Here is a 72,089-nt window from a genome sequence, read left to right as displayed (position 1 = left end):
TGTTCGTTGCCCAGTAGACTCAAATGCCTGAAATTATTTGTAAATTAAGTTTGTAAAGTAGTACCTAGTTATGTGAGTGTGACTAGTTTTTTCTGTAGTTTCAGGTGTCTGAATGGCCTTTTTAATTGAAGTTCAAATAATTAATAGTCGAGTGTGAGGTCCTCTTCATTATCTTGGTTCGTGATTCTTGAACTAGAATTCGAGTTTTGGTAAAATCAATATTAATCAATCAATTATACACGTATTTTTTTAGTTACCTAGGGCATGGAATTGATTTCTCGAGGCGAGAATTTTCAAACAGAAAACCTAAGCGATAACAATTGCTATTTGATAGGAAGCTTTAGTTGGGTTTAGAAACGCCATAAAATACAATTTCAATTTAATTAATAGGAAGAGAAAACTCTTTAAAGTCTGAGCCCTTTCACTACTTTTGTAATGTAAAAAAAGAGCTTTTAGTGGATTCCAGAAACGAAAAGCTGTTCTAAAACTGATTACCTTGATTTCCTGCACGCTATTTGTAATGGCTTAATTAATTAAATTAGAAAGAAAGAAATATCAAAGACACAAAAAAGAATAAGATTAAATTACAAAAGAGCTCATATATTCAATAGTAACTGTACAACGAACGCATTGCCCTTTTCGTAATATTTTTGTTTAAATTATAAATAACATAATTACAAAGTTAAATTGCAAAGATAATATCAACAATCCCATGGTTATTCTTAAAAGTGCGATATATAAAGGAAAGTTGTTTAGGTAGGACTTTCTATGTAGTTCTGTTCACTGAAATTTTTTAGTATTCTATTACTTAGTAAGGTTTCTTTTTCTATGCAAATTGATTGCTTATTTAATGTTCCAGTAAGCGAGATATCAAGCATTGCAGAGAATGTTTCATTCTCTCAAATTTCATGTTATACAGCCGAAAAATTCTATAAATTTGACTTGTGGAATTATTTTCAATCATTCACCAACCGGTTGAACAATGTTTAAAGCTCCACCCTTTTTTTTCTTAGGGTGTGAAATTTTGAAGAAATAAAAAATACGCCTTTCATCTTTATTCTATAAAATCTTTGCTATAATATATATACCAGCATATATTTTTTGTAAATTTAAAAATGAAAAGACACTTAAATGTGGAAATAAATATTCAAACTTACTCAGTTTAATGTCAAACTTTAACAGATTTGTTCAAAATTATTTTTTTTAAAGAACCTGATAAATGAGCGAGCTCCACCCACGCTTAAGCAAGCCTTAGGTTAGGATACTACGCTCGATTTGTAGCAGCACCTATGGCGGCATTATCAAGATATGGATAAGCTTGAGTTACTCTTAGTTCTAGATCTTCTTTTGACGCCACATTTTTTAGACATATCCACAAAAAATAATGTATTGTAACCAAGCCAAAAACAGAGATTGTTAACTATTTTTCTTAGAAATTTCCTTGATTCCTAGACCTAAGGCTTGCCTGAGCGTGGGCAGATCTCTGTTTGAAGAGATTCTTTAAAAAAATAAGTTTGAATTTTTATTTTCCTATTTTAATGTATAAAATAGAATATACCATAACTTTCGAAAAACATAAATGATTTTGATTAATTTCTTGTTAATTACGTAAGTTTAAATACCTACTTAAAAAAAGACAAAAGTTACAAAAAAGATGATGGACCAACGAAAATTTTTCTCCATTTCAAATAAAATACATTGAAAATGATTAAATTAGTACATTTTATTTTTTTTTTTAATTTCGCCCTATTAGGAAAAAAGGGAGTGGAGCGTTAAAAGCTGGTCATGCGATGTTGCGTCAATTTTCAACGACCAGGTTGGTAGCTAGAAAGGTTCAACCTTGATTAAATTATATTTGATTAATTTTTGTTTTCAAATTATACATTTTTGCAAACAAATCCTATATCCGGATCTTCATAACAGTGTTGAATTTCCCAAATTAGTTTATAAAAAGACAGTTGTGGATTAAAGACAACTTGACAACCTTCCCACATACGTTAATATATATGTTGCTTTTTGGTTGTTATTTTTTTGTAGGTTTCTACAATATGGTTTCAAATAACATTTGGAATTATTATTATTTAATTCCTTCCGTAGGTACCTGTAGGTAGGAATATTCAAAGGTAGCTTCTATATGATGATGTTAATAATACTTTGCGAATAATGTGGAAAAAGGCTAAAGTTAAATAATAATAATGCGAATAAGGTAGAAAACAGAGATAGTTGTTAATTATGAGACCATAATATATCTACGAAATATGAGTGTGTTTGTATATTAAACTAAAAATACATTCATGAAAATTAATTTTACTTTCTTCATATAAATTTAATTATACATGCAATCATTAATTATTTAAAAACAAATTAAAAATGGTGTTAGATTTAAAAATATCTTTCATATACATATAATTCTTGTTTTGAGCTAACTATAGGTTGAACTTGGAATTCAAAATATTTAACTAGAAGGTGAGAAATTCAATTACTTGTATCTGTAAAACAACTAAAGCCTTTAACATTTACTGAGTATCGTTGACTCTTATTCAAGCAAAATCTCAGTATTCGGATGTTTCGCACAGGATATCCGTTGACTGACTCTTTTCTGTAATAATTTTCCCTTAAATTTTTGAGTGTCGATTAACGGACACCTCCGAGAATTGAATGTTGAATGAATTGATATGCTTTCTTTTGATATCAATTAATTCTGAAAAGAAACAACCAAGCCCGGTAGTTATCCCCGAAAATACAACCACCAGAAAGAACAAGAATGGGTATATTGATAAGAATTGCATCATTAGTATTAATCAGTGAACTTGAATGCAACCTGATACTGTGTCCCATGGCTCGTTGTACACAATGGGAGTTGTCGCCGTTTTTCCCGTCAATTTCTATAAGGCCACTCGGGAATATTCTGCAACCTCACCCTGTTTTTGTAATATGTGTGCATAACAAGTATTTATTAGATTGGCATACGCGATAGGTACTTTGTGAGGTTATTATGGGAAACAGAAGGGATAGAACGTTTAGAAACATCAAACAACCAATAATGAAAGATACCAGCTAACTACTTCAGTTGTTTGCGTTCGTTTATGATAACATGGTGTTTGTTTGTGCACATAAAACCAGGTCAATTATTTTAATAGCATTTTGTAATAAAAATGATATTAAAAAATTGTTTTGTTTAGTTTTTCTTTCTACTCATTATTAAAATTTACCCTTTTGATTATTATCATCGTATTTTTTTTTTTAAATAATTATTTTCTTTAAATGCTTTTCAAAGAACTAGTATTCTTTATGTACTCGATTCTTATCTTTACATAAATTAAAAATTTATAAAAACCCCCGACATAATATCAGGTATAAATTGTTTGCAGCATCGATATATACATGTCATAACTATTTGGGACAAACCTTAGCAATTTTAAACCTTGGAAACCATAGAATTTTTACTGAATTAATAAAAATGAATAATCAACTAGTGCAGATTTTGTGAGTATACTTCTAACTGGTAAAATTAATCAAAAATACTTTTGGACTGACCCGTGGATCAGGGGATAAACGTAATCACAGGGCTAACCAAAAAGCCAAAAAAATTCGCATATCCATGCTTACTCGACTCCATTTAAGGTTTGGCCAGACCGTGGAACAGTGAGTGAACGCAATCACAGGATTACCGAAAGGGCCAAAAACCCGCAGACTCGAGCTAGGGCCAACCCGTGGCTCAGTGAGTGAACAGAGTCCCAGGGTTAACGCCAGTGGTTTTTGTGTCGAGTTGTTTTTAACAAAGTTGTTATGACTTGTTTTGAAAAGAGTAATTAAATACCGAATTAATTATTCATAACGGTTCCCCTATAACTATTAAAACCAGTTTTGGGCAGAAGCGTCAGTCAAAACCACTTTTGACCGCAAATTTACAGTTAAAATCACTATTAACCAATGATTTTCAGGCAAAACTGTTATTGACCAACCTCAGCAGTTTTAAGTACTTTTGCCTTTTTTGTCAATTAAAAGTAGATTTGACTTTCTAAAACTTTTGTGTGTGACATACACCTACATATTATATAATAGATATATTTTTGATATATAACATTTTATTATACAGTAGAATATAATATATAAATGCTATTATAGTCATTTCTATTGCTGAATTATTTTATTAATAATATATATCCCAACTATATCTACCTAAAACATATGTCAATATAATAATACATCTATCACATTTAATAAATTTTTTCAACCAAATGTAATCAGAAAATTTAATACATTTTATTGTTAAAGCCTTTAATATTAATATATAGATACTAGACGTCGCAGAATTTATTCTAGTGTACAACAATACACGCACAAAATTTTGTAATTTTTTTGAAATCAATGGATCAAAATAAATTTAATCAAATAGAAAATGATTTTAACTTCGAAAACTTTTAAAGATTGTAAACTACTCAGATTCCAGTCGATTAAAATTATCAAAAGTTTTGATGGTCAACAAAACATCTAAACATCAACAAAAAATGTTCCCATCTTCGATTTTTGACAAATGTCTCACGCATTCTATTATAACCATTCCATCCCCATTCATTCATTTCAAATGAATTCAGATATAAATTTTATGTTTATTGCACTAATGTATCCGGAAACAATTAATGATTAAATGATTAATTTTATCTCTAGGTCAACCCCTGAAGAGTAGCAACCCATATTCATTCAACCCATTTATATACATGACCCATATTCATTTAAAATTATATAATATAGTTATGAAAACTTTCTGATAGAAAGACAATGTTTTTATTCAGCATATTCCATTTCTTTGGCCGAATTGGCTTTAATTTGTATTTTTGAAGCAAATGAGCTTCAGTATAAAGCTCTATATAATCGTCTTATGTTTAAAAAACCAATTATTTTAAAGATACTTTCTTTCAGTTTACATAACGCTTTCATCGAAAAGTTATACATCATTATCCTCTTCGCTGACGCTACTTTTTGTCGAAAAAGTGCGGTGTTCACCAAATATGGCGTGTGTGCCAATTAGGAAAAGAAAATGTACATTTTTGCCCAATCTGTGTAAAATCCTTTCAAGAATAACATAGCTATCGCAGGTTTTTTAGGGCACGAATTCAAAAATTAGATGCAACACAAATAAGCTTCCTGTATGACGTCTGAAGATCTTAGCTGTTGAAGATGACGCCACTTGATAGCTTCGTTTATAGTTTCGATTTGAATATAAAGTCTTATTGATTTGATGCCAAAAGGCCATATTCATAGTTTGTTTTGAAATATAAATTAATTAAATTTTCAAATATCTATTTTATTATATGTCTATCAACAATAATATTAATATAATATCACGATTATTATTATTATAATAATTAATTTATTATATTTGTTCATTTACTGTGTACTGAATAGTCAACACTGTCTACATAGGTACCCAAGAATTGTTTAACTATTGTTTATGTGCACTCTACAATAGACGTAATATTTTATGCTCATTGATTGAGTAACAGCAGATCAAAGTACCGTTTGTTCTTTTGCTTATTACTTCTGTTCACTGTTCTTTATCTTCTACGTGTATTTATTTATGAAAATTTTTTTAAAACTTCAATTCTGTCTTCAAGATTTATAAAAGATGATTTGTTATCTTGATAACAAATTCAAACAGGTTAGATATAGAACACTCACAAATATCAAGGATGGTGTAGTTGGGTAGATCAGGTGTTCGGACCATCTAATACCTGTGTGCGGGTCACCGAGGCTGGTCATTTTGCTTTCTCTGTTGGATTAGATGCTCTATTTAAATGTTAAGTTACCAGCAGATCGTTTCGCCATCAACTTAGCCATTGCTAGGTCAGGTTAGAGTGGCTGTCCTGGAGATTTACCTAGAGACTTCGCAGAGCTATACTTTTGAGCAAAGACATAGAAAATGAACTGGGCAATACTCGCACAAAATTGACCGCTCTGTAGAACGAGACAAAACAGCTGTGTCAATACCTGTCTTCTTTCTATAGGTCTGTAGAAATTCAAGAAAAAGACAACTATGGCCATACATTCACTTAATCTCTCTCATAGTTTCTTGCCCGTATTTACTATACAATTGAATAGGAAACGGTCAGTCAATCCTCTAAGTCTTTGATTCTAAGGTAGCCAGAACTCGAGTGAATCAAGGGCAAAAGCATCAAATGAGACCGTATAGCCTTTCGAAGATAACTCAGCAGCAACTTGACTATATATGTCAAGCTTTTGTTGCAGAGCTACATCTAGGGTATACGAAGCATCCTTAAATGGAATGCAAATACCTAAGATTTGGACTTCCATACTAAACTAATCCAAAACCAAAAGTTCTGAACCACGAATACGCCGGGTTCTTTTCTGTTGACAAAAAGAAAGCCATCGGACATAGTATTTTACGTCATACACCAAGTTTGCAAATAAGAATCCATGTTGAATTCTATTTTGCTAGAAAGAGATACAAACAAATCTTTGATGACTTAGATCTTGGTTGTTTTTAAAGTTACTCGAAAGATAGTTTGTTTTTCTCTGCTGTTTGTTACATGAATGAACTTTTCATAAAGAACAAAAATAAAAATCACTAATATTTTCTATTAAAAACTAATAAAAAAGAAAAAAAAGCACAGGACATTAATTGAAAGAAAAATACTATAAAGTATCATTTATTTAGTAAGAGCGATGGACCAAAATGTCTAGGGTTATAGATTCATATCCAACAATGATGTTTATAGTTAGTATGCCTCAATACTCTTTTGTAAAATGGTTGTTTTGAATTCATAAATATTCCTACGTGATTTGGTTTGCATAAATTCATCCATAAATACACATTAGTACAGTTATAAAGTATACTCTAAGGTACAGTGCCTATTCAAGAACTATCAAACAAAATATAAATATAAGTGAATATAATTACATATAAATAAATGATTGACAACATTAAAGATTAAGTGTTCTTAAGAAAATATATAGAAAAAATATGTATATAAAATTAAAGAAATAATCATTCAAAACAGCGAATTCATTATATTTATTAATTTATACAGAATGTTTCTAAATTATAAAATTAACAGGGCAAATATCAGACGGGTGTGATTTTATCCAGATTAAACGATCAATTAAAACATCCATAAAGAGCTTTTTACGTAGCATCCATCTTTTCGTCTGGATTTGGTGAGTTGATTCATCATACTTCACATCATGACTTCATTCTGTGGTTCATTTCAACTACTTTCAATATACGTCGCCCGTTATCATTTCGATTTGTTCTTCAACATCGCCAAGTCATCTTCATCAACACTACGTCATCAATGACGTACAACAGTTAAGAATTTACAGACTCTTAAGTATTCCTTCACTGTAATAAGAAAGTGCTTAAAATTTTCTTTCAAAATTCTTATTATTTTCAATATCACCATATTTTTAACAAATCTATTTCTAACATTTTCTACTGTCGGGACTTGTACTTCCCCGCAAGACCATAGTTTTTTTGTGTGGTTTTTCCCCAACTACGAATAATCACACTTTTTTTTTAAATTTATTGTTTTCATTCAGAAAAAAGTATCTACAAACCAAAATTCATATTAGTCTTAGTTCGTTTCCATACATTTTTTTCTCTGGCCCGGGGAGTTAATGTAACGACATTGCAATTGCGTTTCTATTGAATGTATATACATTCGATAAATGCGTCTTTGCTTTCTAGACAATTATTACCTAAGCAACGCCTCTTGTTTGTACTCCATATAATTGCGGAATGAATTCTCAAACAAAATTCTTTGGTTTTATTTCGCTTTTTAGATTGTAGCATTTTCAGATGTAAGAGCAAACTTACAAGTTCCGGTTCACGAAATAACCTCTATTATAAACGTAAACATAAACATATCCACATTAAAACGAATAATATCTTTTGGCTTCAAATATGATTTCTTGGTCTATTTGTTTTATATTAAGTATTTCAAATGATTGATGAATTAAAGTTCAGCCTGTATGTGTACAAATAAGATATACATTTTTAATATCAATTTTCTTGTTTACTCAACTGTACTTAATATATTTTAATAAATAATAAAATGCACCTCATTCAAGTTCAGTTGACATCAAATTTATATAATATGGTTGTGAATGACGTTAATAACAGAAAATAATAATGATATTTTAATATTAAAAAAAATATGGTTGTATTAAAATTTTTATAGCAATTATTATTTTAAGACTGTTTATGCTGTTCATGTTAAAATAAGAATCGTAAAATCATTTTTTTTTTATATTTTAAAAGCTTTTTTTTCGCATGCAATATATTTGTAAGGTTTATCTTGGCCTTACATGCTCTCTTGTCATTTAATTTTATTGAAATGTAAAAATTATATAGATCTTGATTAAATTTTTGTGCAATGTTACAAAATTGCGGATTTCGATAATGAATTTTATACCATGTATATATATTAAATATATCAAGGTATGCTAAGTTTAGCCCCAAGCATCTAACGCTTAAAATTATTGATGCTACGAACAAAATTTTGGTATAGGGGTTCATAGATTCCATTTTCGGCTTTTCTTTCGTCTGTCCGCACGTCTGCCAACACGATAACTCAAAAACGAAAAGAGATATCAAGCTGAAATTATTAAAGCGTGTTCAGAACGTAAAAATTGAGGCTAAGTATGTAAATGAGCAACATGGGCCAATCCCTTCGCGTGTTATGGCTGGAGAATGAAGAGTTCAATAAAAGTGGAGGTGGATTTTACTTTTAAGCCTAGTGAAGCGGACGGGTATCAAGCTAGTCAATTAATAAATAATATAAATATAGTCGCAATCTCATAAGGAGGCATCTGTCGAGAAAAGAGAGTGATTCATGGTAAAATTTAGCCAGGTTACTACATTTTACCGTACTGAAACTTTGAATAGACAATAAATAACAAACAAATCATTAAATTAATCATTAAGTAAAAACCAATCAAACACAAAAGTTAATAATATATTGTATATTGGATGACGTACAAAAACAATGATAATTCAATTTGTTTTGTGTACGAAACAACCAACGCACATTACACGATCTGATCTTATTATTGTTATATTCTAAGCGTGATCTTATTATTTTCATTATCATATAAATACTACTTCATGTATTATTTTATGCTTCACATGGGTTTACTTATAAACATTAATTTTCTTCTTCTTAAATAATAATAGAAGAATTTAGTGTTGGCAAGGAATAAATGTTAAGAAACTATACATGGATCAACTAGATTAATGTCATTATGTATAGATACAGAGTGTTAGTCCTGTTGTCTAGGAGCATACATTGTTATTAATGAATATTGCACTAGAAATCTTAGTATAACATAAAACTTAGCCTTTGAAAAAATCGAAAAAAACGCAAAAAAAAATTTTGTCTTGGAATTTGATGAAACTAGGTGGATGGGGTAATTTTGATCAAAAAAGTATAAAAATCAGGTTAATTTAATGATTGGATGCAGAATTTCTGGGATATCGCAATATTTTGATCGATTTTAACCTGTATCTCAAAAACTATTCGACCAGTCAACAAATGCACACACACAAGTGAAATACTGCTTTGAGAATTCACTTTAAATATTTTCAAAACTTTCTGTACATTATTATCCTTTGCGAATATATAATAGAAAGTTTAAGAAAATAAATTATATATGCTGACAATCTGTTTTGTAAACAACATCACAAAATATATCTTTTTTGTACTTAGATATTCGTGCGTTTATTTATACACATATACACATTTACTTATCATCAAAAGTAGAGCATCGATTTTTTACGCGTTTGTTCCTCGATACGCATTAAAAATGTGTTTTTTTAGCATTTATTGTGCGTGGGCAATATACTGTATATGTACATAGGATACAAGGGTTCTATGGAGTTTTATATTTTTATCTGTATATATCCTTACAAATGTTAGAATATTAAAAGTTGATACGAAAAAATTAGGGTTTGGATTCTTGAATGTGTAGAGAATATTAAGAATCTACGCACAATTGTGTGGAAAACTTTATGTATACAGATTTTTTCTCCAGAAACATTTTAAAGGTACCTAAAGAAGTATTTTTCACTCGAATGTCAATTAGTCATCTAGTGCATTTCCAGGCGTAACAAGAATCGTTGCTTCGAGTTGATTTTTAAAATTGTGTGTTGTCAGAAAATAATTCACGTACGTAGCGGTAGGTTGCTCAAATTTTACATTGAAGACTGTTGTAATATCTACTTATGTATTTGTAAAGATGTGCTACCTGCGTAATACGTGAATAACTGCAAAATTTTCGGACTTTTTTCAGTTGTTAATTGTTACTATCCTATTCAAACTGTATTAAATTTGAAACAATTGAAGCCAACCCACAGCTCCGTTTGTCTAGAAATAATTTTGGGATATGATTGTAAAATTTCCATAGTTTTCATAAATGTTAAAATTTTGAGTTTTTCTTAAATTAAACCGTTAAAGATACAACAAAAATTTAAGTGCAAAAATGTTCTTTAAAAAAAATAAAAACTTTTGTTTGAAACAATATTTCGTAAACATCATTGTTTTCTTGTGCGGGGGCAAAAATCGGCACAACTTTGTTGGCAGCTTCCATAAATGAGCTTCGTCAAAAATTTTTGAAAAAACGAAAAAAAGTTTTCTAGAAAATTCTTCTCGAAAACTTGTACAAATGGCGGCCGGCAGGCAATGTAAAACTACTTAGGGAAGTGTAAAATTACGTTTTGCAAGCAAAAACAAATTGTGCTACCTGCGTAATAGGTAAAAAACTGAAAAAACCCCGCGCAACTCCTTTTTATTTACGTTTTTCTTGTAAAAAGTAATTTCAAACTTCCCTAAAGGATCCAATTACATACCAAAAAAGCAGTTTTACATCGCGTTTTGCAATATTAATGTAGAATCTCACTGACGAAATATATAGTATAGGCGAAAATAGTTTACAAGATTATAAAACTTTGATTTGGCAAACAAAAGATAAAAAGTTATCCTCATGAACCGCTAGTACAACAGTTCATTTCGTACTGTCATTTTATCGGTATTGTTATGGGTCACTAATAAATAATATACACAGCATCCAATATATAATTTACTAAATATTTTATAGATAAAATCCTAATTTCAATATCTATAATTTTATATGTTTGTTGTATGTATAATAATGTATATAATAGATATATTATATACATTTGAACCTTAATTGATAATATTAATTAAATCAAATATCATATACATAAATGCAATTAGAGAGATGAGAGGGACCATTGGGGGGACATACTATAGAGAATAGGATGTGTTGTATTCAATACTCCTAATCAAATATTACAATATTAATTTACACATAGTGTTTAAACAATGTTGAAGGGTGTATAATGGTTCTATCTATGAAATTTATCAAATACACATTTGTTCACTGTGACTGCAAGTATACATTTAGAAAAAATGAATTTACAAAATATTAATTGGTACATCCAATACATTTTTAGTATTAGAGGAGAGTGTAATGCCTGGGATCAAAATTTACATTTACATGTTTTTTAATGTATGACAATAATAATAATAACAAGCCTAATTCAGCCCACTGGTTGAGCAAGGGCCTGCCCTAACAGCTTCCCTATTCCTTGCCTGGTGCATCCACAGACATTCCTTGCCCGTTTTTTCTGGCGTGCCTTTTTCTTTTGTAGTTATTGGGTGTCCATGTAGTTGTTTTATTAGTCCAGCGCGTATTCTCAAGCCTCGACACATGTCCTGCCCATTGTCATTTTAGCTTTTTAATGTGTACAACTAAACCTTTAATTTTGCTCATCTTTTGCTTTCGATCTTTAAATACAAAGCATGTCTCGTTCTTGTTTTTTTATAATCTTTTGTGGTTAGTGCTGAAACTTGAGATCCATAGGCCAGCACCGGTAGCACACAGGCATCTATTACCTTTCTCTTTCTCTATTATTGAAATGTCACCCTTGAGTATGTGTTTTAAGGGCCAAAAGTTAATCCATGAGTTAATGGCGTTAATTTCATTTGAACAATTACGCATTGAAACGATTTTTCCTAAATATTTATCTTCATTGACATACTCAAGAGCGAGTCCATTCAAGAGAATCGGTATCTGTTGGGTATTCAACCTTGGTTTTGCTTCTATTTATGATCAGGATCGCTTCTTTACAAGTAGTGCTTAACTCATTAAGCATGATTTGCTGCTGACTTGTATTTTTCGCAAGCAAAAATATATCATTTACGAGTGATCCATGGTACAAGACGTGTAATTAATCGTGCAAAAAATAATGGCGCTTCTTCAATGTAAGATTTTGAGATCTATCTTATTTAAAAAAAAACCTAGTTAATAAGTTTATTTATTTATATGTTTTAATTAATACCAAGGCCTGTTAAGTGTAACTTGATGCTTGATAACTTTTTTTTAATTATTATTTAAAAACACAGAAGAAATTTACTCACAAATTAATTATTCCATTGCATACTTACTTACCATTAAAGAAATTTATTGGAAAACACTTTAAATTGTTTGAATTAGAGTCCCCTCAACCCTCAAAAATTATTAAACATTATAATTGATCATATCTCTATATAACTGTGCTATTGAGTGTTCATAGAGAATCCGCCCCCAATTAAAAGCTGGTATATATCCCACACTATGTAATACATAAACCACCATAGTGAATTGATTTGCAAGCTATATGCGAGAGTTAGCTGCTAAACACATATACAATCGCATTCACGTATATATATATATATATACAGCGAAATATTTTCATCCCTTGATTTTCCTCCACTACTTTCATCTCATTTCTACATCTCTATTTATCTTTATCACACAATGATTTTGTGAGTGTGTATGTATATGTTTTCATTACCAGGGCCTCTATATCTTGTAGAGTCGGTCGGCAGCTCGTTTCTGGGTTGACAGTATGACCCAGTTTCGCAATAACATTGAGTCCATAATATTATTCATTTGTATATAGATGTGTGTATTTTGTATGTGTATACGCTTGCTTGTTGCCTATATGCGCTCGCTGACTGGCTGGATGACTGGCTGGATTCAAAACGTTGACGTAAATTATGTCGGGATAGCTGGTGAATTGGATTGGTATATAATAACGATTCATAAAAAAAAATTTTTCCTTGTTTTTATTTATTTGTTGCCTTTGTTTCCGATAGTAATTTATCTAGTTAGAAAAAAACTTGTGTTTATTCAATAGAAAAACTATTCTAGAAGGAAATTGAATAATTATTAATATTTTTTTATATTTTATATAGAATTGGTATATTTTTCAAGAAATATATGTCAACGTTGTCGCTTTGCTTTATCTTTTCAATGTGGTCGTAAACTGTGCCTTCAAACCAAAATTAATATCTGATAATTATTAATGAATAAATGCAAAATCTTAATACATAGAAAATACCCTTTTTAGGGCATATTTTCTACTACATCTTCAATCAAGATATTTTTTTTTTTAATATTTTTATTGATCTATCACATTTTTAACCCTTGAACTAAAATAAAAGGGTGTTATAAGTTTGACCGCTATGCGTGTGTGTCTGTCTGTGGCATCGTAGCGCCTGAATGGATGAACCAATTTTAATTTTTTGGGTTTCATTTGAAAATGAAAATAACGGGAGTGTTCTTAGCTATGTTTCATGTGCGAGCTTAGAGCTTTGTACCCGACAAAACTCGATCTTCAAAATCGATTGAGTTTGAAAAGGCATGAGATATAATTTTAATATATAAATAATTGCTATGGAAATGAATGGTCGAATAAACCTGGTTCAATTCATTTCGAAAAGTGAAATGGTAAAATAATAAGATAATTCAAAACAGTCAGTCTCAACTATTTCAATTTCAATTAAAATATTTCCAAAAATTTGTCCCAAAAAATTATAGCTCTCTAAGTATTCTTTTCATCTCATCTGATGTCCTTGACAATAACTTTTGATATTAAATTCAGAAGGAGGGTTATAAGTTTAAAATGTTTATCTGTGCTTCTGTGTGTTTCTCAGTGGCATCGTAGCCCCTAAACGGTCGAACCAACTCCATTGAGAACATTTTATAGCTAATTTTCCAAAAATCGGTTTACAAGGAATAAATCGCATTTTTCGGGGGTTTTTTAAATTTTGTAAATTTCACTTGTATTGAAAAATATTATTTCACTTAAAAGGAGAATTGTTGGCAAAGTAGCTCCGTTTCTTATTTTATTTATTTATCCTTACGTTTGCATGTCTATAATTGATATATTTATCAGTACATTGCACTAAAAAATACACTTTGGGATAATTGTACCTTCTAGCTAAATAGTTGCGTAGAATAATTTTGATAAATATGTGGTTTTGAAATTGTTAGATCTTTTCCATTATCATTAAAAATGAGCTTCACTATACATAAAATACCCTATTATTCTCAATTTTTAAATACCCTTAAAAATAAACGACAAGCATTTTCTAAGAAGAATATACAAAAGTTTTATTTCAACATCAATAATACATTAAAAAAGAGTAAGAACAAAAACCATGAGAGTATTCCTGTTTTCAGTAACAACTCAACCAACATGAAAATATAAAATAATTTCAAAAGGTCAGGAGTAACTTTATTTTTAGCATACATCTAAAAATAACTAACCATAAAGTTTTAATAGATTTAATGTTGTTTGTATCATACGTAGCCCTTATACAATAAAGATAGAGATATGTTCGGTGTATTTATATCAAATATAGTACTGACAAGAATTGTAACTTAACGAAGTACCATCCCCTAAAAAGGTCTGGATTTTACATTTACATTTTATGTTACCCTAATAGAAGTGATACACAATTTATAGGCTAGTTAGTTATACTGGATATTGTATATATGTTGCCGGCAATGTGTATACTCGTCCGCGTTGCTGGGAAATTTCTCCTTTTTAAAACAAGGACTATCACTTTATAGCACTCACTTATCCTCCAATCATTAAATTAACCTGATTTTTATACTTTTTGGATCAAGATTATCCCATCCACTGAGTTTCATCAAATTCCAAAACAAAATTTTTTTTTCGTTTTTATCGATTTTTTCCAAGGAGTACCCCTTAAAATAATTATAAAAAATCGAAAAATTTTTGTCACCCCCAATTTCGATAAAACTCAGTATATAAGGTAATTTTGACCCAAAAAGTACAAAAATCGGGTTCATTTGTTGACTGGTCGAATAGTTTTTGAGATACGGACTAAAATCGATCCAAATATTGCGATATCTCAGAAACTCTGCATCCAATCTTTAAATTAACCTGATTTTTATACTTTTTGGGTCAAAATTAGCCCATACACTGAGTTTCATCAATTGATTAAGAAAATGTAGAAATGTATTTTTTGAGAAAAGCAAACCCATTAATTTACCGGTAACATATACCTTACATTCACATACTATTTACACCTGCCGCCAAACCATATAATATAGGAGACATTTAAACCTTCATTTACTCTTTACAATAATGGGCTATTGTAAATGTCGGAAAAGGTTATTTATTATTAGTTTTCTAATAATGGTAAGTAAAGAACGGAGTCCTATTATTATTTAGGCAAGAAAATGAAGGCCTGTTCCGGTTATCATTCAAAATTTTTCATAGCCATTTATGGAATCATATCTAGGTTACAATATTATAATGCTTTCTTATTTTTCGTGATCCAGAATCGATGTTGAATTTGCCTTGGATATTTAGAATTCCGTTTGTATAAGAGGGAACAAAATTGAACATAAAATTCACACAATAAACTTTTGTACACACAATAAAAAATGTCACTCCGAAATTTAGCCGTCTTAAAATAGACTTTCGAAAACGTTGCCAGCATTCGTACCACTAGTAATAATGGGGCATTACCCACTAAAGTAAAGACTAACGACTATAACGTGAGACCTTGCGCGGATCAATGCAAAGTTCAGTGCTACAATCAACGAATACACCATAACTGTGAAGATCACGTTGTAAGAGAATTAAAGTTTTGTGCGTATTCGCAAAGACAATACTTTTGCAAAATTCACATTTAAAAAATACACCCCATGGAGAATAAATTGCCCTTGATTGATGAATACAATTAAAACAAATAAATTTTGAAAATCCGAACAATAGAATTACCTAATAGTAAATGACACTTAGCCCTCCACATTCTTTGAATTACTGTCCAATTAACTATTTTTCCATATCACACGACAAATTACCATTATTGTCATTACCTGGGCAGTAAAACAGCTTGAAAAATATAATGATTCAACAAAAAAAGTTCTATATCCAACCCAAGTTTTAATAGATAGACGAAAACATTGAAATGTAAAGCTGTTCCTCATTAAAAATTGAAAACTAGTTAAAGTGTATACATATACTATGTATACATGTCTCAAACGAAAAGTTGTTGGAATAACTTTTTTCTGGAACAACTGCTCGACTAACAGTTTGCTCTATCACTTTTTAAGTTTGTATATTAGAGACCAATGATAATATATAGTTTGTATATTAGAGACCAATGATAATATATAGTTTGTATATTAGAGACCAATGATAATATATTACCAGTGATAATATATTATAATATTACTTTAATTCTAAACTAGTTTATAGATACGAAGCAGGGTTTAGTGGCGTGGCTTTTATTATCCGAATAATAGAGTCTCATACATTATTTTAACTAAATCAGCAAGACATCAAAAAATATAACTATAAAATAGGTGTTCGAAAACTATCAAAGTATACTATTTTAAAAGGTAACTTTCTTGCTTGGAAAAACTAAGACGGTCTTAAATTATTATAAAGTGTTCAAATAATTTATTTAACAATGATTTGTAAATTTGTTTTGTTAAGCGCCATTGTTTTGGTTAATTGTGTTTATTCTAATGCATTTGGTAAGTCGTTACATTTTTTCGAAATTTTTATTAACTTTCTGAGAAATAACTTCGAATCTTTGAAACAGAGAGAAAAAATTGTTGACTTTTACATTTGTAACCGAACTTAAAATTGGATTGAATAGTTCACATAATCCGAAAGTTATTAATCTTCTCTCAGAGTCACACTTGTTATTTTAAATCAATCATTCTGTTGTCATTATTTTATTTTATTCTAACTTCCAAACTTCCATTCCAAATGCATCAAAACTAAAATATTGTCACTTTTTTAAGCTTTCGGACGTGGGTGTGGAAAAAATGAAGTATTTTCATCCTGTGGATCACCAAGTCCAAAAACTTGTGACAATTACCGAGAAGAGCATGTCTCCCCAATGATGTGTATGCCACTTTGTGAATGTGTTAATGATATGGTTCGTAATAAATTAGGCGAATGTGTACCAACATCGGAATGCGATAAAGAGGTAAGCAAAACTGCAATTAATCTTTTCTAGGGAATTTGAAAAATGCATTTTCTAAATATCAAATTTCTAAGTATAACAGATAATGCAACAAATAACACAATTTTTATTTCAAAATTATTTTTACAATTTCAGGTAAAAATTATAATTATAAAATAAGAAAGGATTTAATTTATTTTTAAAAAGTTACTATTTTTCTTTTATAGAATCGTGAAAAACGAGATGTACCAAACTGTGGAAAGACACCAAAATCAGAAAAACGCTACGAAGAAACCAGACCAAGGATAAGCACCAAGCTCCTACAGAGTTTATCAGGATAGTAATAGAACATCTATTGAATCCCCATAATGCGTTGAATATGTAAAATATAGTCTTTTCCATTTTAAACCCTTTCGGAATACTTTAAAACTATGTAAATCATAATTAATTTAATTCATTGTTTTTAAATAAAACAAAAGTAAATCATAAGTTTTTTTTTTGTTTACTTATCCCAGTATATCCCTAGTTATCCTTAAACTTTTTTTTGAGCTGGACAACAAATGCAATGCTTTTGTTTTGTGTCCTCCGATTAGTTGGGTAAACTTGTTCAGTTCAGACAGTGCTCACTCAAAAATATAAATTTTTTATTTACCATTACCATTATCCTGTAAGGCTATAGCTCATTGAGAATATCATGAACGACAGTCTTTCTTTAATATTATTAGCCACTATCCTCGTTAAGCCCATGATATTCTTATATCTTCTTCCTTGTCGCTCTTCCATCTCGTGATAGTCAATGAAAATATTTTAATGCGTTATTATTTACGAATTTTATACATTTCTTCCAAAAGTTTATTCCTTTGGAAAATATTTTAACCGGAAATTAAATGAAAATGTAAGAAAAACAGTTTAAAAGGAAGGATAGGAAAGGAGGTATCAACCGCATCTTTAAAGTATATATGCATATATATACTTTGCATATATATGCATATATATGAATCGCATCTTTAAAGTATATATGCATATATGAACATACATAAGATAGAGGAAACTGGGGTTAGAAGTAATTTTTTATTTATTTTGTGTTTTTTTGATGGAATTTTCGAAGCAAATCAAATATATATCAAGCATCGAAAAAAATTTCTTACATCTTATCAATTATGGTTGTTACAGTGCTTGGGGTAAATTGTAATTAGTAAAAGCAGTGTGATCATGAATCAAAAGTTGGTTTAGCTTCACATAAAAATTTATTTTGTCGGCATAAAACAAATTCAAATTTGGTCTTCATCAGTGAATTTACTAACGATCAAAATATATACTATTTATGAAAACTTTTTTATACCAACAATACATCTTAGTTCATATGGAACTGGTTACTCCCCGAGTCATCGAGCCTCAAATAGATTGTGAGAATCACACCAAAACAGTAATAATTTTTTTAATTTTATATTCAACTAAAATTTATCAAGTCTAAATCTAGTTATTAACTAGGATCGTACATACTTTGAAACTAATTACAGTTTCTTGAAATTAAAATAATAACTAAATAATTATACAAAAACTGATTGTAAGTTTTACTTTGTGCTTTCAAAATCTATCAGTACAGAACTTGAGATGGTTACATCCGTTGACTGGCTGTTTGTATGCGGTATAATGATGTATAAAAAGCGTTTGTGTATCGTGTTGAAAAGGGCCAAATATTTTGGCCCTTAGTTTTGAAGTGAACCCGCTTGTGGCTACCTACCAATATAACTTAAATCCTAGTTTCCTCTACATAGTATTATAATACGAGCTACTACAATAACACCAACGTATTAAATCATAGTAAGTCTAATAATTACCATGATCTTACAAACTCATTACATTTTGAACATCAGAAGTCAAAAAACTTGTACTGTTTGTACTCTAAGAGCTTAAATCTACTGTAATTTCACAACTTTAAAATTTCGAAAACTATCTTTTAGAGAAAATACCAGTTGAATCTGTTACTGGGCATTCAGAGTAGAGTATACTTATAATGGTTTTCAATACTTCAATCACATATATTCTATGATGCTGTTCCCCAGAGCGAACTATAACGATAACATGTTGAAGGAAGCACCTTCATTAGACCCATGGTACATTATATTCTTGCACCAGGGAACAAACTTTATGTACCATGTACCATGGTTCACATAGCAGGCTGGCTATATAGCAGATTTGCTGAAGCCAGTTTTAATAAAGGAAAAAAAAAAACTGTTTAATTATTTAGTCTTCGAGAATAGCTGTGATTTTAAAAACATAAAAATGATAATGATGGGATAATCAAACAAAAAATAACTTATTATTTAGATTTCTTGCTATATTTTAAATAAATTAAAGTAATGATTTACAAAGTGTTCTGAAAGGATTTAAAGTGGAAAAACTATATTTAACATATTCAAAGCATTATAGGGATTCAATATTTTTTATTACTTTCCGGCTAAACTGGCTAAAGCGGCGCTGCTTATTCTTGGTCTGGTTTGTTCGTAACGTTTTTCTGATTTTGGTGTCTTTCCACAGTTTGATACATCTCGTTTTTCACGACTCTATAAAAGAAAAAATATTATTTTTTTAATATAAAAATAGAGTTAATTATCAAGAGCCTCTGCTTATAACGAGTGGTAGTTTTTGAGCTGAAATTGTGAATAATAATTTGAAATAAAAGTTTATTAATATGTTACCTCTTTTTCGCATTCCGATGTTGGTACACATTCGCCTAATTTATTACGAACCATATCATCTACACACTCACAGAGTGGCATACACATCATTGGGCGGACATGCTCTTCTCGGTAATTGTCACAAGTTTTTGGACTTGGTGATCCGCAGGATGAAAATACTTCATTTTTTCCACACCCACGTCCGAAAGCTTAAAAAAGTGACAATATTTCTAGTTTTTATGAATTTGAAATTTTTGAAGTAGGAATAAAATTAAATAATGACAACAGAATGATTGCCTAAAAATAATAATTACGCGTATGACTCATGGAGATCAGATCGATAACTTTTGGACTAAGTCAAATATTCAATTAAAAAAAAGTCATTTTAATAATTAAATTCATGTTATTTTAATTATATTGATATGGGTGTAAGCTCCAACTCTGCTACAGATTTAGAAATCAATATTTTTATTTCGATTGTCCGTTTTAAAGCAATAACTTCCTCAGATAAAAGTGAATACCTTAGATAGTTTATCATTATGATTGGAGTTTCGAAAAATGTAATAACTTACCAAATGCTTCGGAATAAACACAATTAACCATAACGATGGCGCCTAACAAAACAAATTTAGCAATCATTGTTGAATTATTTGTTTGAACACTTAATAAATTAAAAGCTTTTAAAATAGTATACTTTGATAGTTTTCGAACAGCCATTTTATAGTCATAATTTTTGGTGTCTTGCTGATCCAAAATAATACTTAAAATAATGTATAAGACTCTATTCTTCGGAAAATAAAGGCCACGACACTAAATCCTGCTTGGTATTTGTAAGCCTGGTTACTATTTAAGTAACTAACACATATTATCATCATTGGTCTTTAATATACAAACTTAAAAAGAGGTAGAGGAACTATTAATGGTTGTTTCCGAAAACAGCATTTTTTAACAAAATTTGTTCGAAATATTCTTTCGAGAAGTAAATTCGACAGCAGTTGAATTTGTTATACTATATGCATATACTTGTGTACTTGTATGCGATTTTTAATGAGAAACAGTTTTCCATTTTAAAGTCTCATTTATCATAGTCCAGCTATTAATGTTGCATGAAGGCCTATACTTTCTTTACCCAAATAAGTATTACACCTTTAATCTTATAACTTGGGTATAAAAAGGTATTCAATGAGTCATGGAGGGCTTAGTGTCACTTACTATTAGGTAATTCTTTTATTCAAATTTTTAAAATCTGTTTGTTATATTTTTTATTCATCAACCAAGGACAATCCTTCATGGGGTGTATTAAAAAAATGTTGATATTTTAATTTTGCAAAAGTATTGTATTAGGAAAATAACTTCTGTTTTAAATAATTTAAATAAGTGAACGAAGTGAATTTGTAGTATAAAATATATTCATGTCATTATAACAAAAACTAAACATTAAAACCAGAAAAATTTTGGGATGGTACCTCCCTTTCTCAACCGAGGCCATGAAAACGATAATGCTTACATTATATACTTTAACACCAAATTTAAAATAATTTCGGATTATTAAATAAATTAAAAATATAGTTTGGTCAGTGAAAGATTTCAATCCTTAAATTCAAACAACAGGTCAAATTTTTTGATTATTGTAAAAACTCTTTGTTTTCTGTTTTGACCGAATCCGTTTTAAACGTTTTGAAGTATGAGGCCTACATCCTCTGATATGACATGTCCAATGAATTTCGCCAAATTTTTTTCTCTATTTTTTATATAAAGAGACATCTTTCCAAACGTAAAGCACCCCTAGCCACCGTACATGGAAAAGGGCTTTCGATTAAATGTCACTAGAATTTGGGAAAATATTATTTTTGTGATTCCAAGCAAATCTTTTGTTTTCGAGATATTTCATGTCAAAGTTCCCGATTTTCATTTAATTTCAAAAGGTGCTATATCTTATACAATCTCATAATTTACGCCTGAAACGATGACATATACTGCCAATGTATCGTATGAAGTTAATTATTATTCCTAGAGTATCTCTTTGTGCCGAGGAAATATTTTGTCAAAAGATATTTTATAGGGAGGTTTTTGTTCGATTATTTTTTTACCATGAAAAATTGTAGCAACAAATCGAACGTTTAAAAAAAATTTATTAAAATTGTATGATTTTTTTTTATCTCAGGTTTTTATTTTTTTTAGGTTTAGATTTTTGATTTTTTTACGTTTCATTGCTTCGACTAATATAATGATACAAAGTAATTGTATATGATGGCTACAAAAACTACACTATTGAAGTGTAATATAATAACTCAATTGAATTGAATTTTCAGACCTGACCTTGAACTTTTAACTGTCTGTCGTTATATATAATACAAAGCTCAATCGATTTTCAGTTGTTATTGAAATACAAACTATATTAATAATTGTACAATATTTATACAAGTATAAAATCTTTAGAATATCATACAAAATACATAAAATTAATTAAATAGATTTTAATATCAGAATAAATAATAATGAAACCCATGATAATTAATTTTATTAAATTTCTAATATACAGTATTCCCCAAAAGTCCTAACCAAACCCTTTAATAAGATATTGCATATTAAGTAGGACAGATATAGAAAAAATTTTTAATCAAAAGTTTATGGATATCACTTTGTGATCTTGAAATTTAACTTTGATGTTTTGAGTTAAAAGTCAACTTGAGTCTAGGGAGAGAAAGCAACTCTTGGATCATGAACGATTTACTATCTGAACACGGTAATAATTTTTCTGTATATTGCTTAACTTATTATTAAAAGAATTTAATGGGGGACATAGGATTTTTGAACAAACTGTATTCATATTAAAGTTGTTATCGGGAATTATTATATTATACATATTATTATTTTATAATAACATGAACAAACAAGATTCATTCTTTCGGTCTTTTAGAAAAAAAATTAACTAAAATTGAGAATAAAGAACTTAGCACGTCAGTAGTACCAAAGGAGTTTCGTGGGCAAAATCCATATTGCGGGCAAAATACGTACGGGAGCAAGGGAGAAGCAAAGCGAGTATTGACTAATGTCATGCATTTTGTTAGTTTCCCAAGGAATGCATTTTTCGACTTTTTTGATAACACAGGTAATTTTGATCCGATCTTAATGAAATTTTTTTTGAAACCCACTAATTTTGGGTTATTCTTTTCAGCTGTGATGCCATTTTTTCGGTAGCTATCACTCATATCCTTAATTCCGGAACCAGGACTCCCCATTCTTGAAACCTATTAGAGCTAGGTTAATTTTGATCTAAAATTTGAAAAGTATGACCCAAATTTAGTAGAATTACATACTTTGTTTAACAAAATTGGTTAAAATTTGGATGTGATAGAGCAAAATTAAATTTTTTGGATTCTGATGACGTCATAAAGTTAAAAAATTCGACTTTTTTGATAAAACAGGCAATTTTGATCCGATCTTAATGAAATTTTTTTTGAAACCCACTAATTTTGGGTTATTCTTTTCAGCTGTGATGTCAGTTTTCCGGTAGCTATCACTCATATCCTTAATTCCGGAACCAGGACTCCCCATTCTTGAAACCTATTAGAGCTAGGTTAATTTTGATCTAAAATTTGAAAAATATGACCCAAATTTAGTAGAATTAAATACTTTGTTGATCAAAATTGGTTAAAATTTGGATATGATAGACCAAAATTAAATTTTTTGGATTCTGATGACGTCATAAAGTTAAAAAATTCGACTTTTTTGATAAAACAGGCAATTTGGATCCGATCTTAATGAAATTTTTTTTGAAACCCACTAATTTTGGGTTATTCTTTTCAGCTGTGATGTCATTTTTTCGGTAGCTATCACTTATGTGTTTAATGCCGGGACCAGGACTCCACATTCTTAAAATCAATTAGATCTTGGCATATTTTGTTCACAAATTTGAAAAGTATGACCGAATTCAGTAGGATTACATACTTGGTTTATAAAAATTTCAATTTGATTAATATCAAGAGAGAAATTTCCAAATTTATAAGCGAAACTAACGCAGACTTATCTCATTTTTAGTACAAGAGATTCAGAAACAAAAATTGAATGCCGTTCGTAGAATTTTGTTCTCTACACTCTTAGTGTAATAGTTTGGAATACCTTATACAATGAAAATTATTCTTCACAATCCATACTATATTTACACGAATGGGAAATACAATTAATGGAAAGTTAACATACACAAATCTATGGAATAGAACTACAATTGCTATTGGGAATACATTGAGAACGTGTAAAAGGTAAACCAATAGTTGGATTCTATTGAGAATTCAAATAACATTTACAATAACTTGTTCACTTACATTTATTTCATTCTGAATATCTACTTGGAAAAAGTTTACAAAAAGTTTTCTTGATTTTTTCAATACTAACAAATTGAATTTTGAAAAACTTTCAACTAGAAAAAAAATTACGTGAAGTCAAAAGTCATTGGTACTACTTCATAAACATAAGTTGTTTTTTTTATCAATCTGAAGTAGTTAGTTTTTTGAATTGTATTATATCAACATGCCCAAGAACTAAACTAAAACGAAAGTATTGCTTTTATTCTCTGCGTAAAGTTAGTTAAATGTTTATACATATTTAAATTTTAGAACTGCAGAAGATTATTGATTTACACAAATTGCATTTCATGTTAGCGTGGAGAAAAGTTGTTTAGATAGTTTCGTTATCTAAATCGATACGCTGAATTTTATTAGTTTATTTCACTTGTAAGAAAATATTCTCTTCTTGGGGTCATTACAAAAAACAACTTTTAATATGATCTGTGGAAATTTTACAGTAACAGTTCATTTTTTTAACCGATTGTCAAGGAGTGGTTATGTTTTTGGGTCGTATCTTGTATGTTGGAATGTATGGATATTTTTTTATATATTTCTTTATTACCTAGTAACTTCCAAGCGGCTCGACCGATTTTGACGGTTAAGGAATCGTTATATTCGTCTTAAAAACTCAAGTGTCCTTAAATAGGTGTTTCAAAAGAACTAAGACTCGAGTAGGGTAACAAGTTACCTAAGTCTAAAATAAAATAGATAATAAAAAAAACCCGACTGCATTAAATAAAATCTGAAAAGACAGAAACAAATCCATTAGTTTACATAGCGACTTAAACAGTCGGACCCCATTAAAATCTAGACAGGCTCATCTATCCAATACTGGGACACAACTGTTAAAGTCGCTATGTTAACTACTGGAACTGTTTTTTTCTTTTCAGATTTTATACAACGAAGTCGGATTTTTTATTTCTTAAATTATTTGCTTTATTAATTATAATGTAGTAAATGTAACATATAAATTTATATAAAATACATCGTATAATCTAACTTTTAAAGCATTTATAATTTTGAAATCTGATTAATGTTTTCAACGTTGCGTAAAGATTTTGAAATTTATAAGCGGGAATAAGAAGTTTTCCATCTTTAAATAACACTAAGAAGTTTATGTTATATTATTCCACACAATAATTATGTAGACTTAAAATATTATAATTATTTACATAGAAGTGATTAAAAAGTTTTTAACTATTCTAAAATTTCTTTTCTATTGGCAGATTACAACGTTAGGTAATATAGGAAATGCATAGAAAATACACGTTTTCAATGTACCTAGAATACCCATGAACATATACTAATAATAAATTCTTATATTATAAATGTGAAAGTAAGTTTGTTGGTTTGCTTATTTGTTTGTTTGTTTGTCGCGCTCTCATGCAAAAACTACTCAATGGATTTTAATGAAACCTTCCAATAATATAGTTCATACATTAGAATAACACATGAGCTGTTTACAATAATCCCCGTTGATCATCACAAGGGTTACTTGTACCCTTACCCCCTTTGACTATGGTGCCATAAACCTAGGTTTAACATCGGTTTTAGGTATCAAAGTTCACTTCGCCTGCAACTTCGTAAGTACACAAAACTTTTTAACGTGTAGTTTTCAAGCTACGAGCAATCAAAGCTACACATATATTATATTTATAGTATTATGGCCGTGAGAGCTTTTGGTCAGAATGATTGCGAGGTGCCTTTGATTTGGAGCAAGAGATTATTTTATCAAATTTGAATTTTTTTTAATGAATTTTTCGTATATAATTCGATGTCACCCCATATACAATTTTTGTTGTTATAATGTTTAATAGTAATTGTCATTAAAGCGAGAGGAAAATTCCAGCCGACATTTAAATATAGTTGTTTTATAGCATTGTATCAATTGAAGCATGCTTATATTATACCACCATGATCTGCCAACCCTGCGATCCTGCTGTATCCCAGTGACATTATTATAGAGATAGAAGATTCATATTTGCTCCATATACACATATTAAATTACTATATAAATCCATTGCTCTCTCTCTCTTTCTCTCGCTGCCTACACAAAATACAACCTAAAATCACTCTTATCCAGGTCTGTTTTTATACGTGTACATTATATTAAACGCTGAATAACCTTGACCTATTTTACGAAATTATAATATAAAAATCATAAATTTTAACAAAATCATATTTTTGACTATTTTCAATTTAATTGCTGTGCTTATTGATACTGCGATAGACGATAGGAAAAGTCAACGAGACAAGACGATACAAAGCGAAACGGTAAACGAAATTGCTTTTCAATTGATATATTTTTTAACTGTTTTTCACGAATAACTCAAAAAGTCTGCTGTACTGCAGTCATCTGAGAAGTGGATTGTGTGGACCATAATGATCTCACTCACATGAATAGCTCATTATGAATTTTTTAAATGACCACTGCTTTTTATTATTGTACATTTTATATTCACAGAGAATAATGCTGAATACAATGTTTGAAAAATAAAACCTTCAAAGATACGTAGACGTTACAATTTACAGAGTTTATAACGAATAATGAGATTATATTTTGTTTACTAATTTAATTTTTATGTTCAAAATGAGAACACAAAAAAAAAAATTAAATCAACAACATTTTTTATTATGTATTTATTTTTTATTATTATTATTTTTGTTCTTTTTTTGTTAGAAATGTTCATCTTATGTTGATAATATCATTTTTATTTTCAAATAAAAATGAAGGATGTTTTTATATCATTTTTTTTTTTGTTAGAAATGTAAACAAATAGTAATTGCTATAGTGGAGTTCTCAGGGCCGGATTTAAATTTCTGCCGCCCTGGGGCACTGAAGAAAATGCCGCCCTATGACTGAAATTTTATTTTAATAGTTTTGATATCTTATTTTTTTAAGAATTAGAATAACTAATTAATTGCAGAAAAAAGAACCGGTTCATAAAGAGCTGACTATCTGGTTGCAGATAAAGTTTTTAACGCAATTCTTTTTTCAGTATGAGACTTCCCAGCGATGCGTCGATGCAGTAAAAAAGTTGTATAAAGTTTGTACTGTATGAAAGAATGAAATCCCTGATACATTATTCGCGTTATCATATGACTGACTTCGACAATCTGAGAGATCAAGATCAAAAAACTGAAGAACAGATAATACAGCAACTCGCAAATCTTCAGCTTTATGTCCAGAGTTCTCAATAAACATGAGGAAAAAAAATTTTTGTAATTCTTCAAAAAAAACTATATTAATTTATCAATTTCAGAAAAAAAAGTATCAAATTTTATTTGTTCAAACCTTTATGGAAATAAATTAATTTTATTTTCATAGTTTTCACTTAAATTTAATATATTATAATATACAAAATTTTAATTTGATACATAATGCATAAATTATATTTCTTGAAAGATAAAATCTTTATTTAAAAGAATTAGTTAATTATATATTGTATAGAAAATGTTTTCTCACTTTCAAAATTTTGCCGCCCTAGAAAATTTGCCGCCCTGGGCAGTAGCCCCGAAAGCCCCTAGTGTAAATCCAGCACTGGGAGTTCTTTTAAAAAAACTATACATGGTAAACATTCACATCTAGAAATATCAAAAAAGCCATGTGATTTGTGATCAAAATTAACCTAGCTCTAATAGGTTTCAAGAATGTAGAGTCCTGATCCCGGAATTAAGCACATAAGTGGCAGGTAGCGAAAAATTGAACAGCTGAATATAATGACCCAAAATTAGTAGGTTTCAAAAAAAATTCCAATAAAATCGGATAAAATTTGCCTGTGTTATCAAAAAATTCGAATTTTTTAACTGTATGACGTCATCAAAATCCAAAAAATTTCATTTTGCTCTATCACATCCCAAATTTTATCCAATTTTGATAAACCAAGTATGTAATCCCACTAAATTTGGGTCATACTTTTCAAATTTGTGATCAAAATCAACCTAGGTCTAATTGGTTTCAAGAATGTGGAGTTCCGGTCTCGAAATTAAGCACATAAATGATAACTAGCGAAAAACAGACATTGCAGCTGAAAAAAGTGACCCAAAGTTAGTGGGTTTCAAAAAAAATTCCAATAGAATCAGATCAAATTTTCCTGTTTTATCAAAATATCGAATTTTTTTAATTTTATGACTTTACGTAAATTAATGAGCGAATCTTTTTCTCATACGCCGGTGGCGGGTGCCACGCCCTAGTTACGGGTCGGGAACTTAGGTAAATTATGTGTGGAATCGATGAAATACATATTTTCATGCAGTAAGTTTTAAAATGTTCACGGTTGACCATTAATCATGCTTAATAATAAATCCATTTAGATGAAATACCTATTTACAACTAATAAACCAAAATTCAATTAAATTATTAAATGAATAATAATGTTATTTACCTGGCTATTGTTTTGTTTTAAAGTTTCCAATAGATTAAAATTAAATCCTATCCAAAATAAACCCATTGATACGTACACTGGACAGGATTACCCATATTTACTAAAACAATTATAATCATAAAATGGTTTCAATTATGATGCTAATGTATAAAACAATAACCATAAAAGTATAATAATTAAATTTTTTTTTACTGGAGTATAATTATTAGATATAATGGAAAAGGTTAACGTTGTTCCATAATTTTATACACAATATTAACGTGAATTTTTTTACTATTATCTCTATACATTATAAATGTGAAAGTAAGAATGTTTGTGTGTTTCTTTGTTTGTTACGCTTTCACGCAAAAATAGCCGAAAGGATTTGAATGAAACTGTACAACAATATAGGTCATACATCAGAATAACACATGACCTATGATTTATAAAGATTTATTTTACAAAAAAATATAATTTAATCTGACATTTTACTGCCCCAACTATTTTCATTATTTTGAACCATAAATTAAAGATTTCTGTAAAAACTGAAATAGTAAATGTCAAATAATTAATGGCCATCTTTTCTGATCTTCTTGGACAAAACATTACGTATGAGTGACCATGAGAATCTTCTCGTAAGGACAAATATTTCAAATAAAATATAAAAACAATTTAATTTAAATGACTGCGCATACATTTCGAACAAATACCGTCGTATGAAAAGGTTAAAATAATAATATCAGTAACTACAGTTAACATCATATGCACATGCATGTGTTATCATTTGCATAAATGTGCTACATAATCCCGGTGCCCATCGACATATAATTTTGGGATAGTGTCCAATTTTTGAACGTAAGAGTTGAAAACTTCAGAATCCAACTAACTCCTCCATTGTCGACAAACTCAACCCAACCAACTCGTAATTGCAATAATACTCGTAGTCAATCAAATTTCTGGTCTACTTTTTCCGATTACCTTAATTTGGTTTTTAAATATCCCCATAGAAATTGATATCTATTTACCGACGCGACAACCTGAATATTGTTATTCAATGAATCACAAACATCATGGATGAGTTTATGGTTTTACATTTACTCTACCTTGAAAAATAGTCTTATTTTAAATGAAACGTTTGATTTATTGCAAATTTTATAAGATAGCAGCGTTGCGATTGTTTCAGTTGTTCCCTCTACCTACTTTACACACAACGAATAATGACAAAAATAAGATATTCGTCAATTTAAACTTATCCACGCAATTTCATTCTAGTCTTAAATCCTTCTGGGCTCCGTTACGAAGACTTCGCCTCACTTATAAGAATTTTCGTCATGAAAAAGTTATTAAGTGTACATATGGAGACGAGCACCGAGACCATAATGAGTAGGTTTGAGGTAGACAAACTATAATATGTATATTCTCCTGGGATAAATGTGAAAGTTCAAATAATCCCTGAACATGCATATTTGAATTGAATGAAAACACTAACAAGCACATCATACACACTACATGCAAACAGTGCAGCGTTCCTGCACCAGCTTCTATAGTCATCAGGTTTGTACCCAAATGCCATATTAGGTATGCATCTAGAGAGAGGTACGTAGGTGTCTAAAACCGTTAGCTCGTGACAACGAGGTTGGTGGCAGTTTTACATCGTGTGTTGTTTTATAGTTCACACACTTCCATGGCAACAGCTACACAAATACTGTATGTAACCTAGTGCGAGCAGGAGTTTGTATTGACAATATTTCGACCTAGAAAGTCTTTTAAATGTCATCGGTTTGCTGATATTTTTCACACTTCTTACTCGCAAAAGAAGAACTTCAAAGCACCCTACATTTTAGAATGCTTTTATAACAACGGGAAAATCGGATTTTAAATAAATTTGAAGATTTTAACTGTTTATCTCTTTCAACCGACCATTGAGCTTTATTTTTCTAAACTGTTAGTCCATTTTGATATTTTGTTTATAAATTATCATTAGGGAATACTATTTATCGTTTCTAACGGAAAATGGAATCGAAAATGTTTTAAATAGCCTAAGAAAACTCGTTTGTAATGATGGCATATTTTTAGATGAAAAATATTAGTTCTTTTATGACGATCAACTTTCTAATTCAAGTGGGCGGATAGTCGATAGCGACTATTCGGAACATCCCTAGATTTTAAATTGCAATGAAATGATTGAATTTCGAATGGCATGTCTGTTACTATTGGAATAGATCAATGCGTTCGTCAATAATAACTACAAAACAAAATTCATAGAAATGGTCTCATAAATAAATGAATAATAATGATTGTAACATCTATATATAAACTTATTGTGGGTACAATGTAAAAACAAAAGGAATCTTAGTAAAGAAGCCATTATTTAGAGGAAATGCGAGAAGCACCACAATAATTTTTTGGAATATGCCTCTCTGTAATGTAACATAAAAATTTCATGATTTTTTCCATAAATAAGGAACATGTTCACGATTCCAGAATTCGATTCTCGGACGATACATTTTTAATATTTAATTTACATTTGTGGCAACGCGTCAACAAGCTAACAGATAGTCTGGCTCGCCAAAATATATGTTTCATATCAAGAAGTTTATGAGGAACAAATAATAAATTAATGGATTCACCATTTTGGTACGATTTTGATTTATTTATTTTGATTATATTGCATTGCATACAAAAAGTATAGTATCAAATTTTTCCATATCACATTGAAATTACATTCATACATTATGTAACATATAAATTTATTGTCTGAATGATTATTACCACAATTAGAGAAACAACTTCGTAGAATAAAAATCACGTGCAGTAGATAGATAGCATTATATAAAATTACTTGCAAATATTAAAATTTTATTACTATTAAAAGTTAATTTCTAGGTAAATTTTGTTAGAATGTGGCTATTTATTATATTATACCAAAGCTTTTTTATAGTTTAGGTTCATGTCTACCTGTCAGTCAATTATATTCGAATGTTAAGATTGGTAAAACTCGACGAATTGAGAACTAAAAATCGCAGGCTAAAAATAGTTGAAATATGGTAGTCAGCGGTGAAAAATGAAATTACTTTTTGTTCTTTTACGATAGCTTCTACTATATTTTAAAGAACTACCTTCTATTGCACTAATAACCGCAAATTAAATTTTCCCCGTTGAGGTTCTTATATATGGACTGCTGCAAAACCTGGAAACGCGTAGATCGAATGGATAATATCGAATATAAAATGCAATTAAATGCTCTTGAGCATGACAAAATATAAATAATATATTTTTTATTAATTGTTAATAAAATATTTCTTGGAATTTTTCGGTTACCTTTTTATTCTGCTATTTCGAGAAAAAGTGCTTTTCATTGAGAAAAAATATATTTATTTACATACAACAATACTAAATGGCTTTAATGGTATTTTGGACTGCGGAGATCTAAATACGTAAGTTTCGTCGGAACTACATATTTTTTGGCAGATTCTTATTCTTGACCGTAGAAAAACTTTTTCCGTTGCCAAAAAATTCAAAAACAAAAGATCAGTCAGTCAGCCAGTTAGTTTCCTCTTTTAAAAATATAGAGTATTTCAATATCTAAACTAATAAAAAAAGTTTTTCCCCAGGAAAATTGATATATATTTACACACACAGCAGGAAGTTATAGTAAATGCAATTTTATTTTCATTTTTCACTTTACTGTCTATTGTTAATGTCATCCATGTAAAAAATACTACTAACGGTTGATAATAGCAACCTTATAAATCTCAATTCCTTATACTATTCCTTGTAACGTAGCACAAATTATAAAAAATTTAGGTTACAAACATAGTTTTTACCTCTATATACAGACAGCATATTTATCACCTAGGGACTTTGGTCTCGGGTGCTCATACGCAGTCTTTAGTGCGATATTTGATAAAAAATCCTTTTTTTCTACAATTTTAATTATTCTAGGTATACGGTTCTTCAAAGTATACGGTTTGGACGACCAATAGCTTACGCATGTATTGGGTCAGCACCATTAATAAAATATGTTCTCAACCTTCCTCAAATTATACCAGCTCCCCTACCATAATAAATTGTTCCGGTTTTATAGCCATTATTGTTCCGACATTATAGCACACATAGATCTTTTTATTTGGCTTTAAAATAATTTATATGTGGTTAAATAAAGGAGTAACGCGAATGGATCCGGATGATTAGAATTTTGTCAGAAGATTCCTGTGACTACAGATTGGAGTCCTCACCCTTTGTAAGATTCGGGCGAAGATGGCTGCATCCTGATGGATTTCTGCTTACGTCGGGTTTCCGAGAAAGAGACAACCGGAATGATTCAAGAGTGAGTCCAAATGCTCGAGCAGGAAATTTCTATAGCATAATATTTATTTTGTTTATGTTGAAATATACCTACACTATCATTACAATCAAAAACTGATATAAATTTATGATATAAAACAACTTAATAATTGACAAAAGAAAGATTTTTATTACTGAATCAAGAAAAAAAAACTTTCCAGCAATTATTTTAGGTTAGATAACTTTCTTTTCTTTGTTGTTTTTTTTTAACATACTCCACATACAAACACACAATACACAAAATCTTGACCTAATAATTTTCAATGAAACTATTATGGAAGAGACAAAAGTAATATGAAAAGTTAACTTAACCAACCGTATACTATTTTATCACAAACATATGTGTATTTATACATACATACATACATATATACATCGATGAATACTATATCCTACTACGATGGTAGTAAAATGGTGGAGTAGCAAATATATATACATATTACTAAACACAGAAACTGGTAGCAGTTCGTAAAATATGGGTCAAGGACACATTTTAGTAGAACCGCATTGGTTATATGTACTAATACCCTGCACAGAATATACACCTACACACAAATAGGACACCTATTTAGCCTGCTGTTTCACGGGGTATACCCCATCAACATCATCATCTATGCTACATACACTGCTACAAACCGTGGTGGATATCGTTTTTAGGACCAGATATCTCCTTTCTGTTTTGCAACAAAATTTTCTAACCTTTATAACGTCATCAGAATACAAAAAAAATAATTTTGCTGTATCACATTCAAATTTTATATGATTTTTATAAACAAAGTATGTAATCCTACTAAATTTTCGTCATACTTTTCAAATTTGTGTTAAAAATTAATCTTGCTCTAATAGGTTTCAAGAATGTGGAGTCCTGATCTCGTAATGAAGCATAAAAGTGATAGCAAGCGAAAAACTAGCATCACAGCTGAAAAGAATGACCCAAAATTAGTGGGTTCAAAAGAAATTCCAAAAAAATCGGATCACATTTGCTCGTGTTATCAAAAAAATTTAATTTTTTAACTTTATGACGTCATCAGAATTCAAAAAATTTAATTTGCTCTATCACATCCAAATTTTATCCAATTTTGATAAACCAAGTATGTAATCCTACTAAATTTGGGCCATACTTTTCAAACTTGTGACCTAAATCAACCTAGCTCTAATAGATTTCCAGAATGTGGTGTCCTGGTCCCCAAATTAAGCAAATAAGTGATAGCTAGCGAAAAACTGACTTCGCAGCTGAGAAGAATGGCCCAAAATTAGTGGGTTCCAAAAAATTCCAAAAAGATCGTATTAAATTTACCTGTGTTATCAAGAAAATCGAAATTTTTAACTTTATGACGTATTCAGAATTCAAAAAGTTTCTTTTCCAGATATCATACAACTTTTGATTTTGTTTTTCGTATTGAAAACAATAACTTTCTTTCGGAAAATTGATAATCGGTGTTCGTAGTACTGATGATGTCGGTCGTCGGTTGCCCGTCCGTCCGTTCATCCGTTCGTTGATATTGTGTATGTGGTTGTTGTATATTCGATATGTTGTTGTTACACAGAAAAGCATCATCGTATATGTCCATCTTTGTTTCTTTTATTTACTTAGTATATTGTTTATCTCAGTCTATTTCATTGCTTTCTTATGGATCGATTCAGCTCGAAATGACGGACAACAACTAGGCAAGCAAGGAGTTTTGTATTGTAGGCATATCATGATGATGATGGCGGTAGTCGGGTTTCCTATATTATCAAAATGTTTAGTTGTGTATGTTTTGTAAAGCGCCAAGTAGTAACACCAAGAAGATTTATTTTATGGTTTATATCGCGTCGGTAGTCGGTTGCTTCGTGCTCACTGCCACGTCTTCTACACCAGAACTTTACTCGTTCCAAATACTTTTAAACTCTATTGTTTGTATAATATGACAACAGTGTTGAAACTAATCTTTAAATGTGTGTTAGCATAACTAACCCAAGTATGTCTATAAATAATTGTTGTTAATTATTATAATTGGACATGAAATACTAAATCAATTTTTAATATCCATTTTTTTGGAAAATTTAAATAACTTCAAAAACCCCTACCAGAATGAAGAATTAGCCGTGTAGTTGTAGGTCTTTTATCCAGAAAGTATGCTAATATTATAAAGTTTGGAGACTACCGCATCCCACTTTTCCTACCTTTGTCGGAGTTTTTAAGTTTTAACTCTATATCTTTCCAATGAAATAAATATATTGACTTTCGACATTTAATGCTTCTTTTCAGTTTTGGGCGAAATCGAGTTAAACATCTCGTTTTGAAAAGAGATACACAAGATAAATAGATTCACTTATAATTCGACGTTCTATAAACATGTTTATTAGCTTTTAGTCGAGTATAAGGTACAAATATACCTACAGCTGTTCAGCTGTGTGGCTAAGACTCAAAAACGTCTTGGCCGATTCGAATTATTCTTTTTTTAATATGTTCGTAATAAAACCAGGAAGATTTAGCGACCACAATATTAGGGGAAACTCAAAAAGCATCCCGAAAATAAAGAAAATTAAAGTTTAAAAAGCATCTAAGCTAATTTTGTGATTCGAATCTTTGGTAAAAGTTTAAAATTATTATATAAGTTTTTTGTTTCGGTTTTCGAATTGTGTAAACAAATGAACCCTATGTAAACAAATGCCTGTCACAAATAGGATGTCAATAGTGTTCCTTTGGCACAGAAATTGTGAAATGTTAATTTGATTGTATCAGAGCAATGGCGCAAACGGAGTCAATTCCAATGAGAATTTAATTTTAAAATTATCTTGGCATAATTTAAAACATAAAATTATGATACTTTTACAGCCTGATCGATTTTAAACCTGCTTACATGAAAACCATCTGAGTACACTAAAAAGATAGCTGTTCAATAATTTTACTCTTTTACTCAATCCCTGCTGACAATCGAAGTGTAAATAAAGTTATTGAAAAAAAATATCATACGCATGAAATAATAAATATGAGCTACCGTTGCTTCAAAATTTATGTAATTTTGAATAACAGAAATACACATATTTGTTGTTTATAAAACCTAAATTAAACGAGTTTTTCCAAAATTGTTTTCAAATAATATAATTTTTTTTATACACTTTTTATTTTTATGTACGTATACGAATATTTTGAAAATATTTTACAATTATCTTTATCGAAAAATAATAATTCACGGTGTATTTGGTAAATTCAAAAGCTTTTTTTTTATTTATAAATGCTCTAAAAGCTTTTTTTATTTATATAAATACATGTGTGCTTTACATATATGCTTGAATCTAAAAAATTGTATTGTATATTGTATATTACCAGACAACTTCCATACATAGGTTTCTGGAAAATTATTGTTGAATCGAGAAGGATTTACAGCTCTTAAGAAGATCGTTAATTCGCTTATATATTTATATAATATGTATATAGTAATATAAACAAATGATAAAAATTGTTCCAAAATTTCTATTGACCATTTTGCATTTGTCTATGATAATAATGTTTTTTTAATTGGGAAAAAATATGATCATCAGGAACGTGTTAAAAATTTTGAGGTTCAATAGAGGTCCGAATGAGGATCGCTTGATTGCCGACTTACCTCGACCTCTACCTTGATTTCCGACCACAGTCTTGCAGGCCTTATACTCAATTTGACCTCCTTAGGGATATAATTTTATTTTCTTTGCAGATGCTTACGTTATACAAAGAATTCAGCGTCCAAGTCTCAAATCTCTACGATCAACGGTTTAGGCTGTGCGTTGATACGTAAGTCATTCAGTCATTCAGGACAGAACCTTTTGTATGTATATAGAAGATTTGTTTTTGATAAAATTGTATGTCTACTATTAACAAAGGCATTATAGCAATTTTTATCACGGTGAAATGGTTTTGTCAATTTTACAACAACTATACCTGACACAGAGGAAAATGATAAAATATGTAAAAACATTTATTGATTTTTTTCCGTAAATACGGGATTTTGATTATTAATGTATTGATAAACAGAAGAAAGATGTATGTTGGAGATTCTTTTTTAAATTATTTTTGAACTTTGACCTTTAAATTTTTGAAATGCGGTTTGAATCTTTTGTTATTTAAGTATAATCACTGTATTGCTAAACCATTGGAATTCAATTTGAAAGTAATTTGAGGGTTGGTACTTTTTCCCATCACTGTATAGTCACATACAGTTCACTATTTTATAGCAATGTGTGACCACCAAAAAACAAGTAGCAGCCGAAGCAGTACCGAATTCAAAACATAAATATAGGCAAAAATGTTCAATAATATATAACGAAAATTTTTACATACTGGCGTGTTAAAAAGATTTTCTTGAACCAAGAACAAAATTCTTGCAACTAGTACTTTTATACAGCATGAAATCCGCTATATATCCTGCTATGTATTTTTTATTCTGACATCAAGATAAACTGACGCCCTGACGGTGTAATCGCTGAAACCATTCAGAAATTATTCAGCTTCCTAGATGGAAACTGAAAACCCTACTTTTGCCCTACAAAATAAGAATAAATCTTTGTGAAGAGGCTCTATAATGCTCAAAAAAAAAAATTATTATTAATCTTTCCTCTTTTCTTCTCAGATATGTTTATGTTTCAATTATTTCTGACTCTCCATCAACATGTTTTAGAATTGTAAAATAAGAGAAGCCGCTATACACAATCTAAAAACAAAAACAACAAAATTTTTTTTTGTTTTTTAATAAATAGGAGAGTAAAAATTGAAATGTATTACCGAAACAAACGTATTGAGGTCTAACAAAAAAAATTTTCCAGCAGTAAATTTTAATGGTTTTTGTGATTGGCGCACAATCATCATTAAAGCTTTTTTAATCGTTGGTTCTTTATCAATCCAAATTAATTTCGATATTTCGGTTCCAATCTCTTGTCCAGTTAACACCGCTTCATTGGCCCACCAGCAAAATAAAAGTAATTGCAATATAAATATAATATATAGGAGAACAATGTAATTAAATCTTATCGAGCCCACTGGTAGCTGGAAATGAAAAAAAATTTAAGAAGATAGTTCTTCACGGTGCATGTTTACAACTAAAGTTTTCTTGTTAAGGAATGTCATTATGTCAACTGTGTTAAATGTATAATACTTTTTTGCTGAATTGTTCAAATTCCTGTAACTTACCAGCGACATTTGATACAACAGGAAACAAAGGCTTAATATGCAGCCAATAAATTTAAAAAATATAATCATTTGAAAAATTGATTCAAAATCTTGAGTAAATTGTACAATATCTGCGTGATGTCCAATAATATTCCGAAATTCATTTCGGATATATAGTTTTATACTTTCATTGTTGCCCGCTACATCTTGTGTACTTTTAACGAATACAGAATTAGCCTATAACAAGTGAAATTTACAAAATTAAAAAAAAAAACCCGAAAAATTTTTCGGGTACAGAATACTGAACTCGGACCTAAAACGTATCTAGAAACACACTTCATTAAATTACCTTTTTCTTTAGAGGCTTCTCCAAACTGAACCGATTTTGAGGATCAACGCCTATTTTTTAGTTGTTCCGGCTATGGAATCCTAAACTCTGACTTGAAACGTGGCTTAGAACACTCCTTGTTAAATTACCTTTCAAACGAAACAAAACAAAATCCAAATCGGTTCATCCGTTTAGGCGCTACGAGGCCATAGGTAGACAGTTTTTTGGTTCGAGGGTTAAAGAAATTTTTTCGCCATATTATCTATAATCAGTTTTGAAAGCTCGAAATTGCTTGCAACAAGTGTACAGGAGGTAATAAAAGTAGAAATTCCCTTCATAAAAAAAATACTTTTATAACAAAGCCAATTTTATATAATAAATGGTTCTAAAAATGAACCTCTTAAAATATACCTAAAACGTATCCTTCTTTAAACATACTTTTCTCAGTCTCATACCATCACTTTTCTCAGTCTCAGTTTTTTTTTTTTTTTTTTTGCAAGTTTTGGTTTTGGTCCTCTACTGCAAGTTACTTTTTTATTGATCTTGCAATTCTAGCAAATGTAATACTAAATTTTCAATTATTCTCGCAAATCGAATACTGTTTTTTCTCTTCATTACTATTTGATTGATTACAGATTACCTACTTTAAATTTTTTCGTTCGTGTAATGATTCCAATTCGCATTTCTACAATTGATTCTTTTAATATACATAATTGTATGTAGATATGCACAAGGATACTGGATGATAATGTATCCATTGCAACCACTAAAATTCCATAAGAAAATCCAACATAAGTTTGATATATCACTGCCAATTCAAAGGTCGGTGATTGATTTACATTCACATACGACATTGGTAGTATAGGCATATAATACACACCATTTATATACGCAAAAGCCCATTCAATTACTCCCATGGATATTAAAATTATTACACTTAATAGATAGGTGATCATCTGGAAAAACATTTGGTTTGTTAGACATGAATAATACATGAATAAACTTTTTCGTATGCTGTTTGTAATCATATTATTTTACTTGAGTATACTCCACTATATACGAAAAAATTTTGACTCCTGGATCTCTGCATTTTAAATATGGCCCTGTACTCAAATTAATGCTTATTATCCAAAAACGTGATAAATGTGATTAAGTAGCTGTACTTTAAAATTGTTTAAACAATGCACAGATCGTAAAATGGGGATATACTTAGAAAACTAATTCACATTTTTACAAGCTTTTATTTAGTTTCACCTGTCCCGTTGTCTGTCTGTAACTGTAATCAAATATTGCAAGTCAAATTTGATCCACTTCCCGGTTTCCGATTGAGCTGAAAATTTGTATGCACATTTAGTTTGGATGATAATGCATGGTAAGGTTGTGGCATCCTGATTTTCCCATCGCTTCCAACATATTTGATATACTTTTTAAGGTACAAGCTTTTATTTTAATAATTTTACCTATGAGTCGCTCATACCCGACTCTTTGTAAAGTTTGAGGCGCTTAATATCAAGAATGAGTCGAAAAATAATTAGGCATGTGGAGTAGATAAGGCGTTCTGATTCATTTTTGATATTTTAAATTGAGCGCCTCAAGCTTTTACAAAGTAAAAATTTCAGCTTGAAATCATTGTTCGTTTTTGAGTTATCGTGTTGATAGACAACCGAAAATGGACTAATTAGGTGATTTTATAAACACCTATACCAAAATTTTGTTCGTAGCATCAATTTTAAGCGTTACAAACTTGGGACTAAACTTAATATACTATGTATATTTCATATATACATGGTATAATATATTTCATATATACATGGTATAATATATTTCATATATACATGGTATAATTACTTACTTGGATATTAGATATTTTCAATGCGCGTTTAATTAATTGCAGTTCCTTAGCACCTCCACGATTTTTGTTATATTTGAAATATCCACAGTGTAATTTATTCAATAAAATACTGATAGCTCTACGCCGAAATCTCATGATTGTAAATTCAGCCATTCCTAAAGCAGTAATAATGTGACTTAAAGATTCAAGTAGTTAATTTTATCTAGTCATAAAAGTTTTATACTTCTTATGTTTTTAAGAAATAAATAAAGTTCTCTCTTTGAAACAAAATACCTGAAGCGTAACCAATTAAAGAACCACCCAGATTGATAAAATTAGTAAAATCATTTGAAACCAACAGTAGCTCATAATATCCTAGGATTGTGGTAATATACGGTATAAAAAAAATCGTAATCGAAGACCAAATTTTGAAACATTTATTTGGTGTTTCTGTTAAATGTATACCATGAAATGAGAGAATCATTATAAAATATTTAAAATAATTTTTTGGTAATAATTCTTTCATATTAGATTTTCCACACATTTTGATTTAATGAAATTTATAACTCAAATTCAAATATTTAGTTTATTAAATAAAACATTTAGTTCAAGAAATTATTGATTTCATTTTTTGTTGCTAAAATTTTAATTCAATATAATAATCAAATTCAATAGATATAATTATAAATAATAATACGGTAATAAGACTATCTAATATGTAAATAAATACATAGTAAACCCAGTTTCTACTTGTTTAAGTTGATGGTTTACCATTTTAGGGATTTGGAATGAAAATTAACAAAATTCCAAGTTAATATAAGCTGTCATAATATGTGACTAACATTTGAAAGTTTTGGAGATATCGCAATATTTGGATCGATTTTAGTCCGTATCTTAAAAACTATTCAACCAGTCAACAAATGCACCCGATTTTTGTACTTTTTGGGTCAAAATTACCTTATATACTGAGTTTTTTCGAAAATGGAGTTAAAAAATTTTTTTCGAATTTTTTGCAATTTTTTTAAGGGATACCCCTTTGAAAAAATTGAGAAAAACGCAAAAAAAAAATTTGTTTTGGAATTTGATGAAACTCGGTGGATGGGGTAATTTTGACCCAAAAAGTTTAAAAATCAGGTTAATTTAATGATTGGATGCAGAATTTCTGAGATATCGCAATATTTGGATCGATTTTAGTCCGTATCTCAAAAACTATTCAACCAGTCAACAAATGCACCCGATTTTTGTACTTTTTGGGTCAAAATTACCTTATATACTGAGTTTTATCGAAATTGGGGGTAAAAAAAATGTTTCGAGTTTTCGACAATATCTTGAATGATTTAACCCATTTGGATATTGTCCTAATAACTGTGCAAATGACATAGGTTACTTTACGAAAAAAAAAACCAAATGAAGCATTCAATAACTTTCCTCAAAAATTTTCAAAAAGAGTTGTCGGTGGCTACAGGCCACCGGTTTGCAAAGTTCAGATGGTCCAAAATTGGCACTCTCATATTATTTAAACTGTATGATGACCGTCTAGATGGCTTTTAAAACACTGGAGTCGATTCTAAATCATTATTCAGTCGATTATTACTTCTAAATGTATATACAGCCCTTTTTATTTAAACAATTATCAAAACGAAAAAGGAACAAAATTATACAATATTTTATAACAAAAGTGTAGTTTATAACTAAAATATTCAAATTGATCAATTAAAATAATTGTCTGGACATAAACTCTACATGTTCACAGAATTAATTATTAACTCTTGCTAAAATAAACGAAATTATATAATAACATATTACCCATTTTTGTTTCGTTTTAAGTCTAATTAAGAATATATTTTTGTAATATTTTTACATAATAAATTGATCTATGCTATTGAAGCATTTACTATAAAAATAGATAGATATTATATCAATATATTAAATCAAGTTTGTAACATATAGAAAGTTTGATAGTTGAATCGAAAATTTGGTTCATGTGTTTATTCCTATTTTTATAACCTGTATATATGAAGTATATATCAATATATAGGTATTACTTTTAGACTCAAGTTTGTAACGCTTAAAAAAATTGGTAATACAAACAAAATTTTGGTATATGTTCTCATCTGCCTGTCAAAAAATATATCAAGCTGAAATTTTTATAGCGTGCTCAGAACGTAAAAAGTATGGTCGAGTTCGTAAATGAGAAACATAGATCAATTGAATTTCTTTTACCGTAGTTCCTTCCCATCTTGTAAACCGTTAGAGATAGAAAAAAGGTTTAAATATAAAAAATGTTCCTTATAAAACAATTTTTGTTTGGAACATTTTCTCGTAAACATCATTGTTTACCTGTGAGGCCACAAATTAGGACAAAATTTTGGTTTCCAAAAGACTGTGGCAAGGAACCACAACACCCAAAGTTGTGATCAGTAAAATTTTTGGTGATTTTCCTCTCCAGATGTTTCTTTAGCAGCACAATAAAAGACTTTCAACTCTACATTCAAATATTTTTTAGGTTTAGATATATATGATTTCAGAATTTAATAGAACATAAAAGAAATCTTTTCTTTATTTTTGGTTGGTGGGACACGAGTCCATGATCAGAACATGGTTAAAATGGAAATTTGAAAACAGGAAATATCTCTTATATCATATACATTCGATTATATTACAGTGAATTGAACAATTTCAAATTCATTTTTCAATATATCCTTTAAACCTATTCCTACGTTTTACATTTACATAACTTCCTACACCAAAACTATCGATATTTATTTTACATATATTTTTATCGAAGAAGAAAAATACTTTAGATAAAAACATGACGTATTCATATTTTAATATATATTTCATCACACAAATATGTACAGGAGGTCTCATTAGTACCCAAGGAGGAGTACCCAAGTAATAAATGACCTAAATAAAAGTTACTGGTGTTAACGAGCAGCTTATCCTTTTGTAATCTTGAATTTGACCTTGACCTTCTAGGTTGGCTAAATATTAACTCCTAGTACCTACATAACCGAGAAGAAATGTTGGTTCTACATGAGACACCATGAACAACTGAATTTCTTGCGTAAGTCTTTGGTTTTCAAACAATACTTCTTGTAAACTTATTCGTTTTTTTACGAGGTATAAAATGTTCCTTTATTTCTTTGGCAAAAACTTGAAGTAGAAAATTCAGATTAAATTCAAGGTAACTTGAAAATGTCCCTTTTTAATACCAACAATTTTCAATTAGGCTAAGGTTCCATTTAGAAGAATTTTCAGGGGGACAACACACAATTTTACGCTCTTTAATTTTGATGTCCACAACTTATTATAAATTTAACAAATTTTTGAAAGCATTGGCAATTTGTTTTTCGGTGTAGGAAAACTCGTTACCTTAGAACAAATACTTTGAGGTTTAAGGGAAAGTTTGAAACCTTTGTTCCTGTAGTTTCTTCTTAAAAAAATTTAAACCTAATATAAATGAAATTGTATCTTTATAACTGTTCCAATTTGAAGCCAGTAACTTTCATACAGGTCATTAAAGGATTAAGAACTTCTCTGGCGAAATATTGAGAATTATAGATTAAAACGGGACAAAAAGAAATATAGAATTTCTGTTGAATCAATTCAGTTCTCGAAAACATGTTTCAAACAAAAATTGTTTGTTTTTATTTTACAAAGATCAGCTTTCAAACGTGTACGATGTGTACTTATATCCTTAAAGGTCGTGTTTAAATCTGGAGTTTTCGTCATGTATCGTTCGAACCGAACAAATATAATTCAAAAAAAGTACCCTGTATAAGAAAAAAACAAGAGCAATTTATTAGAAGCAAAACATAAAATATGTGAAAATATTCGAATCATTTCTTCTATTAAAGACACAAATCAATAATATTATATCTAAATATTATAGACCAAGCTCTTTAAATATTAACTCTTGAATAGTTCCAAAAATTAGGCGTAGTTGACAGAAAATATGTATTAAGTGTATCCCTCTTTACGAAAACTGTTTAATTCATTAATATTTTTCATGAACTAAAAACAGATTATTTCAAAATGACTTATTATACAAAGTGGACCCAAAGTCACACCCCATTACCAAACTGAATACAATATAAACACGGATAATAACAATAATAATAATAAAATATATTTGTTTATAATCTTACAGCGATTGTAACAAATAGAGTTCAGTTTGTAATTAACAAAAATAAATAACAAAAGTATTTCAATAAGAATTAGTAATGTCTTTTAACATGTATCCAAATCCAAAAAATAGACACAAAACAAAACTGGTTGGCGTTTTGCTAATACTAATTAAGTTTAATTACTCGTCCAGTACAAATGCACGGAACCGAAAAGCCGACACTGTAAATCTAAAAATGTCATTAATTTTTCCAACACACTCAATATTAAACAGGTGATACAGATCAATAATATTGGAAATTTCACTTAGGTATTTGTCCAAATATTGTAATCTATAACTTGTATATAAAGGACAACGAACGAAGAAGTGGTTTAAGTCATCCGGTTCTTGTAGATTACAAATTGGGCAATTTTGATCACTGTTTAGTTCGTATTTGAGACCATTTACAAGCAAACGGAAACAAAACCGGCTAGCAGTCCTAATTTGGCAAATTGTTCTGAGTTTGACGATGGGGCAACGAAACTCAAGCAACGAGTGTGTATTGCAGTTGAATAAATGTCGATACATGCTGCTGTAATTGGATGAATTCATTGAAATTAAATCATTTTCATGAAGCTTTCGTTTGTAGCCTTCCAGTACAGTATTCGTCGATCTTTTGATAGTTATGATAGATTGATCGTTCCAAAGATCCTGGTTTTCAGAACAATGCAGAAGTGTTTGTAATTGTGAGCACCAGTTTCCACCTGTTATGTTTTACAACACGGATAATAACCCATCACGTGTAGTTAAAAACTACTAAAATCTGATCATAATTATTATGAAGAATTTAATGGTAAAAAGAAAACTTTATAGTGGCAGCGGAGGAAAGCAAGAATGCTTATAGGATGTACTTGAATACGTCATACTGACTTGGCATACACATATAAGACATCAGGTTAATAATAACATAGTAATGAAGGCAGTTTTTTCGTTTTAAAATGATGTGTGTGCTTGGTCTATTATATGTAACGCGAATAAACTAATGAAATAAAAATCTCCTTTCATTATGACTAAAATTAACAAAGTTTTGTCAATTTCATTCAAAAACATTTTCAATTTAACTTTGAAACAAATAATCATTCACAGATACAGGAAATGGAATATAGCTTATAGATTTCTAAATACGCAATTTATTATTATTATTTATCAACATCAACTGTACAATATCGTTAAGAAGATAATACCAAAACAGAGATTAAATAGAGATTAACCAAAACTTTAATAATAAAACCTCAAGCTCAATGAACAGAAAAATCGATTAGTTAAAGAAAAAAAATGTATAAAACAAATATAAAAACAAATTTATGTATGATTTCCATTTCAAGAAAGTAAATTTCCAAAAATATCACAGTTTAAATGGATAAATTCAGATGATCGTTGAAACAAAAATCTTATTTGGGCACCTCATGACTTCCTTGTACAATTTATAAACGAATCAATGTTGTACTGTACTCTGTAGTTTAATAAATGTATAATTTTTCGCCTCGAGTATGCTTTTAAATTTGTTGGGAGCATTATTCAAAAACTACATAGTATAAACGTTTGAATGAGTTGCAGATTATTTTGATTAGACCATTTAATTCGAGAAAGGTTTTGCTATTTCCAAGAAAGTTTAAATGAGGATGTGTACAATTTAATGTAACAACAGATTTTTGGTTTACAGAAATTGAAACCTTAGGAAAGAAATAGGGGAAAATAGGGAAAAAAACTCCTAAAACTCCAAGGCATGAAACCAAAGGTGGTGTTAAGGGGGTGGGCTAAGCAAGGGCAAGTGGGTTAAAGCATAGCATGTGGTGGATTTATAAGCTGGCATCACCTATATTGCGAGTGATTTAAAGAGGGGATAAGTGAAGCCATGTTACGTTCTCTAAATGAAACAATTTGTGAATTAATTGAATATTTAAAATGAATCATTATCACAGCGAAGTCTCGGGAACAGATTGTATATTTTATTAATATATCTTATATGAAATCAATTTCGTGCGAATTGTGATTTATAAATTATTTATCAAATACTATTAACGATAATGCTTATAACATACAATCAATATAAATGCAATCAAATAAGTAGGTATATAAAGTATATGTTTATTCCTGGCATATATTTTAATGTTTCCTAAATCGTTTATATGTCTTGACATCATAAATAATGTAGTAAACTTTTTAAATACAGTGTTCGGATATATCTAATACCGTGAAAATATAATTTTTTTTATTAAGGGACAACAGTAGATACTAGACCTACCTTAATCTTGAAAATGATGTTCTTTCAAACCAAAATTCTATCCTACGCCTTAATATTCATAATATACTTCAAAAAATAATTACTTTTCGATTTCTTTATTATCAAATCAGACTACCATTTCATTAGAAGTAAAAGTTGATTTATGAACATGAAAATTATTAGTTCTCGATAATTGGCGTACCCAAATTTTGACCTAAAGGGGAGGTGTGATGGGTAGACAGACTTTTTACCTAGAAGAGGAAAATCAGCAATTTTTAGTCTAAAATTGCATAAATTCAACTCAATTTTGGCATAAATACGCTTTTCTAACGCTAGTTTACATTGAGAACATTAATTTATGTATGTTTTCCGAATCTTGTATAAAGAAAGGAAATTCTTCTACCATTGATATTCATGTTGAATTCATAGTATTATACAAAAGTGGTCGAATAAAAAAAGTGAAATATATACATGTGTATTGCAGTGAAGCAAAGATGGCAATATTTTAAAAGAAAATGCGTTATGTTTTTATAACGTAGCTATATCTATGTCCTTTTTTACAACAGCTTTAAGTTTATACCATACAAAATGCTATGAAATGTCAAAGTTCAAAATATAGAATTCAATTTATTTCCTTCAATATATTCCTTAATGCTCCTTCTTCCTACATACGATACTAACGATACGTTAATAAAAAACTAAAAATAGAAATATTAATTAATCATTATTTTCAATAGAATGTTTTACTTCCTAGGTATAAAATATAATCATTTCAAAGAAATTATATTTTTATAAAAAACATAATGGAATTTTTGTAGAAATATAGATTAAAAAATAAAATTTCTAAATGTTACAAGCTAATTTGATGTTATTCGTGAAAATGAGACACGATTGGCCAAGGACTCTGATTGCTGATAAATTCTGATTGATATTATGACGATAACATACAATTCAAACATAAATAATAGAAAATGTTTATATTTATTCAAATTTGTTTATTTTATAATAAATAATGCACATAGAAAATTAATTTTAATTAATTTTAATCAAAATTAATAGCAATTACTATAGTCAATAATGCGAAAACAAGGTTCCATACCACCATAAGTTATTTTATCTTGATATGAGTCTAAAGTTTGACATGGTTTATTCGTTTTAAGAAAAGTCATCACTTTATTTTCTTTTAAACTTATGACCTATAAAAACAAAGATAATGATAGTTTCTACAACTAATGGAAAAAATAAAATCTAATGATTTGTGAAGAACATTTTGGGTTTGATTAGTCTAGGACCAAGCTTAGTATTTGACAAAAGTTGTAAGACACACAAAATATGGCCGGTGGTTTACATAGAAATTTTAAAACACACACAGGCTTGGACCGTCGCGGTATTTTTGTTAACATCCAAAATGAAAATTCTTAATATTACATTCACCAGTCCCTGAAAACCTAATTAATGTTTCATTAGAGAAAAATGAAAAAGAATATGGAATCAATAAATGTAAATAACAAATTCATTTTAAGCTGAAGTGTGTGTTTCCTTAAAAATACCTCAACGTATTCTCCACCACTACCACCGGAGATTATTTGATCATCAGTTGAATCGCCATCGTAAAACTGACATGCATAAACATATTCACCACCAAGGCAAGATGGTCGATTGGTAGGCATAACTACGCTTATTAGTTCACCAGAACCAAAATCCCAAAGTTTGATACTCTCTCGTACTGTCCATGATCCAGTTAAAATTATCTTATCCTGTAATATAATACACAATCTTTATGTATAAAATAACTCAGCCTTGATATGTTTTTGGCCGCAAAAACTCATTTTGAACGTCATTAACAAATACCTAAGTAAAATATTTGTAAATACATACTCTTATATCAATTGAATCTCCACAAATATGCGGTCCTTTAATACTTCGCACACATCCATATGGATCTCGCAAATCCCAAATCTGGCAAAGCACATATACCGGATATAGTTAAAAACAAAAATAGTGTGAAACAATTAAATAAAAAGCAGATAAGTAACCATCATCTTATTTGAGAAAACGGAAGATTTGCAGAGAAAATTAATGAAAAAGGGTTATAGAGTCACCAAAAACCGTTTAATAATTGTTTCATTCTTTTAGCCATCTTTTCTGATTCTGAAAATGCAATATCCTTTCTGCAAATCCCTTGGTAAATCTATATCCCTCATCCCATAACGAAATCCATTTGATTGATATTTACAGTGTACGCTGCTAATGATGGCAATCAATTAGCCCCACGGGTATCGCATATCATTTCTCCGGTTGAAGGGTAAAGTTATGTACTATATTACTTACCAGCACAATATCGTCCCAGCCACCAGTTAAAAACACTTCATTGAATCTTGGATGAGATTTCACACAATAAATACGCATGAAATGAAATTTTTGTTTTTCATCAAACGAATTTCGAACCTTCCCTTTCTCTTTACCGTACATGCATTTTAACTTCAAAACACAAAAAATATTATATGATTATTCGTTATCAAAGTATTTATTGAGAAATCAAACATAATTTCGACTGAAGATGTGATACACAAAAATGGGAAAAACCGAATCTGAGTTACTATAATTTATAATCATTTTAAATAAATAATTTTACTTTAGTAGTGTCTGCATCATACACACGAGTAAATGTATCTTTTCCACCAGTAATAACATTTCCTCCATCACATGTAACATCAATTGAGTTTATTTCATTTTTGTATTCTAGAAATAATAATATCAGCTTAAATCTATTTAACTAGACGTTATCCGTCCACTTCACAGGATATAATCAATTTTTTCCAACAAATAATGCACATAAAATGCTCCTTGCATTCTTGACAGCTTTCCAATAGACACTAAATGTATTGTTAAACTGGCTTCAATATTATGCACTAACATTGCACGAAATATGGTATAGACCCTTAGGTTTATATCCTTAAGGCAGGTCAAAGAAGGATAGGGAATTCCAAAGAGGCCATCAGCTTAGCTTGGCTTCGCTCTCAACCTCAAAGCTCGTTACGCCCAACCCGGTTGACCTGTGTTGCTTGATATCTGTTTTATAAGTGAGTTATCGTGTTGACGGACGTCATCGTGTTGAAATGGAAATGGATTAATTAGGTGATTTTATGAACACTTATACCAAAATTTTGTTCGTATCATCGGGGAATCCCCTTTTTAAGCATTATAAACTTGGGAGTAAAATTATTACACCTTGGGACTAAAAATACCTGTAGCAAATGTTGTATAATCATATTGTATTGCATCACAGATAAATACATTTCCACAAGTGCTTGCAGCATAGCATTTCGATGTATGTAATGGATTAAATCTTGCACATTGTATGGGATACGAATAATTACCACCACTTCGAATAGTTCGTTTTAAGGTACCAGTGGTCGGACACCTTACCTGCAAGATGATTTAAATCCTATTATAAACGGCTAATGTTTTCATAAAAGGGCAAGTCCAAAGTAAAACCATTTCAAATAATTGCCTGGGAAGAAATTGTATCTGAAATTGGGCTACTTGTAAACCGTTTAAATTTTACTAAAAACAAAACAAAACCTGAATAGCTCCCTGTCCAAAACATGTAAGAAGATCGTTACCATCTGGTGAATATTTTACATTAAATAATCCAAAAAATTGTTGTGGAAACTTAACTTCAGAGAGAAGTTTTCCACGTTTAATATCTCTTGGCACCTTTGCGCTACCTGTACTTCGTATAGATGCGCAATACGATTTCGTAGACATTACCCAGACTTACAATTATTAATATTTATATAAGTACTTAAAGCCCATAAATAAACATTTCATAGCTATGGAAATTGTATTCGCTTATGTCAACCACTTTTTAATAACTTGCGGTTACCCGATCGCTTCGTTAAAATTGCTGGGCAATTTCAACTTTCACAAATGAAATTTATAAAATTTTAAAAACCCCCGATCAATTTTCCGGGAGTCTTAAAATAACTTATAACTTTACTAATTTACACACAGATAAAACAATAATTATTTTAAAATTCTATCTATTTCTACTACCTATCACTTTTTTGGAAATTTGTAGAAAGATTGAATAATGTGATAAATATAATAAGACAAAAAACTAAAAATATCGTTAAGGCAACAAAAATATTGTTTACAAATTAGTTTTTTTGATTTCTAATGATTAATAATGATTTTATGGGACGGAAATTTTGTTTCTTTTACAATTTTATTGAATATAGTTCTACATTAACTTTGTGAATTTTTAATAATCCGAAAAGCATAGTGAATGAACCAAATTTAAAAAATCCACAGTCATTAGGATTAGTGCAAGAATATCATGCGAAAAGGTTTAACACCTAAAGTAAGATATTTTCATTTTAGTGAGTAAATAAGTAGAACCTGCGTAGAGTATATCCAAAAAAGTGCCCAATTTAGGGAGAAAAAAAATCTGCAATTTATATGCTATGTTTAAGAGTGTTTTTTTTTATAAGTTACATGATAATTTTTTACAGAACTGGGAAAGGGTTGTTAGTTCTCATTCAGAAAGTGAATCAGATATTGACTTACTTAAACTGCAGTAAGTAAACTTATTTTACTCCGTGGTAATAGATATCCTTTATTATTGTAAAAAAAACTTCAAAATTTTGTAGATTGCTTGAATGTGGTATAAATTCCAAACTTTTTGAACCTAAAGCGTCAAGTACATCAAATTCATCTTTAAGAAGAAAACGTGATCCAGTAATATTTGATCGGCCATCTTTTAATAAGAATATACAAGGAAAGAGTTTAATGGTGATACTTCTTTAAGATAAGTATTTATCTAATCAAAACAAAATTTAAAAATATTTTCTTTTTAGATTTCTGGATCATCAACGGAAAGGAGCAACAGGTCTCAATTTTTTAAAATTATTTTATCGAAAACTAATGACACATAATTAAAGATTTTGCACCCATTATATTGATTTTTAGCACAATCCGAGAATGTTTTTCAGCCAAATTAAATTACATAAACTTATGAAAAAAATAGATATTTAATTGGTGGCAATTAACTTAATGAAAAACCTTTCGAAATACATCAAATTAATGTAAATTATGCCTGATCTTTTATTATAGACCAGTGTTTTTCATTTTGATATTAAAGATAAATGGACAAATGTCGGATTGCACTAGGTGAAAAAAATTGATTTTATTTTGAGAAGTCACAGGTTGTGGGAATATTCCACTAATTTTTTCCATCTGCGTTAGCCTGACATGTGCCCCATTTATCCCAAATTCACGGCCCTAACCATTTTCCTAATTTTTGTAGGCCAAAAAGCAAATACACAAGTCGACGGGAACGAGGTAAATTAAATATTATTAAATAGGATAATAAATATCAATTGAATAGGATAAAAAGTTTCTTAATGTTTTCAATACCTCCACATTGTATTTGTAACTTGGTTTATATTGCCTTCTTGTATAAAATTATGATCAAATAACATAGTTTGCAATTATAAATTATAATTATATGCAGTTCTGTAGACATTTTAGTCCTTGATCGCATACAGAAGCAAAATTTCCATGTCGTAATAGAAACAAGTTTGATAAAGCAGAGTTAGGTTTTAACCGCGGCTCGAGTAACATATCCATAAGTTCAACACCTAAAGGCACGATTAAACCCACACTATTCTTTATAACTAAGAGAAAAAGAATCATATAAATTTCGCTTCATTATAAACTATTGCTACTTGTCTATCTTTAGTTTATTTTTTAGATATCAATTGCGTGAATAGATCGTTATCGCCTCCAATTAGAACTTTATCACCGCCAATTAGAAGATTACATGTACAGCATAAAAAACTAACCAGATCGTCAGAAAGCTTATACACCAACAATAAACTACAAAGGAGGTGACTTGATTGAAAGTATTATAAGAATATTTCCATAAAATTTATTTATACTGTGGCTCTTCTATAAAATAGTGTGGTTTTTCTAGTACTCAAAAACAAATACATTGGAAAGATCATACAGCTAATGAATCGGCTTCTAAACAAGACAAAACAACATTTCCGTTTCGGCCTACTCCTAGTGGAAATTTAAAAATAGGACCTAGCCAGGTATAACAATTCCAGACTTATTTTATTTTAACATACGTTACTCTAGCAGTTTAGCTAGAGTTGGTCTTGATAAATTCAGACACTACGGTTACATGCTATCTTAATGAACCGTACAAGTACACTATTGCTTGATTTTCTTTAGATCTAAATCTATAGGGAGCTCTTAATCAACGCGTAGATAGCTCAAACTAGAGGGCCCAGGTAATACCAGGTTTATATTGTTTAGGCCACTTGGCTACAAACGACTCATATTAAATAATATCTCCGGAACTATGAAAAAACTGAAGGAAGCCTTAATCAAAATAGGGAAAAACAAATCTCCAGAGGTCTTAGCCATCTGTCATAATAGAGTATCAGTAAAAATTACCACTGTACGCATTTGTTGAATCAGATCAATAAAAAATTATTTAATATCTACTATCTTTTTGCTCAGATAGTTTATGAAACTCAAAAAGTCAGCGTTTTAGTGGCTGATCCAGATCATACACAGGTAAATATTTATGGTGATTGCTTAAACAGTGGAATTGTTTCTTCTTCAAAATCTTCAAAAAATATGGATAAATTGAGAAAAAATTTTGCAATGGTAAATGAAATTTGTATGCTATCAAATAACGTAATTGATTTGAAAACCTTTAAACAATATACATTTACATCACTGGCCATATTTTAAAAATAAACCAATTTGAATAGGGCTTTTCATTTTAAAATCACGACTCACATTTGTTTCGTACTAAATGATTTATAACCAACGTGATAAAATGCATAACAAATATCTTCTATCTTGGTCCTACTTATTGCTATCAGTACGAAAAAATAAACTCTGCACTTGCGCATGTGACATGATGAAAAGGTCTATTGATGAAAAACTTTTATAATCACCAAATTTTGAATTCCTATTTACTTACCTTTAATTTTATACTGCAATTGACTTGCTTATTAGAAAGATATAATATATTTCCAAGAAAATTTATACAACCAACTGTTTAGATGGGAAACCCGAGAAATGATGAAGCAAATTTCGAAGCCGAATACAGTTCAAATGATGAAGATTTACCTGAAAGTGTTGCTGATGTATTAAGTCCTGAAATTAGATTGGAACGTTTGGGTATAACCAATACAGAACCATTTAGTTGGGAAAAAGTTGCAATGCATGCTAAAACTAATCTGTATGAAGAAATAAACCGGCGTATTACAAATTACATGTAATTTTACGGATTATTTCAAAACATTGACTCCAAAGATTTTGGTGCCCCATTTTTTTGTTTCTGTTTCGACGTTGCTGAAAATTCTATGTTGACTACAATAGAAAGAAACTTGTGAAATTAAGCTCTGTCATTTTAGTTAAAACGGACATAATTTTCCGCTTCTTCCGAGACAAAGTGAAAAAATTGTTCAGCTTAATCTGTCACCAACTTACGATCTATTAATTTTTTGTGCTTGGAGCTTATGTCATCACTTTTTTTTAGTCTTGCTGATTGTATTGTTTACATTGGTAATGAGGAATTTTCTTGCCATTTAATTGTACTTCAATCATATTCCAAATATTTTGAAAATGTTGAAGATAAAAAGGTTGATTTAACAAAAGTAAGTTAAATGTTAGCAAGTAATAATTTTGGACAAAAATTGAATCAGCCCAACAAAATTTTACCATGCTTCGATATTTTAGACCTTAAATCAGAGCGATATTTCAGACCATAAATCAGAGGTTCATGTTTATTGGGTTCATAACCGAAATTAGCGCCGCTTCGCTGAAAGGTTAGTGTGATATAAAATAATTGTCCTTAATTATTTTTTAGCAAACTGCGGTGTCTCCAAAAGCTTTTGCCACAATTTATGGCTGGATGATAACCCATGAAGATGATAGTTTTAAACTTCTGACTCGTGATAATTGTCTAGAATTGTTTTCGGCATCCAAGTATTTAGGAATCAAAGGTAACAGTATTCATAAAAATTTTCGATTATCCATATTTCTATAGTCTGTTAAAATTTAGAATTAGAAGAGCAATGCTGGATGTTTATTGATTCCGAAGAAGTATTCAATGAAGAAACTGCATTTTTATTGTTCATGGAAGCAAAGCATAGAAGTCAAGTAGATGTGATGCAATTAATGATTCCAAGAATACGTAAATTCTTTTTAACATTAGTTAGTTCTCAAGACTTTTTAGAATTAGCTGCCGAAGAAGTTTGTGCCTTTTTATCATCAAATTACATTTACATTAATTGGTAAATCTTAGAAATTTCAATTTACCAAATCAACAAAAATTTCAAATTTTAATATGCTTAATATAGTGAAATGGAAGTTTTAATGTCTGCTGTACGATGGCTTAGATACGACTGGAAAGAGCGTCAGAAACATTTGGTTGAACTTATGAAGTGTGTACGATTTGGGTGGATTGAGCCATGGCAATTAATTGACGTGAAACGAAATCCAGAAAATCCTGAATTTATTTCTATCATGAGGAATCCTGAGGTTTTACGGATGGTTGATGATGGTCTTGCGTATGTATCTCTAGGCATTAAAAGCTTTCTATTCTTTTATATTTATATTTGAAATTTTCTTATACAGTTTCGTTATTATTAAATATTGGTACGGCCACAAAAATGATGATTTTCAGCATTGGTTAGACGTTTTAGGATTAGAAGAACCAGCACATCGTAATTTAAGTGGCGAAGAAAAGAATTATGTAACTTATAGACAATTTCTCGAATATTTAGATGTGTATCGTAACGAGGCAATAATGGAAAAAACTTTGCCAAAAGTAGCGAAAAAAACTCGAAATCGTTCTCGTAATAGCCAGGCTAATGTTGCCGAGAGCGTTAAAAGCCTTAAACATACCATACCTACAATGGATGAAATGTTAGCTTCCAGGAAAATCGTAAGTTAGATATAATAAAACCTACACGCATGTATATTTTTCATAACACAAAATTTATATTTTCACAAAATTATATTTTAAAATTTATGTATAATGAAGCAATGTATTTTGTTTTTTCTATATTATGTATATTAATATCGCCATGTGTCGAAAATAAAGGGGGAAAATTGTTGAAAAATGTTTTGTAATTTTATTGACTATAAATACCTAATTTGCAATTCTTCATTGAATCTCAAGATCCGCCTTAGTAACTTTGCGATATCAATAAAACGATTTCAATTTTCGAAATGATATTCGCAACACTAAGAAACAATAGAGAAACAAGATTGATCTCCGTAACTCTACATAAATAATTTCTATTTTCTGGTTATTTTATAATAATTATTATAAAAAGTAAATAAAAACGGAGTAAAATGGTGTAAATAAAATAGTGTGGCCTGGAGCTGTATTTCTTACGTAAGGTAAGCAGCTATACATAGTAAGTGATTAAAATTTACATTTTAAATAATTTTGAAGATAAGGGTTTTACATTAATAAATTTTGAATCGTCATGGACACTTACAATGTATAGCCCTTACCTTCAAATTCGTTATTTATAACTTAATGAATCAATCTAACAAACAATTATTTTTTAGAATTTTCCAATAATTCGTGAATTAGAACCACAAACCACGCTATCGGAGGAAGGAAGTGCCTGGAATTTAACTGACATGATGTAAGTTCGGTAATAATGCAACTAATTTCGTTTTAATAAAACAAAATTTTCAGGATGAAACAAATAAAAAGAAATGAAACTGTCGAACTAGGGAAACATAGAACTATTGAAGATCAATTAGAAAAACCGATGTCGAGAATAAGAGAAAAACCTCCCTTACACCGTCAAGACGACAGAAAAAAATTATCAAGAGCTAGTCGGAATAGAATGGTTCAACTTGAAGAAGATGATACAAATCGAGGTAGATATTCTGCGGGTCGAGATAAACCACAGTTGCAATATCAAGAAGATGATAAAAGTTCAGCAAGGTATACTTGAATATTGGATTTTAAAGTATTTCAGCACCAAAATTTACTTATCAAGGCTATAAACACATAGTGTGCTGTATTAATAGCGACTTGCGCTCAATAATTTTCAATTATTTTATTTTAGAAACGAACTGAATACGGTCAAATTTGGTCACTCATCTCAAATGAAAGATATACTTCTTGAGGGGTCATTATACGATGCAAACCGTGAAACAATTTTAATTTTTGGTGGAATTGATCCTCATTCTCATTATGGAATTGGTAGAAATACTGGCAAAGATATTTATCAATATATTCCTGAATCAAATTGTTGGAAGTTTGTTACTGAATTACCAGAACCACGTCATCATCATTGTGTCGCATTTTTGCATGGGCGTATTTATTTAGTTGGTAAAAATTCATTTATTTACTGTGGAAACCCAATCACTTAAATACGCTAACAAGAGGATGAGATAATTTTTGACTAATTTTTCGAGTACGGAACCCTAAACTCACACTTGAAGCCTAGCTAAGAGCACTCCATTAAATTACCTTTCAAACGAAACAAAATCGATTCATCCGTTTATATGCTAAGATGCCACAGAGAGACAGACATACACACACACATAGCGGTCAAACTTATAACAACCCTTTTTTTAGTCGGAGATTAAAAATGAAATTTTGAATAACAGGTGGTGCTGATCCTCGACAAGATGAAGAATCACATAATAAATCATCAAATGTTGTAAATACTGTGTGGAGTTTTGATCCTGTGAGTAGAACTTGGTACAATGAATGTAGTATGGCTAAGGCTCGCAAAAATTTTGGGTTAGTTGTAATTTGTCAAAAAATGTATGCTATTGGAGGACAAGATCGATTAGGAAGGTATTTGATAATTTCAATTCGAATTATTCATGTTTTTTAAATAATTTTGACTTCATTGGAATTTTAAGAGTCTTGGCATCTGTAGAACGATATGAACCAAATGCAAATAAATGGGAAGAAATGGCGCCATTAAAAACACCACGAATGGGTATTGCTTGTGTTAAATATCGTGATTATATTTGGGTGGCCGGTGGAATGACCGGAGTTAAAAGAGCTCCCCTGTGTAATGACGTTGAATGTTATGATACAAGATCTAATGAGTATAAATTAAAAATAATTATTTCAATAATGAGTTTTCAAATCATTACGCATTGTATCTGCCTTCGTAATTTTTAGATGGACGCATGTAACAAATTTAAGATTCCCACGATGTTTTTCACACTTATTTGTAATGAATGATACGCTTTATTTAATTGGAGGTGCAGGTCGCCAAAGTGATAAAAATAAAGGAGATATTATTAGCTTGGAGTCAATTGATGTATGGTGTGCTAAAGACAAACAATGGCGTTTATGTTGTGAAATGGCTATACCACGACATGGTCATGCTGTCGCATATATTGGAACACAAATTATAATTATTGGTGGTGTTACAACCGTTTATATGAGAGCATTAAGCAATGTGGAATGTTATTGTGTAGAAAGATGTACGTGGGTTAGAGGAATTGCTGGTTTACCCACTACTCTTTCTGGCCATGGTGCTGTCACATTACCCCCAGCATCATTAATGTAACAATAATGATGGTACTTGTTACACATTTCGATTTTTATCTTTTATTATACAATTTATAATTTATTTATTTTAGTAAAAATCTTTAACTATTATTTAATTTAATTCTTTCTGAAATTCTTTTTTATGTATTGAAGTCTATTGAATATACGTAAGTTTTTTTATTTTTAAAAAAGGACAACACTTTTTGTTCTAATTTATGATTACACTTTTTGTCTTCGAATTAATTTTTTAATTTCGATTTTTATTTAATCTTTTTTAGTAAAAATCTTTTACTATTATTTAATTCAATTCTTTCTGAAATTCTTTTTTATGTCCTGAAGTCTATTGAATATACGTAAGTTTTTTTATTTGTAAAAAAGTACAACACTTTTTGTTCTAATTTATGATTATACTTTTTGTCTTCGAATTAATTTTTTAATTTCGATTTTTATTTATTAGTTTTATCTTTTATTATTCAATTTATAATTTATTTTTTTTAGTAAAAATCTTTTACTATTATTTAATTCAATTCTTTCTGAAATTCTTTTTTATGTCCTGAAGTCTATTGAATATACGTAAGTTTTTTTTTATTTTTAAAAAGGGACAACACTTTTTGTTCTAATTTATGATTACACTTTTTGTCTCCGAATTCATTTTTTAAATTGATTTTAACTTTAATTCAAGTTATTTCTGAAATTCTTTTTTACGTACTGAAGTCCATTGAGTATACGTAGGTTTTTTTGTTTCTAAAAAGGAACAACACTTTTTGTTCTAATTTATGGTTACTTTTTGTTTTTTAAATTGAAAATATTATAATTCCAACTTGATTTCTTCTTTGCTTTTGAGATATCGTATTAACAGGCGAATGATTAAGACACAATAAACGTATGTTTATTTAGGGGGGTATCCAGTAATTGTTTTTTTAATATTCATTCAAACTTCGATGGGAGTTGAACTTGTAAACCTCTCAAGAATTTCTTCTATGTGTTTTTTTCTTGTTTAATTCTCTTATTGCAAGTTTCATAGATCGGGAGAAGAATCCATTCACCAAAAGATTGTAAGCCACACTGAGCGGAAAATGTGGAAGCTCCAAGTATTCTTCCTAGAAGCTTTTTTTAAGTTAGAAGGACAAAACTTATATTTTAATAAAATATTGTTGCAACCTCATCTCTCAAAATAATCTGCAGGGGAGAATATGAATAACTACTAATAAAAATGTTTAAGGATCTTAAAATATAAACACACTTTCCAAATTACGTTTATATTAAGTATTTATTAGTTATAGAAGACAATTTGAGAAAAAATTGATTCAAACAAAAATGAGTCGTTAAAATTTATTCAAATACTTTTAAATGTTTAAATAGAAAAATCGAACATAAAATTACATAAAATATTTTAAACAAATAGGTGGTATTTATTGTATTTAAAAAGTTTTCTTGTTTTTGTTTTATTCTAAGAACCAAATATATCTAATAAAAATGTTTTATTTAAAAGAGATTTATTTAAAATTACGATACTACACTAAAATACTGCTAAGTAAACTGCGAGCCAATGGTGTGTATGTTTTATTTATGTAATGTGTGAAAGTTGAATAAATTTACTCCATTCTATCAGCGAATAGAACTTGAAATTTACAAAGATCAAAACAAATACATTTAAGTAGAGCCATCAAATGGCCCTACCATACGGTTTTTAACCCTGCGCTTTAGAATGTGTGAAAAACAAAAATAAAGTATAAAGTAAAATATACTTTTTGTTCACATTTATACATTGAATTTTGAGAAACGTCTACATTTTGTAATAATTACACCGCTCAATTCTCATTTACAACCTTAACGAATTTATTAAAAACAATTTGAAGAAAAAATGCGAATTCAACGGTGTTGTATGAAGTAAAAAATACAATTTTTTTTAAATTTACTTCTAATGATGATGAATTAAGAGGAGGATTTTGCTTAAAATACATCAAGAATGTGCGAAATTCCCATTCAATCACAGAACATGCATATTGTTTTATATTTAATCATTTATCAGTCATACATATTATGAATTGGAAAGGTAAAATAATGATTAATAAAATATTTATAAAAGTCAATAAAAAAAAATCAATATTTAAATTAAAATTATAACAACATACGAATATGTCAATTAAATAAAGAATGTATATATAAATATTTGTTACTACAATATACTAAATGTATATTATCATTGATATCTATCTTTTCAGCAAATGGTGATTTATTATCAAAAACGACCTAGTAAGTAGAATTGCCAAACGTCCTAAATGTAAGATTAAGAGAACATTCATTTTAACGCATATTGGTTAGAATTACACTATAGCATGGATCTCTAATGTGAGTTTGAACTGATATAACTCTTCAGCACTCGCGTTACGAGCATTTTGCCCACTCTCGATTTAAAACATAAATAACTTTTATTTTTCTAATGGTAAATGTGGTTGAAACTTTTTCTATCTTTATATAATTTTATCTATTTTCGAATTATGCATTTCTTAGATTTTCTGTCCTGTTAGTGTAATTTCATTTGATTACGGATATTCGGATCTGTACGGTATAAATCGTTGAAATTTATAAGCCAAAAATATTGCAATTTCATGTGATTTTAAATAAAAATTTTATTATTTTTTTTTTATTCCGCTTAATAAGTATATGTCCTGCATATAGTAGTATACTTACGTAGTATATGTATATTGACTACTTTTCATAATGTCCTGGAATTACTTCTTACGGAATTGGCAACCCTACTAGTGGCCCCACGAAAATTTATTATGAATTCGGTACCGTATTTTTTGAAATTACGGATAATTTCTTCCAGATGTTGTGCAATTTCAAAAGTGTTTAATCTTGTTTTACTTATCTTTTGTGCTTTAATGAAACAAATTTTAGATATTAACAATTTAAAAAAAAATGAATTTATATGTTCAAAATCACCATTTTTTGAACTTAAGACAATTATTTTATGCAATAATAATTAATTTAACCACAATTTGAAAAATTATGAAAAAAAAAACCTGTTTTTGCTTTGTTCGTAATATTACGTTTTACAGTCTTACTTTTCTAATTATAAAATAAAAATATATAATCAATAATGTCAATCAATTTTTATAATGATTATTACAATAGAAATAATGATGTATTATATTTATATATGTATGTATCTAATGATTAGAGATCGGTGTCATACCAAGCGGCTGCAGTATTATTACCCTGTGGAGGTGATGGGAGTGTGTCGAGTTGATCGAAGCCCAAATCTGCGTCGTGTGGTCCAACATCCATGGCATCTATGGGGCCATATGTTGATCCTCCGCCACCGCCATGATGGGATCCGATCTCAAGACCTTGCATAGAATCTATTGGTATCTGGTCATAACCTATATTCAAGAAAATATTTTTTTTATTATCGCAGTTTAACTTCTTATGGATAATAACATTTTTTTAAATAATTTCTGATACTAATTTTACTACAACTATAAAATCATGCGTGAAATAATTTTAATGAATTCATTTCAATACTAAATAATTTTCTATATAGTAGAAATTAACAAAACTTAAAATTCAATAAAAAATAACATAATATAGCCATTTTCTTAATGAGATTCTGTGTATTATTTTTGTAAATTCAAGAAAAGTGATTCAAATAAATTGAAATTGATTGTAAATTAAAAATCATAATTATAGTCTAGTCATAATATCTCTATTATCCATGATCTAAATACAGTATACTCTGATACGATAATAGAGATAATAGTTAAAGACGATGGTATAGAATAGATAATAACTTTGGAGTAATAACTTAAAAATTCTTGTTATGGCTAGCTTTAATTAGTGCTCTAATGATGATTTAACTCTTCAATTCTCATGTCCATCTAATGCAATTTTACTTATCAAATTAAACGACACTATTAAACTTCTGTCACATACAAGTGATACTGGGAATTAAAGAATTAAAGTGATTTTTGAGTTTTATTGCAAAAATTCGCAAGGTTAGCAAATTGTATGGTGGTTTTTTTTTAAATTTGTAGCTCATCTAAAGAGAGAAAGGGTTTTCTTGTATGAATTCCTAGAATTCGAAAAATATTATTTTACTGTATTATTTCCTGGTCTAAATTAATGGAATCACGAGATATAGCTTTTTAGTACCCGTGGGAATTCATCGTAGCCTTTACAGCAGAAGCGACGAAATTTGAAAAAATTGGAATCTACCGATTTAAAGATTTTTGATAAGACTCAATTACGCGGCTATAATTAATATTACCCCCATTAGTTTCATAAAAATAAGTGGCCCAATTAATACCAAAACTATTGATAATGTTGGATGTAATATTCAGCTGATATCATTCCTTTATTGTGTACATGCGCATTTCAAATGCTAACTTTATCATGTTTACTTTTTTTTTGGACATTTTGTTTAGTTTCAATAGATTTTTGCCTCGGTATTTTTAGTGTATCCACAGAGTTTTTTGTGTTTATTGACGAAGATTAACTAATAATGCCTAATTGTTCTAATTCATGGAATTGAACCCGGAATTATACTTTATGTATATGTTCGAATCCCTCAATATCCCTTCGGTACAATGTGTAGATGGTAGGTACGCTTATTTTTCTATATTCAATTAATCTTTTCTACTCTAATCGTTCCCACTGACTATAATTTAACCAAGTTCCCATCATGTTGATTAAAATAAAACATTAATTGAATAAAGCAAGCAGATTTAATAGTTAGTTTTTAGAAATGAAAATATAATCTACAGTTAGTAAATGTTTTGTTAAATTTAAATCACTCATCGCTTTTATTAAGTTAAAAATAAATTAAACTAGATAAAAAATGCAGACTATTACCATTAAATTACGTATAAGTAGAAATTATAAATAATAAAAATCAACAATTATTATTCATTTATTTAATATAACCAACAAATCAGAAGAATAATTATGTATTAAAGTCCCCATATTCCCACCCTGGAAAAAAATAAATAATTACAGTAAAACTTATTTTAAAGAAACATGTACTTTGAGTTATTTACATTTATGCTAAGCAATGAGTTAGCATTGAGATTTAAAGTCATTTAATGACATTCTATTCCTATGAAAATCAATGTAGGATAGATGATGACCATCTATTGCTAGCTTGAAAACAAAATAAAAATTGAAAAAACATCTTAAGTGGGAATTTTATTCGGTTAATTGTTTCTAAATTTTAAATCGAATAGATCGACTAAAAAGGCCATATTTACAAAAAGAAAATAAAAAAATTAAAATAATAATACAACTAAAATAAATAAAAAAATTTATCTAAAATAAACAATTAAATATATAAAAAAATCATGCGCTACATGATATCTAAACTACAAATTATTTTTTTAATAATAAATATATTACCAAGTTAGATACCGCCATTTAATAATAAACATTTTCCCGTATTAGCCGCTGTGAGAACATGCATATAACAAAAAATTTATTTTTGTTAAATTATTATAAATATAACCCCTTAACATTTATTAGAGAGTATAATTTTATTAGTGTTTGATAGTAGCTGTTCCAGGGATAGAATAAGCTTACCTTGCTGTTGTTGGAAATGTTTATATCCATGGCTGCTATGTACACTAGGAGGCCCTTGGCCATACATACCATCATACCCTTGATCAGGGCCAAGCATATCCTAAATAGGAAATTAATAAAACGAATGCAAAATAAAAATTTAAAACGAAACAAAAAAAAAACTTAAAATAAATTTTAAAAATAAAATAAATCTTTTAAAGTTTATTGTTGGAGGTACAACCGGAAACATAAGTTTGAATGAATTTCTAATTTGACAATTATTTTCATTATTATGGCACCACTTAATTTTTATTCAGCCATCATTATTTGAGTTCTTCCATAAAGTACTGTGTTAATCACAATTTTAAAATGAAAAAATTCACAATTTTGCCCCGCAAGAGGCCCCAAAACTGTGTTTATTGTGATTAAGGGACTTTGAAAGGCCCTAAAACTGTGTTCATTGTGATCAAGGGACTTTGAACTATCATTTACCGCAAAAAATGAACATTCACCGCACTAGCTCAAACAACCGAACTACTTTAAGAAGTGTTTCCGCTAAAAAATAAGTAATGACTGTCTAAAATTGTCAGAAAAAATAAAAAAACTGCTTTAGCGATTTGTTAACGTTACAATTTAGATTGCTTAAAATTTTGCCAAATTAAGTAATGGCCATATTAAGATTGAAAATAACTGTCAGATATCTTCCCTCCGTACACTATTAAAATAAAAATAAATTAAAAATTGAAGAAAATAAAAGGAGACATCGAAAAAATTGGTATAAATCAAGACTTTGGTATAAATAAATAATGTTGTGTGTTTTTGTATGTTCAGCAGGAAGATTTTCCACAACATTAATGAGAAAATTCTTGTTGAGCTTACTTTTTCTTAGTTAAATTCTTACTATCGTTAATACAAACGATAATAAGAGATATTAAAATATAAATTGATGAAATATGAATCCTTATGTATCACTTTTAAAAAAAATCGAACTAATCAAATTTTTTACACAATCAATTATCTAATGTAAAAAAAAATCGTCCAAAACATGATTGGAAGTGCATTTCTAAATATTTACACAATAACAATTCATGCAAAATATATTAAACATTATTTAATAAAATGAAAGATTATATTACCTGTAAATCAGGGCCCATCCCTAAATCCGCGTTATTCCATAGATTAGGATCTTCACGGAATAAGGAATTTGTTAACTCCATTGACAGTCGTTTTTTATAATCTTGTGGTTTATCTTCGGACATTCGGAACAAAACAGCGGCGGCGTATGTTGCAACACCTTCATTTCGTGAATGTAATAATTCTGTTAAGGGTGCAGTTGCACCTTCTTGTTCAATCATTTCAGCACCTTCTTTGTCCGCAGCTAGCTCACAAAGAACACCAGCAGCGACACGTTGAATATTTTCAATTTCATTAAATAATAGTTGCACAAATATTGGTATTACTAATTGGCCTCGTATTATTGCCCTGTTATGTGATTCTCGAGCTAAAATATGCAAGGCTCCTACCGTTCCTTCTACAATTTCTTCCATGCGAACTCCATCAGCGTATGCTCCAGGTTGTTGACTTCCATTGCTTGCAACTGATGATCTCTGTAAATAAAAAATAAGTTATAACTCTCATGCCTTTCAGTTTTGTATATTTCCATAAAATTTCTAAGTAACCTTGGAACATAAAACATACAGTCCAATTTTTCGATTTCAACTATTTTTTTTTTTTTGTATCTGTCAAATATGTTAAAAGCAGGTCATGGATAAACCGTAAAAAAACCAATGAAAACAAACAATAGATTGAGATAACTGTTGAAATATCCTGACATTTTTTGCGTAAATTTAAAATAAACAAAAATACTATTTAACTTACTCTTTCTGTATCCTGGAATGCTCGCATTAATAATCGTACCAAATGATGAATAGCACCATGTTCACGGAGTGGAGCATGATTTGCAGGACATAAGGCCAAATTTCTGATTAAGCCAATAACAGCTTTCACCAATGGCCATCTGGATGGTGGATGTAACAGTTTAACAATTACTTGCATTCCATAATTCAATCGTACAGCATTTTGTGCCATTTCAGATTCAACATGTCGCGACGTTAAATGACGTAAAGCGCAAACTGCAGGTTCAGTGATTTCTTCGCGATCGCCTGCATTTACAATTGTTTGGACAAGTGCGTCAACACCACCTACTTGACAGACAGTAACTTTGTTTCGTTGATTGTTACATGTCAAATTTGATAAAATTCCAGCTGCGCATGTAATTACATTGACGTCTGTAGATTGAAGAACTTGTACTAAACTTTGAAGTAATCCTTCAAGTCCATCAACTTTGGTGGCTGCATCCGACAAATTACGTAAAGTCCATAAACAATTTTGTACTAGACGTTGGCTGGGATTTCCTAAATGCATTGCTAAAGCTTGCATACCACCAGCTTCAACAATAGCTGGTTTGTTGCTTGAACAAACCGACAAAACTTTCAATACTCGCGATGTAGTCCATAATAACTTCTCGTAATCATATGAGCGCATAATACGGACCAATTCAATGGGACCTTGAGAAGCCAAAATGATTAATTTACTCTCTTGATTTCCATACGCCAATATTTGTAAACAATCTGTAACGATTGCTAAAAATTTCACATTGTTACGTTGTAAAAGAGCTACCATCTTTTGTAAGCCTCCAGCCAATCGAACAGCCATTTTGGATCCATCTTGATGTAAGAGTAAATTGTGTAATGTTGTTATGGCGTAGAATAAAACGGATTCAACCGGAGAACTTAATAATTTTACAAGAGCAGGTATTCCGCCACTTTTAAAGATTGCAAGTAAACCTTGACGATGATGGGATAAGTTATGTAAAGTTCCAACGGCACCTTTAGTGGTTTCCAAATCATTGCTATTAGAAATAGCTCGAACTAATGCAGCTACCATTTGAGGACTATTCATAATAGCATGTCGTGAAGCTTCTTTTTTAGATAATTGATGAACCATCATTGCTGCTTGTGAGACAACAACTTGATCTTCATCGTTCAAAAGTTTGATCAATTCAGGAATTGCACGTGTTGCTAAATCAGCATCATCTTGATAATTAATTAGATTAACAACTGCATGTTTCAGCATTTGACTTGGTTCAGCTAAACGTTGAACAGCAGTCGGTTGTGCTGGATCAAACTGAGTAGATGGTATTTCGATACCTTCTTCCAAAGTTTCTGGAAACATTGCAGCACGAACTCGTTGGGAACGAGTTTGACTCAATTGTTGATTCATATCTAAAAACAAAAAATTACTTTAGAAAACTTTTTTCAAATACATTATTTTTATTATTCGTACCATCAACTTGATCTTGTGTGAAACCTTGGGCAAATCCTTGATCCAAATCAAACATCAATTGATCACCTTCCATATCTTCATCTTCTTTTCCTGACAACGATGGAACTTGCGTAGCAGCTCCTGAATGGATGCCAGAATCTGGCATATAATTATTTTGTTGCCACATAAGTGTTTGTTCTTTGGAACCTATTTCATCAGGTCCTTGATAATTTCCGTGTGACACTAAAATTAAAAAAAAAAGGATAAAATGATAAAATATATAATTTAAAAAAAAAAAATTGTTTTTTTAAATTAAAATAATTACTTGGTCTATTTTGCGACTGCATTTGGTAACTCATATTGATACCGGCGTATTATTGACACCTGAAAAAGAATAAATAAATATTATTTTGACATATCTTTAAAAACATTGGAATTTGAAATACGCATTGAACGATATGACAACGTTGCTTTTCATAAGATCGATGTTGATGCATGGCGGCATCCTTTGATAAATTTAAAATGTTGATATTTTTTAAAATGCATTAAAAAATCTGCATATTCCTATTTAACATCATTTGATATAGGTCAAATTTTAAAATAGAAGTGATTATCATTGAGGAAAATCGTTTTTAGATTAAATAATTTAGTTTAAAAGTTTTGTCTCCATGACAGATTTACTCATAATATTTAATTTCACCACACCCAGCATGAACACGGTAATTTTAACATTAATTAATTAATGCACCAATAATTTATATGTTCTTTAATATTTTTAATACTTACCGTGTACCAGAATTATCAAAATTAAGTAATAATTTAAGTAACAAGTGTAAAAAATTGTCTCACAAACAGCACGTTACACACAAAGTACCTAATACAATAGCTGATTCACCTGATTCGTAGAACTTGATTTCTTCCGCTATTCAAAATAGTTCACTTTTATAAACAATTTAGAAATTTTAATACTCATCGAACAAATTATTTTTTGCTAAGTTTATTAGACCATCTGTATTTAAAAAATAATTAATTAATTAAATTATTTTATTTATTTTATTAGCAAAGTGCATAAAATATTTTGATATTTGGTCATTTAAACATTGAAGTATGTAATTAAAAAAGGAGAAAGATATATAAACAAAGATATGCAGCAATGGATGAGCAATGGCCAAAAATTCGATCATATTACTACGCTACGCCATAAATATTATTATAGTTTTTATTTTCAATTTTCAATTTTTATTAATATTTAAATCATTTTGATGTTTATTTTCTTTGAATTATTTTTATAAAGGAAATATTTATTTTCAATAATCTTTTATTAGAAAATAATACACATTGTAAGAAAAAAAATATCAATTTGTTTTTTAACAAAAGGTTTGTTTCTTAGATGACTTTCAAATTTCACCGTAAGAGAGAGCATTTAAAGAAAATTCTCAATACATGTTCAAGACTAAAACGAGTTTTTGAGCAGGAATTATAAATAGTACAAGAAATAATGGACATTTGGTTTAATTTTTTCGAGTTTTTAGGAGGGGCGGGAGCTGGGCACCTTTTTGGTGGCATTTTTGCTCCTAATATATTTTATATGTGCATTGTATAACAATCACTTTTACATATTTTATTTCTACATTTTGGTACCTTAAATAATAGAAATATTTTATGGGCAGGCTCATTCTCAAATTTCACAATAAATAAAAAAAAAAAAACAGTTTTAAGTATTCACTTCTGTCGGCAGTCGTCATGCTCCGATTTTTTGTAACGATATTGAAGATGGCGAAGTTCTTTTTTTAAATTGATTGATAAGGTTCTTCATTCTTTAATTTCATCTCTTTGTACGTTTTAATTATCAAAGCCATTATGAATCTATCTCGAATTTTTTGTCGGTTGCAAATTTAAAGATATGGTATAGGTATACTGAAAAGGAATTACTATATGATGAAACTACCTTAAAAGGCAGTACCCACTGAGTAGATTCTACGAGTCTTATTACTTTTTTATTATAAAATAAATTATCATTAAAATAAAACAATATAATTTTTAATTTAACTAACAATTACTTAATAGACCTAACTGTATTTTAAGTAACTTTTTTAATGGATAAATTTGATTTAGAAAATAGGTTAATAGTTATCTATCTCTTAAGATATTCATTTATTTTCTAATTTGAATTTTGTTATTTAAAAACATACTCAATGTTTTTCTTATTATTCTAAAAAAGAATTATAATTCAAAAATAGAATATCTGATGAAAACGTTCCACACAAGTTCTATTGACTATGACTAACAGTCTAAGATGCGCTATTCGTTTTGTGCGTATGTAGTCATGGTTGAGAGAATAAAATCGACGCCATCGCTTCCAGTGGATATTTTTTGCATTAAAGGGGGCTGTTATGACTAATATGCAATTCTTTACATGTAAATGTTATAGTAAATGTCCAATTAAAATTATTGAAAAAGAACAATTAATTAAATTTGATGCATTAAAAATTGTGTGTGATCAAATTTTGTGGGTTTAACTTTAACTTTGCTCTATCACATCCAAATTTTATCCAATTTTGATAAAACAAGTATGTAATCCTACTAAATTTGGGCCATATTTTTCAAATTTGTGGTCAGAATTAACCTATCTTTAACAGGTTTTAAAAATGTGGTTTCCAGGTTCTGGAATTAGTCACATATGTGATAGCTAGCGATAAAATGACATCACAGCTGAAAAGAATGACCCAAAATTAGTGGGTTTAAAAAAAAATTCCAATAAAATCGGATAAAATTTGCCAGTGTTATCAAGAAAATCGAATTTTTTAACTTTATGACGTCATCAGAATCCAAAACATTTAATTTTGCTCTATCACATCCAAATTTTATCCAATTTTGATAAATCAAGTATGTAATCCTACTAAACTTGGGCCATATTTTTCAAATTTGTGATCAAAATTAACCTACCTTTAACAGGTTTTAAGAATGTGGAGTCTAGGTTCCGGAATTAGTCGCATATGTGATAGCTAGCGATAAAATGACATCACAGCTGAAAAGAATGACCCAAAATTAGTGGGTTTCAAAAAAAATTCCAATAAGATCGGATCAAATTTGCCTGTGTTATCAAGAAAATCGAATTTTTAACTTTATGACGTCATCAGAATCCAAAAAATTTAATTTTGCTCTATCACATCCAAATTTTATCCAATTTGGATAAACCAAGTATGTAATCCTACTTAATTTTAGCCATATTTTTCAAAATTAACTTAGCTCTAATAAGTTTCAAGAATATGGAGTCCTAGTCCTGGAATTAGCATATTAATGATTGCTACCGAAAAACTGACTTCGTATTAAATTAAAAGTTTTTAATAATATTGTAGTTAATTTATGTTAAATAATGTAATTGCATAATTGCATTAATTGATAATTATGTAGGTTCTAATATATGATTCATAAATATAAAGATGATTTTATAGGTTTGGTGCATGTACGGGCGTTATGAAAACTGTACTTGTAGGTCAAACGGAGGATTCATCAACAACACTCATCTCATTAACATATCATAACAAAACGTTTACTTAAATATGCAAAAATTAATAATAATTTTTTATATTATATTACTTAAATGGTGAATTTTATTAGGAATAAATAAGAAAGTAATAAATTATTAATTATTAAATATTTATTTAGAGACTTTACTGTAATTTTATTTTTTTTATTCTGCATTTATAATTATACAGAATCGTTAATTTAATTTAAACAATAGAATGTGTAGGTAACCAAATAATAAAATCTATTAAAAAAAACCAAAATGTGGGATCCACCACGCTAAATATTATTTTAATTTTTGGATTTCATTTATATCGCATCAAAAAGGGATCATTCAAGGTCATTTATTTTATTAAAACGGCAAATTGCATTTATTATTATTTAATATTTGTCCATCATTGAATTAATGTTATTAAATTAAATATGATAGAAAATTTATTTCGTAAATATACAGACTGTTTCATAAGTACACGGTAAGCAGGGAATGGCATTTATTACCATGCTGGTATGGTATATTGTCGTAAGATCCATAACTATTTGATTATTTACAAGACAGTATTGTAAATAGCTCCAAAATTCTGTCGTTGTATGACAATAATCCCAAAGGGAGCGAATAAGGTAGTAAAATTTAGATGAGAATAATTTCATAGACCTTTTAATTAAATTTGTGTATGGTTTATTATATCCGTTTCCTGTTATTATTTATGTAAATCTAATGTCAAATTTTAAAACAATTAATGAGGAATCTATAATTCAAGGTAATTTGAATACAAGTTTTTTAGTAATTAAAATTAATTAATTGAATAATACTACGTATTACATAATTTTTTTGGGAATGATCTCTGGTAGACTTCAGGAGATTGTATGTTCTCAATCAAGTCGGTTTGACCGTTTAAGGGCTACGATGCCACTGAGAAACACACAGGCGCACAGATAAACTTATAACACTCCTTCTTTAATCAATATCAAAGTGATGGTTAAGGACATCAGATGAGATGAAAAGGATACTTAGATAGCTATCATTTTTTGGCACAAATTTTTGGAAATATTTTAATTGAAATTGAAATATACCTTTTGACTTTGTTCTTTTGAATTATTGTTTTGATTTACCTAATTATTTTTCCATTTCACTTTTCGAAATGAATTGAGCCATGTTTATTCGACCATTCATTTCCATAGTAATTATTTATATGTTAAAAATATATGTCATACCTTTTCTAAACTGAATCAATTATGAAAATTATTGCAAATTTTTTAGTTTTTTCGGGTACAGAACTCTAAGGTCGCACATGAAATACCTAAAAAACACTCTTCGTTAAATTACCTTTCAAATGAAACCAAAAAAATTAAAATCGGTTCATC

The 72,089-nt window shown here is 29.4% G+C and overlaps 6 protein-coding genes across 8 annotated transcripts; 2 read left to right on the top strand and 4 right to left on the bottom strand.

The window, feature by feature from the left end:
• Positions 1-16,750: 16,750 nt before the first annotated feature.
• On the top strand, positions 16,751-17,778 carry LOC123296419 (venom serine protease inhibitor-like). Its single transcript, XM_044877886.1, has 3 exons — positions 16,751-16,887; positions 17,161-17,348; positions 17,552-17,778. The coding sequence occupies exons 1-3, from the start codon at positions 16,821-16,823 to the stop codon at positions 17,663-17,665; spliced, it is 369 nt and encodes a 122-aa protein (XP_044733821.1). The 5' UTR covers positions 16,751-16,820; the 3' UTR covers positions 17,666-17,778.
• Positions 17,779-19,713: 1,935 nt separating this feature from the next.
• LOC123295764 (cysteine-rich venom protein 6-like) lies at positions 19,714-20,674 on the bottom strand. Its single transcript, XM_044877209.1, has 3 exons — positions 20,578-20,674; positions 20,027-20,214; positions 19,714-19,891 (listed from the first exon to the last, which is right to left on the bottom strand). The coding sequence occupies exons 1-3, from the start codon at positions 20,642-20,644 to the stop codon at positions 19,775-19,777; spliced, it is 372 nt and encodes a 123-aa protein (XP_044733144.1). The 5' UTR covers positions 20,645-20,674; the 3' UTR covers positions 19,714-19,774.
• Positions 20,675-37,663: 16,989 nt separating this feature from the next.
• LOC123295920 (odorant receptor Or2-like) lies at positions 37,664-39,438 on the bottom strand. The gene is made up of 4 exons (XM_044877382.1): positions 39,166-39,438; positions 38,215-38,430; positions 37,810-38,070; positions 37,664-37,738 (listed from the first exon to the last, which is right to left on the bottom strand). Exons 1-4 carry the CDS (start codon positions 39,436-39,438, stop codon positions 37,664-37,666), a joined length of 825 nt encoding a protein of 274 aa, XP_044733317.1.
• An 8,358-nt stretch (positions 39,439-47,796) lies between these two features.
• On the bottom strand, positions 47,797-50,518 carry LOC123295919 (WD repeat-containing protein tag-125-like). Its single transcript, XM_044877381.1, has 7 exons — positions 50,330-50,518; positions 49,993-50,173; positions 49,380-49,486; positions 49,076-49,225; positions 48,623-48,703; positions 48,295-48,501; positions 47,797-47,940 (listed from the first exon to the last, which is right to left on the bottom strand). The coding sequence occupies exons 1-7, from the start codon at positions 50,513-50,515 to the stop codon at positions 47,797-47,799; spliced, it is 1,056 nt and encodes a 351-aa protein (XP_044733316.1). The 5' UTR covers positions 50,516-50,518.
• Positions 50,519-51,021: 503 nt separating this feature from the next.
• Positions 51,022-58,338, top strand: LOC123295918. Its single transcript, XM_044877380.1, has 20 exons — positions 51,022-51,110; positions 51,262-51,326; positions 51,400-51,541; positions 51,607-51,638; positions 52,056-52,090; positions 52,503-52,638; positions 52,725-52,845; positions 53,279-53,428; positions 53,833-54,047; positions 54,312-54,429; positions 54,642-54,777; positions 54,837-55,068; positions 55,135-55,344; positions 55,412-55,721; positions 56,357-56,436; positions 56,508-56,744; positions 56,869-57,134; positions 57,416-57,608; positions 57,677-57,868; positions 57,945-58,338. The coding sequence occupies exons 1-20, from the start codon at positions 51,087-51,089 to the stop codon at positions 58,336-58,338; spliced, it is 3,288 nt and encodes a 1,095-aa protein (XP_044733315.1). The 5' UTR covers positions 51,022-51,086.
• A 1,391-nt stretch (positions 58,339-59,729) lies between these two features.
• On the bottom strand, positions 59,730-68,106 carry LOC123294477 (armadillo segment polarity protein). 3 transcript variants are annotated; one of them, XR_006535100.1, is made up of 8 exons: positions 67,986-68,105; positions 67,525-67,583; positions 67,221-67,442; positions 65,754-67,159; positions 65,012-65,482; positions 63,897-63,996; positions 63,177-63,296; positions 61,576-61,708 (listed from the first exon to the last, which is right to left on the bottom strand). XR_006535100.1 is itself a non-coding variant. In XM_044875522.1 (7 exons), the coding sequence occupies exons 2-7, from the start codon at positions 67,556-67,558 to the stop codon at positions 61,503-61,505; spliced, it is 2,439 nt and encodes an 812-aa protein (XP_044731457.1). In that variant the 5' UTR covers positions 67,559-67,583; positions 67,986-68,105; the 3' UTR covers positions 59,730-61,502. The 3 variants fall into 3 exon arrangements, 2 of the variants coding, with proteins under 2 accessions (XP_044731457.1, XP_044731458.1); XM_044875522.1 differs by lacking the exon at positions 63,177-63,296 and having other exon boundaries at positions 59,730-61,708; XM_044875523.1 differs by lacking the exons at positions 63,177-63,296; positions 63,897-63,996 and having other exon boundaries at positions 61,536-61,708; positions 67,986-68,106.
• Between the last annotated feature and the right edge of the window lie 3,983 nt (positions 68,107-72,089).

Source organism: Chrysoperla carnea, chromosome 3 (assembly GCF_905475395.1).
Source record: "Chrysoperla carnea chromosome 3, inChrCarn1.1, whole genome shotgun sequence".
NCBI classification, from domain to species: domain Eukaryota; kingdom Metazoa; phylum Arthropoda; class Insecta; order Neuroptera; family Chrysopidae; genus Chrysoperla; species Chrysoperla carnea.
The sequence above is the reverse complement of the archived record's forward strand: the minus strand, read 5'-3'. Positions and strand labels throughout refer to the sequence as shown.

Bases quoted from the DNA above. Each gene is read 5' to 3' on its own strand.
- LOC123296419 (XM_044877886.1), top strand. From the start codon at position 16,821: ATGATTTGTAAATTTGTTTTGTTAAGCGCCATTGTTTTGGTTAATTGT. The intron at 16,888-17,160 runs GTAAGTCGTTAC...CACTTTTTTAAG, and splicing joins TGTTTATTCTAATGCATTTG to CTTTCGGACGTGGGTGTGGA. The intron at 17,349-17,551 runs GTAAGCAAAACT...TTTCTTTTATAG, and splicing joins CATCGGAATGCGATAAAGAG to AATCGTGAAAAACGAGATGT.
- LOC123295764 (XM_044877209.1), bottom strand. From the start codon at position 20,644: ATGATTGCTAAATTTGTTTTGTTAGGCGCCATCGTTATGGTTAATTGT. The intron at 20,215-20,577 runs GTAAGTTATTAC...CACTTTTTTAAG, and splicing joins TGTTTATTCCGAAGCATTTG to CTTTCGGACGTGGGTGTGGA. The intron at 19,892-20,026 runs GTAACATATTAA...TTTCTTTTATAG, and splicing joins CATCGGAATGCGAAAAAGAG to AGTCGTGAAAAACGAGATGT.
- LOC123295920 (XM_044877382.1), bottom strand. From the start codon at position 39,438: ATGGGAGTAATTGAATGGGCTTTTGCGTATATAAATGGTGTGTATTAT. The intron at 38,431-39,165 runs GTAGGTAATCTG...CACTTGTTATAG, and splicing joins CACGAACGAAAAAATTTAAA to GCTAATTCTGTATTCGTTAA. The intron at 37,739-37,809 runs GTAATACATTTC...TTTTGTTTTTAG, and splicing joins ACCTCAATACGTTTGTTTCG to ATTGTGTATAGCGGCTTCTC.
- LOC123295918 (XM_044877380.1), top strand. From the start codon at position 51,087: ATGCGAAAAGGTTTAACACCTAAA. The intron at 52,639-52,724 runs GTGACTTGATTG...TGGTTTTTCTAG, and splicing joins AACAATAAACTACAAAGGAG to TACTCAAAAACAAATACATT. The intron at 52,846-53,278 runs GTATAACAATTC...CTTTTTGCTCAG, and splicing joins TAAAAATAGGACCTAGCCAG to ATAGTTTATGAAACTCAAAA.
- LOC123294477 (XM_044875522.1), bottom strand. From the start codon at position 67,558: ATGAGTTACCAAATGCAGTCGCAAAATAGACCAA. The intron at 65,483-65,753 runs GTAAGTTAAATA...TTTTATTTACAG, and splicing joins CATTCCAGGATACAGAAAGA to AGATCATCAGTTGCAAGCAA. The intron at 63,997-65,011 runs GTAATATAATCT...TTTCCTATTTAG, and splicing joins GGATGGGCCCTGATTTACAG to GATATGCTTGGCCCTGATCA.
- LOC123295919 (XM_044877381.1), bottom strand. From the start codon at position 50,515: ATGTCTACGAAATCGTATTGCGCATCTATACGAAGTACAGGTAGCGCA. The intron at 49,487-49,992 runs GTATTTTTAGTC...TATTATTTCTAG, and splicing joins TTATACAACATTTGCTACAG to AATACAAAAATGAAATAAAC. The intron at 48,502-48,622 runs GTATGTATTTAC...ATTATATTACAG, and splicing joins GAGATTCAATTGATATAAGA to GATAAGATAATTTTAACTGG.